Source organism: Zootoca vivipara, chromosome 2 (assembly GCF_963506605.1).
Source record: "Zootoca vivipara chromosome 2, rZooViv1.1, whole genome shotgun sequence".
Taxonomy (NCBI): Eukaryota; Metazoa; Chordata; class Lepidosauria; order Squamata; family Lacertidae; genus Zootoca; species Zootoca vivipara.
In genome coordinates, this window is record NC_083277.1 from 61,114,801 (window position 1) to 61,186,889 (window position 72,089).

Sequence of the window (72,089 nt, forward strand, 5' to 3'; positions counted from 1 at the left end):
TAAATAAATAAATAAAAATACTTAGCTAGCTGACCAATTGCGTCGCAGATAACTAGGTTCTGCTCCCCCCCCAATAAATTCTGGCTACGCCCATGACGAGGGTGTTAAAAGAACTGGCGGGGGCAAAGGTTCTGGGGAATTTGGAGGAGACAAAACTCCGAGCCCCATGGGGACCCCAGGACAGGAAGCAGCAGGTTGGGGCCGGGAAAGCAAGGAGCCCGAGGTCGGAGGCACGCTTGGAGCTGGAATCGGGAACAGGCAAACGAGACAAATCCGCCCGAAAAGTCTTAATTAAGAGCTGGTAGTTCTCCAAGAATGGCTTTATTATTGCATTAGGATTGGCTAAGTGATACAGAGAGTGGATTGGCCACATAACAGGATACTGATACAAATGTTTGCAGAACTCCTCTGAGTTTAAATAGAAGTATATAATGGGTATGTATGGGACCAGAACAAGTGTGTGGGCTTTGAGATTTTGAAGGGGATTTTTTTTAAAAATTGTTTAGCATTCTCCATGAACTGTGGACTGCAGTTAACCTGCATAATACAGCAGAGGGAGTCATCATCCCAGATATAAGGAATATAATCTAGTATTCTTATTAAACAGAAATCAGCAGGTAAGAAAAATGTGTTTTCAGCCCTATGATCTTTGTACTATGCTGTACTATGGAACTATCTTGTCGCCAATGATGTTCAACATCTGTATGAATCCACTGGGACCCGTCATTAGGGGTTTGGGTGCAAAGAGTCATTAGTACACCAATGAAAGACAGTTCTATTTATAACATCTGAGTCAGGAGAGTTTCGCATGATCTGGACCAGGCATCCCCAAACTTTGGCCCTCCAGATGCTTTGGACTACAATTCCCATCTTCCCCAACCACTGGTCTTGTTAGCTAGGGATCATGGGAGGTGTAGGCCAAAACATCTGGAGGGCCACAGTTTGGGGATGCCTGTTCAGGACCATTGTATGGGTGAGTGGTGGACTGAATGAGGGCCAAAAAACTTGAGTTTTGGCTATGGGTTGGCGGGGCGAGAAGAGTTCCACTCCCTTCCCCAACTGCTAATCTGGGTAAACCAGACATGCCAGAGGTTCTTCAGTAGCTGCCACCACTCTCCCTTAGGTTACCTCTAATCCCAGACAGGACTTTCCTGGGATCCAAGGGGGAGCAGAGATACCTTTCTCTCACCCTAGACCAAAGTAGCCAGCTTTTTTCAGTCAAACCCCATTCATACATGTACTGTAGCATGAACCAAATGTCTATGTACATGAGGGGCTGGAAACTTCATAAGGCTCCTAACATCTTGGGCCCCCGGATACTTTGATTGCAATGCATTATATCCTTGCCTGATCAATGAGGTCGAGGAGAGTTGCTGTCAGCAGACCACCATAGTTGAGATGCAGGGCTCACATCTACCAGAGCTGCACATTCAGTATTGTGGAGCCAATGCTGTGGACCCCTCTTCCTCTTGAGTTCAGACAGGCCCTCCCCTATTGAACTTGCTGAATTTGTTCTTTTTTTTGGAGTTGGAGTTTTTAAAACAAGCCTTTCTGATTTTGTGGTGAATTTAAATTTTATCCATTGTATCTCTAACTTGATTGTTTAATGTTAGACACTGGTTTTAAGCGGAATATAAGTGGACTAAAAATAATGTATTGCATTTGTTAGTTGCTAGATACAAGAGACGTCTCAAAGCAACTTAAAACACAAACAGATAAAATCAATTAAAAGCCAAATTTTAAATGACATACAACATTCGTCAAATGCTCATCCAACAAGACAAGATAAAGTCCTACCCCACTAAAAGGGGAGTACCAGAATAAAAGCTAATTTAACAATCAAAGCCTGGATAAATAAAAATGTCTCGGCCTGGAGCCTAAAAACCAACAATGATGGCACCAGACATGTTTCGCTGGGGAGAACATTCCACAGATGGGGAGCCACTATTGAAAAAGCTTGTTTTTATGTAGTCACCTTCCACACTTCCCTTGAAGAAGGTCTCAGATGGTTCATGTGGGGAGAGGCAGTTCTTACAACTCACTACACCCCAACTCTCTAAGTCTCATGTTTAAGTATAACAAATTCCAGAAAAAATACTTGATGTTTTTGAAAAAGTGATAAAAACCAAGAGGTCAATGTCTGCAGTAGTCTGGAATTTGAAGCTACTGGAGAGTGCATTTTGGAAGGCAATATGATCTCAGGACACTTTTCAATCCAGAAGATATGATTTTCTTCTCCAAGTATCCACATAAAACACTGGTTACTGCAAAACAGAACACTTCCAAAGATCTTCAGAAAAAGACACAATACAAATTTATTTTAAATATATTATAAAAGAAAGTCCATTCATCTCTTAGAAACACTATACCTTACACCCAAATGATTTCCAATTTATCAAAGATTCTAAATTAAAGTGCTAGACATCCTTTACCTTCCCCCAACACAATAGGACAGTGTCCTGAGATGCACAAAATAAATACACTGGTTTATGCTACAACATCCAATTTCAAACAATCTGTTAAGCATGCATTACAATGTTGAAACAAAGAGTCCCTGTATATAGCATTATCTCAAAACATAGTTGGCCACTTGATACTATTGTTGGAAGAGAGATGGTGTTTTCCAACATAATCCTTACAATTTCTTCTCAGAAGTAAGGCTTACTGAAGTCAATGGGCTTACTCCCAGGTAAGTGGTGTTAAGAATGCAACCTAAGCCAGTTAGCTTGATTATACAATGCAATGTCATTAACTTAGTTAATATAATTTTATTTGGGATAAAAAGCTCCTACCTATTTGCAACAATGGAGTGTGCTTGCATGGTGCTAGCCTAATCAAATTGAAACTGGAAATCTCTGGGTGACTACAGAAGCATTAGGATGGTCCTGAACAGAATGCAGGTCAAAAAGCCTTTTATTAATGGGTAATGAATTTTTATCTAAATTGTCATCTTGTTCCATATATGATTACATGTGACATCTTAGAAATCATATAGAGTTTATAACACTGAGACCCTAGAAAAATCTAAATCCAAACTACATGTGAGTATTTGCAGCTCCACTTCTCTACCTCCCATCACAAATAAAGCAATTTGTATCAGATATAATTTAAAAGGTTTATTTGGGAAGAAGTTCTAAACCCTAACCACTCACCCTGTCTTCAGAGCATCTCCTTGTGGGCTGTCCCCCTCGTGTCACTTTTTGCTCATCTAGGCTCTGATATAAGAAATGAGCCTGGCTGGGAAACAAAGAACCGGTGATGAATGGGGCACAGGAAGGTGAGTGGCAGGTGTGGGGAAGGTTCAGCGCTTTCTCGTTCTCTCTGCACACAAACTCTTTCCACAGGCTCTCACAGGTACACTTTTTGTTCTTAAGACTCCCCCATTTGTTTGCTGCCATCACATCTAATTTTGGACATGGTTACCCACAAAACAGAAGCAAATTCACAAAGTTGAGAAGACATCTCTATGCTGTTAGTATCTTCCTAACACTTTCCAATGAAATAAAATTGGTGGAAAATGCCTCAATGTTTATAGCAAGTTAAGGAACCTTCTAGAACTCTTCTTCATATTTGATAGAGCGCCCAGAAGGACTCTGCAGCAAGGCCTTTGAGCATTTCTGTACATGCTAAGCAGCAAGTCCTGTTGAAATTGGTAGGAATTCAGCTAGTTTTGATATTACAGTATATTAAGAAGCTAATCAGACTGCTTACACTAGTTTAGACTGTCTTAAACCAGGGGTGGTTATATCCATGTTAGTATTGTGAGTATTTCTATGAAACATAAAGCAAACTACTGTAAGTCTTCTGTTCTTTTCAGATATGATCTTTTTTTTTTTTACATCACAGCTTCAGAGCAAAAACCTAATCAAATAGCAGTATTGTTTTGATAATAATAGTAATAATTTATTATTTATACCCCACCCATCTGGCTGGGTTTCCCCAGCTACTCTGGGCGGCTTCCAACCGAATATCAAAAACAATATAGCATCAAACATTAAAAACTTCCCTAAACAGGGCCGCCTTCAGTTGTCTTTTAAAAGTAAAATACCGTATATTCTGGCATATAAGACGACTGGGCGTATAAGACGACCCCCAACTTTTCCAGCTAAAATATAGTGTTTTGGGATAAACTCGCCGTATAAGAAATACGACCCGGCGTATAAGACGACCCCGACTTTTGAGATTTTCCTGGGTTAAAAAGTAGTCTTATACGCAGGAATATACAGTAGTTGCTTATTGCCTTGACATCTGCTGGGAGGGCGTTCCACAGGGCAGGCACCACTACCAAGAAGGCCCTCTGCCTATTTCCCTGTAAGGGAATTGCCAGAAGGCACTCGGTGCTGGACCTCAGGGTTTGGGCTGGACGATGGGGGTGGAGACACTCCTTCAGGTATACAGGACCGAGGCTGTTTGATGGTGAAAATATGTATTTTTATATAGCCCACTAATCCTTGTAATGATAAAGCCACTTGTGTCACACCACTATGGCCTACAGGAACACTGTACTCACACATTGTCCTGATAGCTAACCTTTCAACTGCTTGGGATATGCTGTATAGAGGCTTTTGGGTCAAACGCTTTTAGGTGTTTGCTCAGTTGAGTGAAACAGATACCATTGTGAAAAAGGTATTTAAGGGTGGAAACAAGTTGCTTTACTGCTTCTCTGTTATGATACTGACTAGATCAGGCTTCCTCAACCTCGGCCCTCCAGATGTTTTTGGCCTACAACTCCCAGGATTCCTAGCTAGCAGGATCAGTGGTCAGGGATGATGGAAATTGTAGTCTCAAAACATCTGTAGGGCCGAGGTTGAGGAAGCCTGGACTAGATATTGACAAATATTTCTAATGAGTGACCCATACATTTTATGGAAGCTACCCTGTTGATTTATTTTGGTATGTGTTGCAGACTATTGGTGGAAGACACTGCATGGTGAACCTTGTATGCTTGTATGCCAACATTTGGGATCAGGAGCCACTTACGAAACTGTCAGAATTAGCCATCATGGGTATATAGGGATGCTCGTTCATGTCCTTTACACCATTTTTGTTTTGAGTAATGAAACTTAGCAACTGGTTTTCTAAACCAAGACCATAAACTTTCCATTCTACAATATGAACTTGAAATTGGATATTTAAACATAAAAATCTTCCTAAAACATCACTGATTGCACATTGTACGGTACTCTTTTACGTCCCACATCCCACTCCAGTCCAAGGCACTAGGAAATTGTTCAAGTTTAGGTACTTGCTGAACATTTGCATTTAAAAAGGCACTTCTTTATTTTAATGATGCTGTTAAATTTGATTTTGATAACATTAATAAAGACCACAAAAGGTGTATGTTTGAATGCAAGAAGTTTCTAAACCAGATGGGGTTATTTCCTGCAGCCAAGAAATTTAGATGGCTTTGAAGGATTCAGATAATATCACTGCTAGCAGCAGACACATTTCAATCCACACATTTCAACCAAACCATTGAAAACATTCAGATTTTTGAATTGAGATGCCATGCTGAAATCACTACAACCACGTAGGGAGCCACTTCACACTAACTGCTTGCTCAACCTACCCACCGTCACCCCCCCCCCACTACACTCTCATTGATCCATCCTGTGGAGGTGCTTCTCAAGCAGCAATTATGCTGAAATCAAAAGTATGAACAAAACACGGAAGGCAATGTGCATGTTAATACTGTGCACACTGCTTTCCTCTAAAAGCCTCAGTGTCCACAACTGAACTTTTTTTTTTGCTTAGCACAAGGAAGTTGAGGTCAAGTGACTGAAGTGTGACCAAGAATCTTAGCTCCACATCCTAAAATATTCAAGAGCAAAGTATTTTCAGTTTTGTTAAGATTTCATGCATTGAAATCTGACTCATGCTGTAGATATTATGAATATAAATACAGTGGAAACTCGGTTTACGAATTTTCAGTTTACGAACGCCGCGGACCCATCTGGAACGGATTAATTCACTTTCTATTGCTTTCAATGGGAAAGTTCGCTTCAGTTTATGAACGCTTCAGTTTATGAACAGACTTCCGGAACCAATTGTGTTCATAAACTGAGGTACCACTGTAAAGCAGATTAATTACAGATAAAAGTAGTAAAATGCATTTTCATTTCTCAACCAGCAGGTGGCCTGCTAACAATGCTTTCAAACCATTGCCTTGGCCTTCCAGGGTCGAATGCATTACTTATGTGCAGAGATAGCCACTCAGCCAGAGTTAAATTATATGTTTAAGATATTTTGTAACTTGACAAATATTTATATTGCTGCAGAGAGGAAGCTCTTAAGAATATTGTAACATCTGGCTTTTTGTGTTTGGTTTCAGCAGGTTAGTAACAATCACATAAATTTTCCTGGAGCAACATAGTAAAGTGTCTGAGATTGCAAGATAAAAACTCCCTAAATTAAAGTCTCACCTCAGTCATGAACTTGTTAGACAGCCTTGCACGAATACTGGTCCACTTTGCAGGACTGTTGTAAAGATTACTACTGCATGAACACTAAAACATTACACTATTTCAAACTCAACCTATGTATTGACTATTCAGCTTAATTACATTTTCACCCTGCGTAGACAATGGCCTTCACTTTTAGCCATATCTCTAGGCCAGGCATCCCCAAACTGCGGCCCTCCAGATGTTTTGGCCTACAACTCCCATGATCCCTAGCTAACAGGACCAGTGGTTGGGGAAGATGGGAATTGTAGTCCAAAACATCTGGAGGGCCAAAGTTTGGGGATGCCTGCTCTAGGCCCACTGCACTAAGCATTTCTCTGCTTATTGCAGAGAAAACAATGCAGGGAACAAAAATATCATGGGAAGTAAGTAGAAGGGTATGTGATTCTGCAGCTAAATGGGGAATATGAAATATGAATTAATGGCCTTTTAGATTTTTAAATTCCAGTTACTTTGCCATCTGGTTAGTAGCCCACTGCAAACAGCACTAGTTCTTAATTGAAGGTGTACTAGCTTGCTAAATTCTTTGACACATATTACTTTTGATGAAAAACGTAAGGATGACGAACAAAGTAGGAGCAGAAAATTCAGCTAGCATGGGATCAGAATTGAGGGAAAAGAAATTAGAGTTGGAAGAAATAAAGGAAAGAGGTCATGATCAGCAGTCTATATATGCACAAGGAAGCCTTCACACCCAGAACAGCTTTTTTCTTTCATATGGGTGTCCTTAACAGGAAATCCCTGCTTGTGGATTATTTCCCTTAACTGAACAAAATAAATAAATCTAAGTATGAATTGATCTTCTGAGTGTACCATGAGACATTGTTTTGATAACCAGTGACAGACTAGTGAGGTAGAACTGGAAGAGGCAAATTAGCACCTGCTAACACATGGGAAGGCATTAAAAGCAATCCTCCAAAAATCGCCACGGGAAAGCATCTATCACTAGTGAAATTTAAAAACAGATCTTAGCCTGAGTTGAACAAAAATGCAGGTTTAACTACGTCAAGAAAAACTAATGATATCAAAGTCTAACTGAAGCCAACAGAATTGTGCTGTAAAATATTATCCCAACACGTCTCCTGAGAAGGAAGCCCCATTGAGGTTGATTTATTCTCAAGGGGACAGAAGTCTGCAACTTTAAATACCTAAAATATGCAGGTGGAGGGGGAAAGTCATCAATGAGAAATAAGGAATTAACATCAAACTGGGAAAAAGGCAATCAGTTTGGTTTTGGCTAGTGATCCATTTGCCCAATTCACTAACCTAAAAATATTGGACAATGGGATATGCTGGGTAAAACTGCAGCTAACACAGAACTGGGGAGTTTGTAAATTCAAATTCGTGAATATGAAAAACAGTTATTTTCAATGAAGATTTTAAAGATGATCATTTAAGTCATTTGGAATGAGATACAGGGAGGCCTAAAGTGTGAAAGATGCTGCACTGTATGAATCCTTTACTTTTGTAGAGCACTGCAGTTGTCATTTTATTGTAGGATAATGTTCTGCATGCAGTCCCAGGTGTGGCTGGATGTTATAAATTGGTTTAACAGGTAGGTCACTAAGTAAGAATTTCACTGCAATCTTAAAACATACTGATTTGGAAGAAGGTCTCACCCATGTTACTGGGGAATTAAATTTCATGGAGTGATCTTAGAATTTTAGCCCTAGTTCTGTTTGTATAACTGAGTCTTTTGAGTTAAAGTCATATGTCCATGAACAAGTAAATTATCCATGACTCAGCTGATTTGCCTAACTCAGGGGTCTGGCAGAGGATCTGTCTGGTGGGTGGGATCCTGAGTTCCCCTTCCCTCCCAGGTAGACTACTTTGACTGTTGGGTCGGGCCACCTACCTGCTAATAACCTAACATTGCCAGGCTGCAAAGGAAGATGCCTAATGAAAGGGGTTTGCATTCAGCTTTTGACAGGGATTGGCTGCAATTGGAAGTTCCTTATGCAGCTAATCCCCATGGGGTTTGTAGTCCACCAACGGCAAACCTCTCTCTTGGTAGGGATCGGCTCTATTCAGGAGCTCTGGTGCAATGAACAACTTCATGCCACCAAAACTAAGGGTCAGTGTAAAAAGCCAGTGCTAATACCGCTCTTAAACCATCTAGACTGGAGATATGCATTATCATAACACTTATCCTTGGCTGCTGTATGGATCTATGGGTTTGGCTTTGAGACAATGTGGTGCAGAATTCATGACAGTTGCACATTAACCTTATGAAAAATACGCTGGCTTAGATGTGACCTTAATAGCTGAAAAACTAGAAGATTATGAAAGGATGCGGTCCTGCATTAGAGAACTAGGTTTCAATCTGTGATGTAATTATAGCAATATAGATTTCTAGATATCTTGTTAATGGGATGCAGCATCATCAAAGTAAAGACTGGCCTGATAGTCACACCCTCTCCTGAGATTTTCCCTTTTATTGTTTTAAAAAATTATTCTTTTAAAAAATTTGTCATCTCCCCTGTAAAAATTATAGCTGTAATATATACATATAGATATAGTCTTTAAAGGTCAAGATTCTTGTTAAAGTTTTCCAAGACTGTTGAATTTGTGTGTTCAAATATCCACTGCTGTGTTGGAGAGGAAGGATTGCACGTGCTCATGAAGATTTTTCGGTCACTCTCACTACAGTCCATACAGCTGCCACTTACTGGGTGGTAAAGAGTCTTGTCCTAAGGATGAAAATTAGAAATCAGTTTGCTGGACTTGAATATATGCCACAGACTTCAGAAAGTAGCTTCAAAGAAAAATATATCTGTCATTTTATTACTTATCATCTAACAGCAGCTCTTGTTTAGAAGTAGCATTTCTCCACATTTATTGTATATTGCTTAGCTAAGCAATTTCAAACAAATTAATTAAATAAATATATCTACCGTGTTTCCCCTTTTTTAATACGTAGTCAAAGTAAGCCATGGCAGGGTTTTTAATCATTTGAGAAATGTAAGACATACCCCGAAAATAAGCCATACTTCCGCGACGTGCGGAGCAAGACCACCGAGCACCCCAGCCAGCTAGCGGGACCCAGCACGCCGGCCGCAACAGGAGGAGGAAGCCTGCCGGGTTGGGTCGGTGCCCGGAAGCAGCGGCGGCTGCTGCAGCGCTGATAAAGCGTGCAGCATTGCCACACGGATCACTGAGGGCACAAGCCAGCAGGACCCAGCTCCTGCAATGCTGGCCGTGGCAGGAGGAAGCCTGCCAGGTCGGGATGGCGCTCGGAAGCGGCGGCGGCTGCAGCGCTGACAAAGCGCAAAGCAGCGCCACACTCTCTCTGTGTGTGTGTGTCTCTCTCTCTCTCCTCTCTCTCTCTCTTTCCCCGTGCGTCTTTCTTTCTCTCTCCCCCTATGTGCGCGTCTGTCTCTCTCTGTATGTTTGTGATCGTGTCTCTCTCTCTCCCCCCCCCCTCCGGACAGAGAAAAGGTGCCGCACAGGTTCCTCTTCGGCTCGTCATTCAGCCGCCCCGGCCGCCTCGCCAAGAGCTGACGTCGCTCCCCTCCCCCTCCTTCCCTTTCCCCCCTCCCTGCCTTTCCTTCCGTTGGTCCGTCAGTTGGGGTTGCGCGCGCCAGAGGCGCAGGCCCAAGCCTCGTCCCCCTTGCGCTTCCCTCATGAGTGTCTCGGAGCGGGATGGGTCCCGGCCTCCCTCCTCATTCCCTGGCTGGCGTGAGAGAGCCCCGGGAGCAGCCTCTATACCTCCTCGCGCACACACACACGGCCGCACCCTTCTCCGAAGCCATGGCCGCGAGCGCCAAGCCGAAGCAGGAGTAGAAGCACCTGAAGCTGCTGAGGGAGATGAGCAGCCTCCCACCCAACCGCAAGTAGTTCGACTGCGACCAGCGCAATCCCATCTACACCGACATGACGGTGGGCAGCTTCGTGTATACCTCCTGCTCCGGCATCCTACGAGGTTTAAATCCACCTCACAGACCCCCCCCTGTGCACGTCTGTCTCCTAGGCAGGTGGCCATCCAGCCTCTGCTTAGAAGTCTCCAAGGAAGGAGAGCCCTTGACTCAGGATGGGGAGGAGGGGAAAGGGAGAGAATAGAAGAGGCAGAAAATGTGCGCGGAAGAGAGCGCCGAGCATCCTGAGCCAGTGGGACCCAGTTGTACCGGCACTTTTTTAAAAAAAAGACACCCCCTGAAAATAAGCCACCATGTGTTTTTTTGAGGAAAAAAAGTTGTAAGACGGTGTCTTAAAAAAGGGGAAACACGGTATCTTCACAACTGAAATAAAAAACAGAGTACTGATAAACAAAACCACTCTTCCCTTATTCAAATCCAACAGGTTATCCACTAGACCTCACTTGGAATAGTGTTTCGTGCAAGCATATTGTTAACTTACTGTCCTCGTCTTCAACTCTTGCTTGTATCCAAGGGTGGCACTGAAATGTCTGGGCTACACCTCGCTGAACTTCAACACATTTTCAACAGTTGAATACCACTTCATATGGTACACTTACAACAAGCAGGTTTATTTACTATCTCTGGTACTATGCCCTATTGTTCTTTTAATAAAAAGGGGGTTCCACCCAGCTGCAATCATAGGGACAAAACATTACAATATGAATGATATTTTTCAAGATATTACAGGTAACCATAATGCAGAAGTAATGGTTTCTACATTCTGAGTAATAACACACTCACTTTCCTGTATTTCCATAGCTGGTTCCCCTTCATTCCATGACAGTCATAGAGAGTCACTGGGCTGTTGTGGGAAACAGCATCAAAACAGAATTTCTTTGTGTGCTGGGGGTCTCCTGGACGGATGTCCTCTCGCCAGCTAAATGTGAACACCTGTTAGGACAAATATCAAACCCTCAGAACAAACGATGAGGACAAAAAATCAGACTTTGTTATATGCACCCCTGCCCTTCAGAGCTACTCAGTGTGAAGAACAACTACCCTCTCCTTAGGACAGGGCAAGAAATACAGAAATAGAATGGTGGCATTGTTAAGCAACACAAGCCTCCCCTCCCCGCCCCCCTGGACCATCTAATACCAGTTGCCCTGTGGAAAAGAACATCAGTTGCTCAAATGGAGCAGATTGATTTTTGTTTGTTTTATGTAAGTGGCTCTTGAAGTATCGTGAGCCACTTTGAAGACTGTAGTTAAAAAAATAGGATATAAATCTATTAAATAAATAAAATAGATATAAGGAAAGAAAAGAAATGGAACTAATATAGGGTGCTTTTTAAATTTTATTCAGACCAAGTGAATAAAATGAACCTAACCTAATCATGCTTATTAATTTCAATGGGTCTACTCTGTAGCAAAACCTAGCTGACCATAACCAACAATCTGTTACAGTAATTTCCCTTAGATGAAACTGACTAGCACTGAAAGATTTAACAACAGGAAGAAAAACGAGAGACAACAAGATTCACTACAGTAAGAGCAGTTCTACAATGTGTGGTTTTTGGAGCTCTATAGGCTTGTATTCTTTTGGAGGACAGCAGGGATATCTCTGAAGTACGACCACACCAGTTCAGTAATGAGAAGACATGGAAGCAACTGCTTCATGCTGCTACTGTTAGTATTAATAAACAACAAAGGAAATCTCTTTATGGAAGAATTAGACCAAAAATATATTTCAGCACCCACATTAATTTTTACAACTCAACATAAATTGCATATAAAACTCATGCAGGCCTTTTGGATTTACCGTATTTTTCCGTGTATAACACGCCCCTGTGTATAACACGACTCCTATTTTTGGGGACTCCAAATAAAGAAATCCCCCATATGCACTATCCGTGTATAAGATGACGCCCCAATTTTAAACTTGAAAAATTAGGGAAAAAATATAGTCTTATACATGGAAAAATATGGTAGTTTCAAAGTCAGTTGGTTTAATTTTCCATTTCTAGGCAACTGAAACGGTAGTCAGCAACTTCTCATTTTACATACTATGTTAGAATAAAGCTGTCACTTCTTGCATCTTATACATTAAGAAATGAAAATATTCGGTGAAAATATTCCCTAACCAGTTTAATCTCTCATTAGCATCCACTGCTGGAGTGTTAATTATACCTCCTGCGACACTAAGTGATCACTGGATGTAGTAGCAGATTAATATGGTGTTTCAGAAGATACTTAGAAATGATAATGTCAGTGCATAGTACAGTTGCATGACTAGTGTCTTATTAACCTTTTCCTGTCTGCCTCCTCTCTATTCACCTCAGGATTTGGCTCCAGATAATACTGGTTTTCTGCCATAGCACTCATGCACATAATTTAAAGTACTCATCTCCTGCACCCCAGATGTGCTTACATACCAAGCCCTTCAGCTTGATAATTAGCATCTGTGTAATATCTAGACCAGGCACCACCAAACTGTGGCCCTCCAGATGTTTTGGCCTACAGCTCCCAAGATCCCTAGCTAACAGGACCAGTGGTCAGGGAAGATGGGAATTGTAGTCCAAAACACCTGCAGGGCCGAAGTTTGGGGATGCCTGATCTAGACCATCAGATTACATTCTACTTCCCTAGCAAACCCCCTCTTAGTCTTACATTAGTGAAGCTATTGTGGTATTTCAGTAATGCATACTTTGCATAAAATAGTTCTTTCTAAAACTGCCCATGGAAACACTAAGAATGAGATAATTATTTAAAAAAAGAATGCAAATACCTGCACACTGTTCCAGGCAGCTTCTCCTCTGCCTTTCACACAGGCTTCAACCCGTAGTGGGGAACCAAGGGCTCCATGTTTGGTGTCTGCACAGAGGCCAGTTCCTACATTACGGACCTGAAAGATTAAGTTGCTGATTAGCTTTGCATCTAACTTATTGACATAGTGGCAGTCAAGGAAATGGAAGTACAAATAAAAGGTAAAGGACTCCTGGACGGTTAAGTCCAGTCAAAGGCAACTATGGGATGTGGCGCTCATCTCGCTTCAGGCTGAATGAGCCGGTTTTTGTCCACAGACAGCTTTCCGCGTAATGTGGTTAGCATGACTAAACCGCTTCTGGTGCAACAGAACACCGTGATGGTAGCCAGAGAGCCTGTAAACGCCATTTACTTTCCTGCCGCAACGGTACCTATTTATCTACTTGCACTAGTGTGCTTTTGAACTGCTGGGTTGGCCCCCTGCTTACATGGGGGCTACATTCTGAGGTACCGCGCATATAATAGAAACCCACCAAAAAAGCCTGCAAACACCCCATTCTGCCCTTTTAGTCACATTTCAGTGATGTCTTTATGATGTTTCCAGGTCACTTCCAGGTTCAGTGCGATGTGCATATACACACATATTAAATGTGCGTAAACGGGGCTGAAATACAGGCAGCCGCCCATGCTATCCCATAGCAAATGCTGGCATAAATGCAAAGACACAAGATAATATGATTTCTATATATGTATGTGTGTGGATGTGACAAGAATGCTCAAGAACTGAGAAGCCAAGAAATGGGATTTGGAACAATCTGCTCTGTGCCTTAAAGGAAAAGCAGCAGCATGTTGAATACACATCTGAGCTTGAGAGCTATTTAAAAAGTGGCTTCAGTGGAGAAGTGTGAAGGCAGTGATATTAAAAAAGAAATGATCAAAGCCTTGGATTTACTAACCATTTTTAAAGGTAAAGGGACCCCTGACCATTAGGTCCAGTCGTGACCGACTCTGGAGTTGCGGCGCTCCTCTCGCGTTATTGGCCAAGGGAGCCGGCGTACAGCTTCCAGGTCATGTGGCCAGCATGACTAAGCTGCTTCTGGCGAACCAGAGCAGCACATGGAAACGCTGTTTACCTTCCCGCTGTACCGGTACCCATTTATCTACTTGCACTTTGTCGTGCTTTCGAACTGCTAGGTTGGCAGGAGCTGGGACTGAGCAACGGGAGCTCACCCGTTGCGGGGATTCGAACTGCCGACCTTCTGATCGGCAAGGTTTAAACCTGATAATGGGTTGTCAGAATAAGTAAATCTTAAGGAGCAAACATACCCCAGAAGTTAGTGTGTATTGTTTTTAATAGTGTTTTTTTTTAGTAAAGTTAGTCTTTTTGCTAATAGATTCTGAAGTGTAGCGAAAACAACTACACTTCACATACATCCACTAAATTTCTGTATGACAGGGATATGGAACCTGGTGTTGTTAGATCACACCTCCCATCATACATGATCATTGGCTCTGTTGGCTGGCACTTATGGGAGTTGGAAGTCCAGCAACTTTGGGAAGGCCTCAGGTTTCCCATCCCTTCTGTAAAGTTCTGTACCATCAAGTATCGGGTATGTACAGAAGTAAACATGCACAACAATTTCACTTAAAGCAGGACTCAGTGGGTACTGGAAATCCTGTGGTTTGATCTGCAGCCATACACCATGGCATGGCTGGGACTTCTTGATACAGTTGAATTTCCTGAATGAACCAACCTCTCCCCAGGCAGCTGCTGGAGGCTCCACTGGTGGATAGAACTTTTGCAAGTCCCAAGCAACTTCACTCATAAACCATTTGAAGCTTTTGCAGTTGAGATTACTGCGAAGTTCTTTCTGAGCAGTCACATCTCCTGCAGACAGATGCCGATATTCAGGTCTCCTCTGGTAAATGTACTCTGCATATTCATCCATCCACACCTCAGCAACACGCTTCAGGTTCTACATAGGTGACAATATATTTGAAATGAAGAATTGAAAAACGCATATCCATAAATTTGAATTATACAGGATGCACATATGAGAGATTAATTAGCTGCCTTACATGGAGGCACGCATAAAGGGCTTTATGGACTCTGAAATACTACATTAATAAGTCCAAACCCAATCAGATGGTACAGTAAGACAACTGCTCTTCCAAGGAGTCAGACAACCAGAACATTCTATAAAGGTTGAATTAAACTGGACCCTGAGCATCTATTTCATCAAAAAGAACTTTAAAAGCAATTGTGTTCTTTAGGTAGTTAATTGTGACTGAGGGAGAGAGAAGAATTTTCAGTCATGTTTTTTCTTCTTCGGGTACTGTCTTTTTCCACCAGAGGGAGTATCTACCCTTCTTTAAAATACAAATCTCTTAATACCAAATAAAAGCACTCATCTTTGCATATGAAAATTCACTAATGTGAGAGGGAAAACTTTGAATTTCTGGGTAGTAACACTGAAGATCCTCATGTGTACATATTTTGAATCATCCTGAAGAATACTGTATATTAATGTGGGTCAATCTGATTTCATATGTCTTGTCAGTTAAAGGAATCATCCTATTTTTAACATTTGCCCTTCACTGGGAGGATGATGTTTGTCATGCTAATGGGTTTTTAACACAAAGAAATATAAAGATAAAGGATGATATCAAAATGTGGCAGCCAGCTCAACCAACAGCCATTCTTATAGCCTTGTTCAGGTCTTAATATAGTGCAGCAACCTAATCCAATGAGTGTCTTACAACAGGAACAAATGAAACTACCTTATACTGAGTCAAAGTATTGATCTATCTAGCTCAGTATTGTCTACAACAGGGGTTCTCAATCTTTTTAAACAGGGGGCCAGTTCACTGTCCCTCAGACACTATTGGGGGCTGGACTATAGCTTGAAAAAATATGAACGAATTCCTATGCACACTGCACATTTTTTATTTGTAGTGCACAAAAACAACAACAGGAAAAACAATACAATACAGTGGTACCTCTGGTTAAGAACTTAATTCGTTCCGGAGGTCTGTTCTTAACTTGAAACTGTTCTTAACCTGAAGCACCACTTTAGCTAATGGGGCCTTCTGCTGCCGCCGCGCCGCCGGAGCACTATTTCTGTTTTCATCCTGCAGCAAAGCTCTTAACCCGACGTACTATTTCTGGGTTAGCGGAGTCTGTAACCTGAAGCGTTTGTAACCTGAAGCATTTGTAACCTGAGGTACCACTGTATTTAAAATGAATAATGATTTTAATCAACATAAATGTATAAGTATTTCAATGGGAAGTATGGGCCTGCTTTTGGCTAATGAGACCCCTTTGGGGGCTGAGCTTGGAAAGCGAGGTCATGGTTTTGCAAGGAAGGAAATAAATGTCCAAAAGCAGGAGGGGCGTTGGGTGGGTTGAGCCTGGGCTTCTCTGCTCCTTCACTCACTGACTCACTTGAAGGTGAAGAAGAGGCCACTGGTGACCACAATGAGGCCGAGCATGAGGAAGACATGACTGTGCCATGCCAGCATGAGGTGGCCTCCGCAGTAGAAGCGGTTGTGCCCGGGGAAGACTTCCCAGTTGCGGCGGGGCCCGTGTGCTGGGGTGGCAGTGGTGGATGCCACAAAGAGGCTGCCGGCGTTGAAGGCTCAGAGGAAGGAGGAGCGACCGGGGTGCCCGGCGGGATCTGCCGCTGCGTGTTAGCGGCTGCTCTACGAATGAAAGGCCACGTCAGAGTTTACCTGAGTGCTGCCGGGGACTGATTGGTCAGTCTCCACGCTGTGCTCAGGTAAACTCAATGCTGCTTTCATTTGTTGAGCCCCTGCGGGTCAGTGGTGGCTCAATGAATGAAAGGCCGCATTGGGAGTTTACCTCACCTTGGCACAGGGACTGACAAATTAGTCCCCGCACCGCTGAAAAGCCACGTCAGAGATGCTTGCCACCCTGCACTGTGCTGAGGTAAATAGCGGGTTTTTAAATGGCTGTTCGGGCCGGATTCGCAACCCTATTGGGCCACATCTGGCCTTCAGGCCATAGTTTGAAGACCCCTGGTCTACTGGTTACCAGGGTTTCAGACAGGGAGTTTCCCAGCTCTAGCTAGAGGTGCCAGGGACCTTCTGTATGAAAAGCAGATGCTCTACCAGTAAGCTGTGGCCCTTACCCCAGAATATATACCTATTTCTGTCTGTTTTTGAAATGGGGTCCTTCAGTGTGTTAGGCAAATGTGATAACCTCTACACTACAGGAACCACTTGTTAAAGATGTAGCACAACCCTTAGAGCAACTATTTTTATTTTTATAGTTTGTGAGTTCAGCTTGTATGTTATCATTTGCTTGCAAAACAATGTCCACTCCCAAACTTCTAGCACTAATGTTAAAAAATACATCTCGCCCACTATCTTTTTAGAAGATTGCATCTTGACTGAATACATGGAACAAAGGAAATATATCAAGATAGGCTCTTACTCTTGCCAAGCTGACTCCTGAAGGAACCTTGTAAGGAACATATTTTCTGTAGATATGACCAACACGGGAACAAGGAATATCTTCCATACGACCCCCACACATCCATACCTGTCAGATGCCAGAGAGAGTAAGCACAGATCAGAAATTTCTGAATATGATGGAAATCAAAGCTTTTTCAAAGTCATATCAAGTAGTAAGTTTGTTACCTTAGTAAACTATTTTTAAATCATAAATGCATTCAGACCTCATGTTATTCAAGCTTTTAAAGTTGCGCATTTCTGAAACTATGTCACCACTGTGACATAAAAATACCACCAGACCCAACACCTAGAAATGAACCTAGTATGAATCAAAAGGAGTATGTAGCTTAGGTAGTTCAAAGAATTCTGAATGTTAACACATGTAAACACATGACTACTAAAGTTGAATACTTTTGTAGATTCTTATGTAGTGTTATTATGAAACAATCTCAAAGAGTTATCTGGAGAAAGTTAAAGATTTTAGGTCACACATCAACACCTTACTTGCTATTTTGTAAACCTACTACAGTGCCAACATGCCCTTCCACTGCTGCTTTTGCAGAGATACATATGCTGATGTATTCCTGAAATTAGCAAAAGTGCCTATTTTTTTAAAATAGAGCATCAGTTAACTAAATGCTACTTGTAGAATTACCGGTATGACTCTATTTATGTCCAAGTAAGGTCAACAAACTTATTTTCCCTTCAAGAAGCATTGAATCTGTGCCAACATTCTCTAGGAACTTTCCTTGATACCTAGATTAAATATGGATATAAGTTTTGCCAGTCTAGGTAATTGAAACAGATGTAGTGTTGAGTGTATGCATTCCAGTAGGCTTAATGAATTTAAGTTCTTTGACCAATAATGTACATAATCTGTATTAAAGTACCATGCCCATTTATTAACAGACTGGCTCTGAAATGTCTTTAAAAGGATTGTCTGGCTAGGTTTGCTAAGGTAAACATTTTAATGATCCAACAAAGGTTTCATTAAAACATTTTCCAGATTTTATTCTGTAGAGGAAACTAAATATTAAGCAGTCTTTGACTTGCCTGTCAAATATGAATTTAAGTACGGTATTAGGATTACAGTCAACAGTGGTGAGAATGTACTGCTCACCATTCGATTTGATAAGTGACAAACCTGAATCAATTCTTGAATTCAAAAAGAGCAGTTTCCAGATAAGCAGTTTCATTAATGGATACAATGAATGGGGAAGAAATTTGTATTGTTAGCATTGTAATGTGAACCTACCTCATTCACATTCACTGAGCAAATATGCAGATTGAAATGCAGCTATCCTTTAAAATTAACAATTTTGAATTTTAGGATGCAGTTGCTAGACTTAAAGATATGTATAAAAATATGTGTATTAGGGGGAGGTGTAATGGAAATAAAGTTTAAAATGTATTATATTAGATTACTTATGTTAGACAAAATTGTATAAAAATGTTTATATTAGGAGAATGCCAGTGAAAATGCTTGCCTATTTCCATGTAGGATTTTCCAAAATGTTTACAAAATAATGTGGAAATGGGACAAAAGAAAATTTAAGATAAGATAAATGAAGAACTGAGAGGAACTGAAACTGACTGATTAGTCTATCCTTAATGGATACATTAGGTGGTAATCAATTAAATTTTACTCTGCATACTGTAAATCTACTGAAAATAATGAACATGAATAAGTTGCTCTAGTAATGTAAATTGGTCTACTCAGAGTAAAACTTAGTTGAATATAATTATTTTAATTTATTCCCACCCCCTTTCACCCTAAGGTTCCAGAGGGGATTGCAACAATTACAACAATGTTTAGGGGCATGATTTTTGGTAGCTGAAGGCAACGTGAATATACTAGCTCCACCCAGGGTAGGAGTGTGTTTAGCTATGTTAGCTGAGAACATAATCAGCCTGAGAGATTGATGCTTTTCATCTGGGCCTAAGCCTCCTTCTCGTAAGAAATGCTTGGATGGCAAGGGATCTTCAAAAGCAACTGGGGGAAAGCATTTCCTCTATGAACTTCAGTGTGGCCATAATTGTCTCACAGCTACAAGAACACTTCCATACAAAGAAATTAGACCAACAGCAGACAGGCTAAAATTAAAATACAACATGTGATATACATCTAAGTTATACTCAAGAATAGGCACACTGAAATCAATAGTAACTTTAAATGGGCCTATTCTGATCCTGACTAAAACTGGATAGCATCCAATATGTAAAAGCCCAAAACATCTAAGAAGATGGAACCAGTGTTGTCTGACTTACATAGCATTTCAGAAAACTATCTTCATTATGGATTAACACATTCCATTAATATAAAAAATTACAACTTCTGATTACACAATCTACTTGACCACTGGCTTATGAACAAACTAAGTCATCTGTGAGTTCCTGTCAATGTGCTGCAGATATCCTTCCCTCACACTTACCCAGCTCAACTGCTCTTAAAAACTCTCATGTTTTCAACTGATAATGTGCTACTTGAATACAAATTTAATTTCAAAAGCAGACATCCTATTCATTTTCATTGCTGCTTTGATTCCTTTTATTAGCAATCCCTTTGTGTGATGACAGAATTCATTACAACCTGCAACTATCATTCTCATCTGTAAAAAGAGATTGGTAGAAAGAGAGAGCCTTATAACACTAGAAGGAAAAAGAAGGTAGGAATTAAAAAGGTAGCACTGAAATAAAAAATAGCAAGTGTCTATCAAGCAGCTGCTCTTGGCAGAAAACAGCAGCTACTAGCAGACAGATAAGATACTCCTGATTTTATGTATGTTAGGCAGCACACAGATCATTGTTGCCTCTTAAACAATGCCAATATTTGTCCATCTGCATTGCACTGTTTATGCCTTGCCATATCACCCTGTCGCTTGTCTTATTTTACAAGAAAGGAGATCAGACTGGCCATACCAAGACTACCTGCTATTATGAGGAAAGCCAATGTTGTGTAGTGGTTAGGGTGTAATAAAAATTATAAACCAAAGCATATATATTATTGTGCCATAGATTACATACTTCTTAAACTTCCAGCCTCCCAAACTAGTTTAAAGCTACCTAAATTCCTATCTGTGTAGCTACTGATCCCAAGCAGAGGCCTATATAAACAAAATCTATTCAACACTGTTCATATTACAAAGCACAAAAAGCTAGCTTTATATAAAAATCACAAGGAACAGCTCTGACAGGGGAGAAATAAAATATCCTGAGAAGTAATAACTAGCATTAATCAGTGATATACAATAACTCTGTAGAAAACGCAGCACTAAAAAAATGTAATCCAGTGAAAACATATTATAAGCAGCAAGAGAGAAATCTGAAAAGCAAGGCTCTTCTGTTTCTACGTCTTCTGTTTCTAAGTCTTCCAGAGAACTTCTGTTTCTTCTGTTTCTAAGTCTTCCAGAGAACAGAAACTCTGTTTCTAAGTCTTCCAGAGAGCATAAACATGTAAATAAGTTACATGTATACATGCATTTTAATCAACATCATCATAATTTTATTTGTATTCTTCCTTTCCATAGTTTAAAACCATGTCATGTCTAGTTTGAAGACAGTGAATAGCTAAGAAGGAAGCAGGACTGCTGTAGAGTCCCCTAAGACTTCACATCCAAAGCCAAAATAGGGAAATCATCAGAGAAGTTGGATAGAAATTCCATGTCAGTATGTTACAATCAGCAATCTGATCAAGAATAAGCAGAGAATCAGAGATACTGTATCAAATCTCAAAATATAGCTGCTGTCATTTCAAGCTTGATGGGTATCCTCAACTATGAGTCTGTCTATACTTAAATGCCTATTTTATTCAATGTAAACATTTGCTCTAGAGGACAGGCTATATTTACACTACCTACTAGTTCTTAAAAATAATCTCACAAAGAGAAATTTCTTTTGGGTGAAAATTAAACACTTGGAAACATTTTTATAGTAATTCAACTAATTCACTTCCCATGAATAGCAATACAAATTGTACATTTCTAAAATCTACCTGAAGAAAACTGGCCTCACTTGCAACCAGCACAAGGTAAAAGCTCCTTAACCGCTGACTGCATAGGACTACTTCATCCTCATCCAGAGCAGGCTATCAAAAAACTTTCAAGATACAGGAATCTTTTTGGAGAAGCACGTCCTTCCTATAAGCTACATAAGACAAGAGACAATTAGGTTCCCTAATGTCATGCAAACATGCTCCAATGATTATATAAAGGAATTTCCCTACATTAAAAGAAATGAAATGATAAGCGCAGTAATTAACACTACCCTTTGTTCTCTCCTAGAATTGCTGGGAACTGATGATTTCCCTTTTTCTTACACAATTCCCCAAGTAATAATTCCCTAGCAATAATTTGGAATAGATTAATGAAGTGAGGGGGAAAAGTTGGTTAAAAATGGGTTGAAAGTTTGGTCTTTGAAACAATAAAATGTTCCATTTATTTTACTTGGAAGAAGTCCTAGGTGGATTCTTTGTGCTCCTTCAGAGGCAGGATCTCAGCATCTTCTTATGTTTAAACAGATGCAGTTTTGAAATGGAATATGAGGTTTCATAGCTGTCAAGTCTCAAAAACTCTGTTCTTGTTGCTATGAACAAATCTTTTATTCTTATTATTTTATCAGAATTTCTATCAGCCACAGATGAATGCATCAATCTATCATAACTCCTGAAAACACACCGTTTTAGTGAAACATCTTTTTCTGTCGAACAATACAAAGAAAGGAGGACTTCTGCTGGGATTTAATTAGAGTGAATTTAACCCACCATAAATTATCATCCTTGGCCTGAAAGAAACCTCTGCAATACAGTGTGCAAGTAGGCAGATGAATGAAGTATTCTTATTTCCTGCAGATCAAATAGTGTCTGCTCTAGCATTTCAAAGACAAAAAGCTTGCAGAGTCACTGTCATCACTCTTGGAAACTACTGTTTTTGAAAAGGTCCGAATTGGAAAAGATGAATGCTGCTTTTACCATCTCCTGCAGAGAGAATTACATTATTACACGATTTCTTTACACACACTAGTAAAAGGGATAAATGGAACCAACTGTAAAGAAATCTCACAGAGGAAATAAGAAACCTTCAATATGTCTTTATCACTTAGCTTTTTGTAGTTACACAATGAGATGAAAATGTTGTTTGCTGCATGTTAATTGTCAAATTAATGTAGTTTGATCGCTTTTTGCATCAAAGTTCAGATTTGAAAAACTACTTGGGGTGAGCAGAAAAAAGAAATAATTATAATAATCAGGGAAGGGCTGTTGGCAAGGCAAAATTACCGCCTGTGATCTTTGCAAGTTGGTTGGATTAATGTTGAGGCAGTGGGGCTTATTTACTTGGATGCAGCCTACTAGAATGGCTATGTATTAAAAAAATTCCAGAAATAATTGCAAACACAAGGCAAAACTAAAGCTATCACAAAAGCACTGGAGAATAAAGACATTAAAAATATTTGCTAACTAGAGTAACCAAGTTGTATATTAATCTAATGCTTGCATTTTAACCTCTAGAAGTACTGCTGAAGACCTCAGTTGTATTTATTCTACTTAACAAATTCTAGGAACTAAACTCATAGCTCTGACAGGTCAATGCAGTTCAATGAACAAGCTGAGTAGCTACGTAGCTTCTTAATTTTGAGATGAGGTGCCCACATGAATTTATTCATTTGTTCCACTTATGACAATAGAGTGTTCTTTGTACAGAAGACTATAGTAGCAAGCCATTTTTTTCATGACATTTACAAAAATAATATTCCATTCATTCATTATCCTCCTGCTTCCTAGGCTTACTATTGGCTACGTAACCAACTTAGCAGAAACCACAGAGCCTAGGGCTTGCCAATCAGAAGGTCGGCGGTTCGAATCCCCACAATGTGGTGAGCTCCCGTTGCTTGGTCCCAGCTCCTGCCAACCTAGCAGTTTGAAAGCACATCAAAGTGCAAGTGCTGTAGATAAATAGGGACCGCTACAGCGGGAAGGTAAACAGTGTTTCCGTGTGCTGCTCTGGTTCGCCAAAAGCAGCTTTGTCATGCTGGCCACGTGACCTGGAAGCTGTACGCTGGCTCCCTTGGCCAATAACGCGAGATGAGCGCCGCAACCCCAGAGTCGGTCACAATTGGACCTAATGGTCAGGGGTCCCTTTACTTTTTTAACATCATTTAGCAGTTAGCATGTAGCCTGACAGAGGCTTTCGATTCTTAGCCATATTTTTGGTTTATTACAGTAAAATGTTCTTTTCAAGCAATGTTGCAGAAATCCTTTCAACAGTTTTATTTTATAAACGCACAGAAAAACAAAGACTGCAAACTGGTGCTTCATGTTTATAAACTACTTCATTATTCAGCATTATTTCAAATAAAGTTTTTCAGGGAACATAGCTCACCTTAAATGATATTTCATACTGTTCTCCACCCCATATTTCCAGGCCTGCATCATATCCTCCCAGCTCCCAGAACCACTTTCTATCGACTGCAAACAGTCCTCCAGCCATTACGGGAGACCTTAAGAGGGGGAAAACCCTTCACATTACAAAACCTATCATTATAGTTATGCCACCATTACAACCATATACTGTATCAATAAATTACATTCCTGAAATCACATTTCATACTTAAATATTTTTTCTACTGCTCCGCCTTTATACTAATTTTAATCTATGTGATGTTGTTGAACAGTATATCTTTAAACTATGAACCCAGGAGAACTTGGCAGTTTCCTTCAGAATGAATTAACGAGACCTCCAATAGTGGAAGTTGTCAATTTGTGTGGGAATACAGCCCACATTATCTAACAAAGGCCCAATGTTGTACCTTTTAACATTCTTCCTCTCCTTAATTGGTCTATGCGGCAAAATACTCTGAATCAAATCTTCAATTTAACAATGCTGCATTTTCACATAGCAACAAAGGTTAAGATAACATAAAGTGCGTGGAGGTTACCAAAGCATGGACCAACCTGGTCAGGCTATCCTACCACTATATTAACATGAATTCATAATTATTAAGAAAATAAAGTTTACGTTCTGATTTAATTTGCACCAGCATGCGATATGTTCTATTAAATATCCACCATTCTGACTTATTTCAATTATGCAATTGAAATTATTTTTATACATTTGAAATGGATATTATCTCTTTTCAAAAAGTTGTAGTAGACAGAGATAACATAAAAGAACTATATCTTTTGAAATGAAACATTACTTGTGATGGCCAAGGATAGTTTCTATCTGTTTGAAAGCACCAGTGTCAAGAGCCTAGCTTGTTAAACACCTATTCACACTTTGCGTCATGAACTTACTCAAAAGGGTCACTCGGGTCAGGTTTCTGTAATTCAGGAGGAATGGGTATCCGCTTGTAATACATCTCCCAGTCAAATGCACCTCGCATTGCATCTCCAGCTTGTGTTTCATAGCCAAAGTGGTCATGGTCAATTACATCAATCATTGGACAAACAATAGTTTTGCGATTTCGAGCAATGCGGTCTGGGGTATGGATAGAAACATGTTACATTATTTTGCTACAGATGAAAGGAGTAGCAAACACAATTGTATCTACAATACTCCATAAAGAATATATTCAGAAGTACAGTTACACGACTTTTTGATTTTTCTCCTCTTTCCACGAAACACACATGGGTAATGTAATTCAAATGTGAACTATCTACCAATCAGGAAAAAATTTTTATAGAGCTGTCTTGCCTAATACAGGAGTTTCACATTCATTGGTGATTTTTCATGCTCTCCCAAAGACTAGATAAAATAATAATGCTGGAAAAGTAACATTTGGGAGCACATATAAGCTTGGAGTTGAATTTAGTCTATGCTTGTGAAGTTGAAGTCTCCAATACCAAAATAAAAAAATTCCTTCAGTAGCACCTTAAAGACCAACTAAGTTTTTATTTTGGTATGAGCTTTCGTGTGCATGCACACTTCGTCAGATACACTGAAACAGAAGCAGCCAGACCCTTATGTATATTCAGAGGGTGGGGGTGATGGGAATGGGTGATGGGCCGATAGGAGTGGTAAACCTGTTGATGACTGTTAATGACTGCAATTGATCTTGCGGGGGGGGGGAGCAAGGGCTGAGGTGCTAAGGAAAGCTTGATCATGTATAATGAGATAAGAATCCTGTCTTTGTTCATTCCAGGTGGCTCCATGGTTTTAAGCTTGCTAATGAGTTGCAATTCAGCAACTTCTCTTTCCAGTCTGTTTCTGAAAATTTTCTGTAATAAAACAGCTGCTTTGAGATCTTCTATAGAATGTCCTGGGAGATTGAAGTGTTCTCCTGCTGGTTTCTCTGTCTTGTGGTTCCTGATGTCAGATTTATGTCCATTTATCCTTTGGCATAGGGTTTGGCCTGTTTGTCCAATATAGAGAGCTGAAGGGCACTGTTGGCATTTGATGGCATACACAATGTTAGAAGATGAGCAATTAAATAGTCCTGAGATGGTATGTTGGATGTTGTTGGGGCCAGTAATGGTGTTGTCTGAGTGTATGTGGCAGCAAAGTTGGCATCTGGGTTTATTGCAGGCTCTGGTACCAGTGTCCATGTTAAGTCTGGTGGTTGTATTATTGTGGGTGAGGAGTTGTTTAAGATTGGGTGGCTGTCTGTAGGCAATGAAAGGTCTTCCTCCCAGAGCTTGAGAAAGAGAGCTGTCATTGTCCAGGAGAGGTTGTAGACAGTCGTTAACAGTCATCAACAGGTTTACCACTCCTATCAGCCCATCACCCATTCCCATCACCCCCACCCCCCACCCTCTGAATATACTTAAGGGTCTGGCTGCTTCTGTTTCAGTGTATCTGACAAAGTGTGCATGCACACGAAAGCTCATACCCCCCAAAAAAACTTAGTTGGTCTTTAAGGTGCTACTGAAGGAATTTTTAAATTTTGTTTCGACTCAGACCAACATGGCTACTCTCCAATACCAGTTGGCAGAACTGGTGATGTTCACTGAGCACTGCAACTGCTTGAGGATCAGAGCTCTCAATGTCTGTGAGATCACCTGCCAAGAGGGAAGTCCATCAGTTTGGCACTATCCAGGTCTTAAAGACAGCAGTAGCTGTGTGGGACAGGCAGACTGCTGGGAAGAGGTGCCATGAAACCAGGAAACTGTGGTGCAGAAGCAAGGTGACTGAAGGATAGGAACTGAGAGACAGACAAAGGACAGTGAACAGAGGCAATGGAGTAATCAAAAGAGGAGTCTCCGAAGAAATTTCAGCGCTAAGGTTATGAAACACTATGGGTGAATGAAGAAAGTACAACAGAAGCTTAGTAAAATGGGACAATGAGGGAAGTTGTCTAAAAATTGGGGAGCTGTGGAGACACTGAGAAAAGAAGGGAAAAAGAAGTTTAGAGCAAAACCTCATGCAGTCCTGGGGGTAGCATTGGCTGCACTTTATTAGCATAAGGGAAGTAACCACCAGGGAAGGCCCCAAAACTCTGTGAGATAGAAAGCACAGGGTTCTTAAAAATCTGGGTAACTGTATTTTAACAGCTATATAGATAGGGAATACACTTACTAGGGCTGCAGCACCGTGACTTTGTAGCCTTAAGAGGACAATTAGGGCCAAGCAGCAAGAGAAGGCCATTTTTCACATATTATATGTGAACTAAACTGGCCAGATGCAGGCGTCTAATGTTGAATGTCTATACACACAAATCTGAAAAGCCTGTTTACCTTGGTATTAGACAAAAATTAACAGATATTCAAATGCCTCACTATTTTGTCATACAAAAGTTATATTCTCTTCTGTTTATCTGTCAACCAAAACAAAACAAAGCAAAAATAGTACAGTGGTACCTCTACTTACGAATTTAAAGTGTTCCAAACACACATTTGTAAGTCGAAAAAATTTGTAAGTCGAATCCCATAGGAATGCATTGGGAGAAAAAATTCGTAAGTCGAAGCAACCCTATCTAAAAATTTGTAAGTAGAAAAAATCCTATCTAAACCGCATCCAAGATGGCGGACGGAGCTCCATTTGTAAGTAGAAAAATTCGTAAATAGACTTATTTGTAAGCAGAGGTACCACTGTAATTCAAAATGAGAGACTACTCTGTGTGGAGCAAGCAAACAATTACCAGCCAAACCTTGTTTTAAACAATGGTCTGTTAATAACCTATTTTTTTTTACAAGTTCAGAACTATTTCAACAAACCAATATGCCAGTCAGCCCTAATGTGTTTAAGTTCTGTGTTAGATTCAGGCAGGAAATAATTCAGGCAAAACATCTTCACAAAACAAATAAAACTACTTTCTAACTTGAATTTACCAACACAGCTGGATTATATATTTCACTGGGCTTCAGCGCTTGCAGTGTGATCCATGGTGAGTCACAACAGGAGTACTACCATCATCCAAGTATATGGTAAAATGCATGTTTTATAGATCTTTATGTCTAGACCAGGCATCCCCAAACTTTGGCCCTCCAGATGTTTTGGACTACAATTCCCATGTTCCCCGACCACTGGTCCTGTTAGCTAGGGATCATGGGAGTTGTAGGCCAAAACATCTGGAGGGCCGCAGTTTGGGGATGCCTGGTCTAGACTATTAGACATGAAACATAGCTAAATCTGAACCAACTGCAGCTAAAAAACTGAAATCAGAAAAACGTCTGAAATTAGAAACACTTTTTAAAGATCACTTTGCAGGCGTTGAAAAGAAGGCGTGATCAAGCAACACAGCCAGAGCCATTAAAAAGACAATCCTATTTTGAACCTTCATTTTATCCAAGTACCTTCTCACCCTTTCACAAAGAGAATCACACTGAGGCATTATCTAAGTAACTGATGTCAGCAGTCTTTATATAAGCCAGATACTGACTTTTTGTAGAAAAAAAAGTTCTGGAAAGTCCCAGAACAATAAAATTAAATTATGGATGAAATTTTAGTTTTAAGTCAGATTGTAAGCCTCTGTTTCTGAAAACATAGCTAGAAAGTATAGCTAGAAATGCCGTACCAGGACATGTGATTATCAGACTGAAATACATGTTGATACTGGGAATTTATTATGAAATTGTAGTGTTACTTGTAATGCCTTGGCTTGAGTGATGTCCATGCATTAGAAAGGTGGGATAAAAATCATATAAATCAATAATCTGCTTACCTAAAAGGGGTGGCAACCAGTTCACATTGGCCTCACAGTGAGAGTCCAAAAAAGTAATAACATCTCCTATAGCAACAGAAGCTCCCAGCATACGAGTTCTTATCAACCCTTCTCTCTTCTTAGTTCGCAGAATCCTCACTTTGGGAAACTGGGCCATATAGTCCTCCAAACGCTTTTTTAAGTGTTCTGCATGGAAAATTAAATGATTTCTCATCCAGTCTTTTACTCTTTATTTCTCCCCAACTTTAAAACCCAGTTTCCAGAATCTGGAACATCTTTAAGATTTAATAGTTTTGTTTTTTTATAATTTTGCTATTTTATCATTTTTATATATCTTATATCTAGACTATTAGATATGAAACATATCTAAATGTGAAACAACTGTAAATGAAGCAGCTAGAAAGCTGAAATCAGAAAAACATCAGAAATTAGAAAAAAACTTTTTAAAAAAATCACTTTGCAAGCTTTGAAAGGAAGACCATTAAAAATACAATCCCATTTTAGACCTTTCATGTTGATCAGGTTAGATACCTCGAGAAAAGTAAAGTTTCATAACAGATCATTGCCATTGCTTTATTCTAGCTACAAACTTTAAGATAATAAAGTATTGGTAGTTGCACAGAACCTTCACTAGGCAATTAAAGTATTACATATAATTCAATAACATACGACAGGCAAGCAGTTAATCCATAAGCATACTATAATAATACAAACAATTTTCTAAACCACTAATTAAATAATTTGCTTGACACTAATGTATATTACCAACATGGGGAGATCTAAATTTCAAGTATGGTATATCATGTGAAGGGGTTGGGTTTTGTGTTTGTTTGTTTGTTTACATTGCTAACTACAGTGTGGCTTAAGTCTACAGTTGTAGGAGCCCATACCACTTTGCCAAATCCAGATACAAATGGGAATAGAAGCTCTCTCTCTTTCAAAATAAAAACTCTTTTAAAAACTGCAATATGTGTGAGCTATATGATGTGAGAATATATTTGCAAACTACTTCAAAACTGAATAAATGCTCATTTAACTGTCACATAGCTCTTTTTTTAACTGGAGAAAATAGCTATCAGTAGTAATGAACCACTGTGGGACAGCTTTGCATAATTTCACATTCTTAGAAATGCATTATATTAGCCAAAAGCCAAGAATAGGACCTAAAAACTCACTCACTATTCAAAGTAATATAAAACTCACTCTCTATTAAATATTTCTAAAAATCTAATGATAATACAAACACATGTTCTCCATTTCAACAACTATAAATGACTGCCATGCTTGATAAAGCGTTAGCTATTTGAGCCACTCTGAACACAAGAATATAATTAGCATTCTGAAAGTCAGTATATGAAATAATTTAATTTAAATAAGATAAAGGAATAGTGGTTGAAATTAAAACACAAATCCATAAATCCACAAAAAGCTCCTATGACTTAACATAAGAGATTCTGGAGTCAGTTTGCAAATAGAGGAATTTTGATTGCAGTTCCTGTTCTGACAACCTTTGTGTATGTTTTAGTTAGCTATGGATATTTCCAGAATGGCAGTTCCTAGTGTACCCAAACATTGCTTATCCACCGTAAGCTTAATACAGAATTGTAAACAATCTTCCACACCTTGGAGAGGAGCGTTTTGTGTATGAATATATCCCATTATATGCAACAACATTTGGAAAACTGGGTAGGATTCACCTAATGAATCACTGCACACGTAATCTGCTATATACCTTTTTTTGTTCAGTCATATATCTGCATAAATAAATAAATATTATAATGAAAGTACCTCTGTCACTGAAATCATCCACCAGTACAATTTCAGCTATGAGTTCAGGAGGAGAGCGATTGAGAACACTGTGCACTGTTCTGAGAAGTGATGACCACCCTTCGTTATGGAATGGGATTATTACACTGGTATTGGGGAGGTTTTCCAGGTACAGCTTGCTATTGCAGCTACAAGACAGATGAACACAGTAACTAGCTTGACCAGCATACAAAGAATGGTTACTAGGTACTATTATATGACTTTTTTTTGCTTAGCTAAATATTAAATATACAGTTGAATAATAGCATGTACTGTATTAGGACAGATTCAGGAGGAATAAGATTCTAACTGGGTCCATAGGCCAGAGGTTCCCCATTGTTGCTATATAAGATCCAAGTCTTGAAACAATGATACCTCTCAGTGGGATGGAGGAGATATTTTAAAAACTTTTTGGGTGGAATGTCAGAGAGATGAGAGATCATATCAAACACCAAAAGAAGGATGACTGTCAGGCAGCACTTTCTGAATGTAATTTGTTTACAAAATATGTATCATACAAGCTGTGAGTGATTGCTGAAGAGAATTTTAAGGGCATTTCATAGCCCTGGGTACATCCAAATCTCAAAGTGAGGATACAACCAAAGTAAACAGATGTTCCGTGACCCACAAGGTTCTTTTCTATTCCTCATTTATTCAGATAGTTTCAGTGTTTTAATTGTGTGTTTATATGGTGTAACCTGCCATGGGATCTTCTGGTGAAGGATGGGCAAGAAAATAACAACAGCAACAACACTGACAATAAAACATATCCACTCTATAGCAAACATATTAAAATAAATCACCAATAAAATAAAATACAGAGGAGTGTTTATTTGCAATTGTTGGAATCTCTGTACATAAATATCTATCCTTTATTTCTTGGCTCTTATGACAGAGTTAAGAGTTGCTGAACTATCAGGTTTCTTGTTTAATACAGTACATTAGATAATTCAACTTATCAAGATAGTGCAGACATATGTAACAATCAAGGGCAATACAAATTGCAATGACACTCAAGTTAGGATACAGAAAAGACAATTTTAGAAATAGAAACCTTCATACTTTCAGTAACAAGAAAAGTTTGTACTTACTTTGGGTGTCGTATATCTGGTAGGGATCGATTGAGAGAAACTTTGTCGCTCACAAAAATATTAAAGCCATTTTCTCTGTATGCCTGGTCCACTTGCTCAGTATCTGTCATAGGATATGGTTTTCCCTGTTCTCCATTTCCTACAGCAAAAGAAGTGGAGCCATTAATACTTATAAAATTCCAGTGGCTGAAAGCTCACACACATTCTGTCAATCTGGTCCCTCCAGATGTTATGGACTACAACTCCCACTAGTCTCAGGCTGCACAGCAGGCTAGGCAATACTTGTTATGCCACATTCTATCAAGGACACCGTATGATGTCCAAACACCACACTCTCCATCTGTTAAAACTATCAAGCAGTTGAGAAGCGGATGATAAAATTGTAAGAACTATAGGAACACTTAATGGTGTTTATAACAGATACCTTGTTAACTGTCATTTTGAAAAAAGGTCAGATTTAGGACTAATTAGATTTATCTCAATTTATAGAATGCAAAATATGCACAACCTAGGTAGGCCAATCAGTTTCCTGCCCTTGTTCTCTGTTGGACCCTCTATTTGGATTTGGAGGACACAAACCATGTCTGGCAAATACTCAATTTCTATCTAGATCAATCTGATTAACTCTTATTACTCCCTCCTATTGCATAAAGTCTAGCAGGATGCTGCTGTCAGCACAACCTTCCCTCTCTCCACCAACTGGTACTACTGTACCACACAGAAGGCTGCCAAAATCAGGGATGAAAGCCCAAACAACCCCCAACTTCGTTCTAGGACTGGTATGACAAAACTTCACCAGTTTCAGGCTTACATTTTTTGCCACTTCAACTGGAAAAGGGAGATTTTGCAGGGCCTCCACACTCACATACCAATTTACATCATTCTGCTTCAAAACAGCAAGTTACGGCAGTCTCTGGTTTGCTTAACATCAGTCACCATTTTTATCCCTTCCATTTATGTCCCACTGATGCTTTTAAGGCCTTTGCAATGGAAACCTGGGCATTTAAGACTTCCAGTGAATATTTAAATGGGTTGGTATGCCGCATGCAGTTCTTCCTTCTTTCCTTGCCCTTTGTGATACATCAAATTGCACTCTCAAGTGGCTAGCTTAAAAGTCCTTGAAAGACCTTGAAAAACATCATGCTTGTAGAATGGTTGGGAGCAAGCAGCATACAAACATAGCTGCCTAGGTAACCACCCAATGCTGTTCCTTTCTAGTTTGAAGTATGAGGTCCTGTTGCATTTTTCAGTTCCTTCTCTTGGAACAAACGAACACCCATATGACAATATAGCAAATTATCAGAACTGAAAAGAAAACCAGAAGTAGTAGACTTCTTTGCTCAACCACTGCCCAAAGCACCTTCCAAACACTTGTTAGCAAAGGCCTGCTGACTTTCTTGTAAACTCTGCCAACAGTAATCGATACTGAGTTACATAAAGTATACCCTCCCCCAGTACTTTGTGCTCAGTTCCATTTTACTTACAGGTTACTGAATATGTAATTCAATATTACATTCCTTAAGGCTAAATGATACACACCTGTACGTTGCAAGTCTTTCTTTATAGCATCTCTGTCATGCCAGTCCTTTTTCCTTTGTCTGTTTTCAAGATAAGCTTCTTTCTTCTGTCTTGTATGGAAACCCTTTTAAATAAACATTATCTATAAGTTTGGGAAAGCATTCAAGGCCAAACTGAATTACTCATAAGCCACATTTTCAAAACATAGACTCATAGAACTGTAGAGTTGGAAGGGACCCCAACGGTCATCTATCCAACCCCCTTCAATGCACGGCTCTCAACTAGATCATGCATGACAGGTGGCCATCCAACCTCTGCTTAAAAACCTTCAAGGAAGGAGAGTCTATCAGAATGGTGAATGCTGACCCACAGGATGACCCTGCCCTGATCAGCCATCAAAGAACATTTCAAAAGCTGTGGGGTTTAACTTATATGGCATTTTAAGAAAGGTCAGAGGAGTATTGCATCAATACCTTTGACAGTGATATTTGGTCTGTCATGTTCTTAATCTAATTTTGGATTTGCTTTCTGCTTAACAATCCATTGCATAGGGCTTTACTTAGCTGTTTCCTGTACCAAGTCAATGCATCTGAGTGAGGTACGTTTCCCTCTAAAATGAAGGATTACAGACTTGAAGCTAATCTTTCCCTCATTGTTTTCATCCCTTGCTTTAATGAAAGTGAGGTCAGAGTAGAAAGAAATATTAAACAATACTCTTGGATTTAGACTAATACCGTACGGTAGTTGTAAACAGCCCTTTATGTGGCCTACCAAGCTTAAAAATCTCCAAAGAAATCTAGTAACATTCAATAGCTAAACATACACAAAAATGTAATTTTCATCGTTTGTTTAGTTGCTATTTGGTGTACCTGGTTCCATCTATGAATGGTTATTTAAGCCATGTAAATGCTATGTAAAAATATAATAAAATCACCAATTAAGTGGCAGCATTATATAATGTTAGATAGAAATAGTAAAAAGCACTATTTTATTTCTAGTCAGATCAAATAACAAAATGGTTTTTTATAATATATAAAGTGGTGAAAAAACCAACAGATTCAGGTTTACATCTTTCGTTAAAAAAATTCTCATTAGTTAAAAGAAATCCAACTCACCCTTATAATTACAGTATTTTAAGCTTTTTGCAAAGTGCACCAATGTGATGAACAAATGACATACATAAAAATACAGAAATATAATAAAACATTAAAATAAAAAATATATAGGATGATGCTTAGCATATTTTGTTATACAGTATATTTTGTGGCATATCTCATATAATTGGATTGCCAGAATTATGCCCAATACAAGATGAAATGCCTTTGTGTCAAGGTATTGTTTGATTGATACTTTGGGTGGGGGCGGGTAGTAATCTGGAACTTCTCAAGATTACAACTTTATTGCACAAAAATCAAAGATCATAAACTTAAACAGAGCCTAGCATGCAGCCTTAAGAAAAATCATTGTTTAAGATGGGCCTGCATTTGTCAGTACAGTTCCTCCTGCGTCAAAGATTGCACAAAATTTGCAATAAACATGGTGCTCTTGTGATATGTAATAGGAGGATGTTCCAAAGGCTTGTGCTGCAACACTAAATGCCCAATGGTAATACAGTACTTCCAGGAACAGAGGCAGTATGCCTCTGAATACAAGTTGATAGGGAACCAAAGTAGGAGAAGGATGTTGCCATTGTGTCTTGCTTTGGTTGCGATGGTGGGAAACACAATACTGGGCTAGATAGATCACTGATCTGATCCAACAGGACTCTCACATTTTTATGGAGCAATATACTTCAACTATTGCAACAACAGACCATTTTTTGTGTTCTTTTGGAGCAATATATGTTCATCATGGTCATACAGGCATCATTACCTTAAAGTAGGTGTCAATCTCCTTTTGACAATTAAAACACACACACACACACACACACAATTTCTTTTTTTAAAAAAATACAAAACACCACACAGACGCCCTTCAAAATCCATATCCTTTGGCTAGACTGACATTTGCAAGGGGCTCCAAGCATTAATCCAAAATCTGATCCATCATGGGTATGGAATGGAAACTCATTTTCCTTTTAAGAACAAACATTTGTCTGTGGCAAGACCATCCTGAGAGATTGCTCCATTCTATTTCCTATTGGTAAAATTATTTGCTCTGGTGCTATTTCCTCATTGGAATACTGTTGTATTCTGAATTAGAAATTATGCATTAAAAACAGCATAATACAAATGCACAGAATAGAGGTATGCAGCAGCCAGAAGGTAAATTAGCAACCCAAATGTTAAGACTGAAGAGCATGCATGTATTTGTGGGAGAGCACCAGTTATGGTACCAAGCTCTTTTTTAGACAAAACAGTAGTTTGCTTCTAACTGCCATAACAAGAACAAAAAAGCAAAGCTATGGCTGCTGGTACTGTTTTTTACTCTCATGTGCGTAACCTTTCTTTTAAGTCTAACACAACCCCCCTTTTTCAAATGGAGAAAGAGGAATTCAGAAGGCTGATTATTAGTAAGATTATTATTATTAATCCATCAGCACACTGAACTAGTGTAGCACAGTGGATAAGTTGTGAACCTAGAAATTTCTACTTCAAAGCTCACTACAGCTATTAACTTGTTAGACGGCTTTAGGCAAACTCTATCAGTCTCAGTAGCCTCATCGGCAATAAAGGGAAAAGCAATGCTGACCTACTTTAATGGGTGGTTGTGGCAACTGCAATAAAATCATATATGTGAAGTTCTTAGAATATTCTAAGTGTGCTATATAAATTCCAAATATTTTTACTTCAAGGAAAAACGCAGTCCTTTTTGGAGATATTGTTTGAAACAGCCATCTTTAATGAAGTAAAAATATCATGATATAAAGCTCCTATAGATCAACATTTTGGAGATAATGATTACCAATAAACATATTGGTGATAGATCATAACAAAGCACTCTTTGGTACATCATGTGTCTCAGTGCTGTTGACTCTGATCCAGAGGGACAAACATGTCCCTTCAAAGTGCTCTGCAAGCTCCAAATTTACAAAGAGAGCACAATTTGGCAGGGAGAATTTTTAATGGGAAAAAATGAGGAAAGGTGTCTGTGCATGCACAGTATAATTTCCTCTTTTAAATCACTCTTGTGCCATATTTGCCCAACCCTCTTTTTTAACTCAAAGGTTTAAAGGTCTGGGAATTCTGTGTGGGGATAGCTTTTGAGGGCTCAAAATATGAATACACATGGATAGAACTTTTTTGACTCATGAAAACGGAACTCTCTCACTTCACTGAATAAATTAGTGCAGAACTATTTTGAATAAGTAATCTGTATGCAAACAGTGATTACTGTTTGTTTGCATCTTGTACTGTTTGTTTACATCTTGTTTTTGTTGCAGTTTTAGCATTTTGATAAACATTGAACATTCACCAACAGTGATAGCAGTTGACTGAATGCAGGAGAAGGCCTGGAAATGATCCTGTTAACCTCCACAAGAGCCAAAAACAACACCTTTAGATAATATGTTTTTCTTCAAACAGCAAATAATGGAATGAAACAAAAAATGTCTGATCATGTGGTAGTGATGCAACAATTGGACTTCCTTTCATGTAAGGCAGGTGTACCGTATTTACGGATGAGTACAACATTGCCTGAGAAGCAAAGACTTAAGAATCTCTATCCTTTTAGATAGCTATAAGTAACTTCTATATAGTATAACTTAGGCTGTGAAATATCAGGGACTCAACACATCTTTAAACTGTATAAGGAAGTGCAGCAGATTCTTTTCCCTGTCAAAAAACTAGGACAGCATCAAGTCCTAAATAATTAATATGGCTTTTCTGGATAATATATAAATATTTTCCATCACCTATTTTACGAGAAAAGAGAGTATTGAATGCTTAACTCTCAATCATGTGTTTTGATCTGGGCTTATTCTGAAATTATCCATATTTTATGTACGTCAATACAAAAATGTGGATTTAATTAATTGCATCTCAGACTTTTTCTAGGATGAGCTAAAGGATCCCACATCAACCATATATTGCTACTTCACAAGAGCAGAAGGGAAATACAGCACTCCTACTTTTATGACTAGAGGCAGAAGTTTAGAAAGGTTACTTTGAAAAATGAATATACACATAGTTGTAACAGAAATAAATCAGGATTTTCTATGGGATAGGAACTGCTGATTGCAAAATGATGAATGTAAATTCAGTGGGAAGTGTGCTGCGTGGAAGAGACAGATAGATTATATGGTTATAGTCACCCTAGCTCAGTGATGGCGAACCTGTGACACGCGTGTCAGATGTGACACGCAGAGCCCTCACTGCTGGCACGCGCCCCATCGGCCCATTCGCGCTGTTCTTGTTTCCCCCCCAATTTTACCCCCACTCCTCCTACAGCTTGCCTCCGCTAGAGCTTGTCTCTGCTGTTAAAACCCGGATCCTTTTTTTTGTTGTTGTTGCTGGTAGCCAGAGATTGGTTTTTAAACCCTTTCTGTGCTGGGTTTTTTGGCGCTTTGGTAGGCTATGTCGGTGCTGCGTGTTAGTTCCAGCAAAGGTATTATTCATCATTTATTTCTGTTCTCTTCCCCCCCAAAAAAGTGCAGCAGCTTTGGGGGATCCCCCCAAAAAAGCAAAGCAACTTTTGCACCTCCCAAAAAAACCTCCAAAACTTTGGTCAGCAGCTCCCCCCAAAAAGCTCAACAACTCTGGGCACTTTGTGATAAATAAGGGGTTTTTGGTTTGGTTTGGTTAAATAATTAGTTTTTGGTTTATTAAATACAGTTATATATTACAATTATACATTTTTATTATTTAAACTATAAATATCACAAAATTATATTTTTTTCTCGAAGTGACACACCACCCGAGTTATGCTCGGTTTTTTGACGAATTTTGACACACCAAGCTCAAAAGGTTGCCCATCACTGCCCTAGCTGGTAGTTCATATAGACAGATAGATATGAATAATGTAGCAAAAGGTGAATAAAACTTTTTAATCCCTCTAGTAAGGATTGACCACTTAAGTTTATGTGCTTGTTCGAAACAGCGAAAATAAAGTATTGCTAACAACAATTAATCATTAACTTATGAAATTCACTACTGCAAGATGTTGAGAAGATGCTAAAGGGCTATTACTCACTGAGCATCCATATACAAAAGAACTGCATTTCTGAATTTCGGATGTTAACATAACCTTATGCCTTGTTTCTCATATTCTAGAAGCATCTTGTTGTCTACTGTATGAAATGCAATGCTTCTTAATTCTTATTTTGTCTTTGTGTTCAATCTCTTTTTGGCTTTGTAGCAACATGTGTAATATACTATGATCAATTGTTCCCTGCAGATATATTGATTGAAATGTAGTGTCTTTTACACTGTAGACCAAAATTTGTTTTAAAGACATGATAAACATTAATCTTATCCAGGACAGTAAAACAGCTATAACTAAAATACACTCCCTACAAAGTAAAACCAAGCTGTGGTTGAAAGCAAAGCTAAAACCGCAATTAGCAGCAATAAAAAGACTAAACATATAAAGAAGTCTTTCATCTGGTACACAAAACTCACCAGGATGTGTGCCAGGTGAAAAGCCCTAAGAAAAGCATTCCACATAAAATGCCATTTCCTGCTTGTTGTGTTATGGCACAACACAGAGAAAAGGGCATCCTTTGACCTTAAATGGTAGCCAAGTTCATGTGGGAACCAAAACAGAAAACTAAAAAATAAATAAAAAATTGTTCAGTAGCACGCACACAAAAGCTTACACCAGAACAAACTTAGCTGGTCTATAAGCTGCTACTGGACAATAATTATTGTTGTTGTTGGTTGTTGTTGTTGTTACACCCTTCCTATAAGGCTCAACACTCCTACAACTGATTTCCCCCTCTGACATAGCCACATGCCACTCAACAGGTTTTGCAGAATATGTACGTTAAATTGTCTGAGCAGCAAGATGGATGGAAATATGTGAACCTTCCAGAAATGTAGATCAGCTATAGAAAAATCTTGCTTATGGTAGCCGTAAACAGAGGTCAGTTTGGCATATAGAAATGGCCCCACAGCTATTGCACTCTCCTGGGATATATGTTTAAATTGTTTTAAATGATATAAGCTGTCATGGGTAAAATAATGTATTTTGAATGGCAACTAACAAATTACTTTAAATAAATAACTGTGGAACGGATTCCCCTTCCTTGCACTGCCCTGTTGTTCTGTCTTTGCGTATGTTGAGGGAACCAGGGGATACAGAATTCTGTTAAACCTTGTGAGGAATGGGCCATACTTTGATGTGGTGCTGACATTGGGAATGATCATATCATCAGTTTAAAATGATTCCTTTCAGTAAGCCTTTGCATCATGAATCCTGTTCTGTTTTATTCTCTGATGATTTAATTCATGTTTTAAATTTTGTATTTTGTATGCTTTTACTTTTTGAAAGATGCTTTGAGACTCGGATGTTGTGAAAAGGCAGTTTTTTAAAAAAAAGATAAAAATATACTTTCCACCTTACAAAAAACACAGATTACAAAAAACAAAAAAACTCTGGACTTTGGAAAGTTCTGTCACTTAAATCTGACTAGGAGATCTTGGTTGTTGTTTAGTCGTTTAGTTGTGTCTGACTCTTCGTGACCCCATGGACCAGAGCACGCCAGGCACTCCTGTCTTCCACTGCCTCCCGCAGTTTGGTCAAACTCATGTTCGTAGCTTCGAGAACACTGTCCAACCATCTCGTCCTCTGTCGTCCCCTCCTCCTTGTGCCCTCAATCTTTCCCAACATCAGGGTCTTTTCCAGGGAGTCTTCTCTTCTCATGAGGTGGCCAAAGTATTGGAGCCTCAGCTTCATGATCTGTCCTTCCAGTGAGCACTCAGGGCTGATTTCAGTATATCATTCAAGATGCAAACATAGCCAGCACATGACACACTGGTTGGTACTGCTCACAATACTTGAATAATTTGCCTTCCGTGCCCACAGTACTATCTTAAGACTGAGGATAAGATGACTGTATGGCAGATGACTTCTTTTGCATGCTTGCCAAATATACAAACAAGAGGATACTGCTTGACTTTACAACAGACAGCCCTTTGAGAGGTGTTAACACATCCAGAAAACTAAAATGCAAAAACTAGCTTGTGGATGTTACTGAGAATGCAGTTTTCATCCTCCATCACCAGGTGTTATGAAAATGACAACGGTACTAATATTCCCATGCACTGTGCAGTTCATAGAGTCTTGTATTACAGTGAACTGCAAATCTATATTTTTTGTAATTGTAGAGCTAGATTTTTTAAAATGACATGCTAACTAACAGACCAAGAAAAGGCTTAGAAAATTAATCACAGCTTTACAGGAGTAATCTAACAAATGTTTTCCTAATGAGGAAAAAGATGAAAATACATTATTAATTATATGCTTTATGATCCAACTGCACTCAGCTTTGTGAGATCATTTTGTAATAAACTAATGCTGCAACAGAGAGCCACTAAATGATGTAGTCTTTTTGGTAAACTAATACCTGCAGTTCTACCATTATTGGTTTCCATTCCACTGCTGAGTGAAAGAGCTATGATAGGTACATTAAAATTGGCACGACTTATAAGGACCAGAAACCAATATTAATTATTTTAAAAGTTTCACAGGTAGTTATGAACCATGTTAAATGGCATCTGCAAAGCCACTGATTTCTCACAGCACTAATCTCCCTACAATTTAAATTAAACCAATACATTGAAGGCACTCATTCATTCATTACACGGACAAGCTGTAGCAACCCCCTGACTCACATACTGACTCCAGCACAGTTGCAAGGACAATATCTGGCATGTCTCTTTCCATTTTAGATCAATCACAATTTAGTGTTACATCCCAGCACTAAACGGTGGTTAATCTTTACTATGGTAAGTAAAAAGCCAGCTTCATAAACCATTGCTGGAAGCTGGTTTCCTCTCCCCACCCTCACTGATGATAGTTAAGAATACTGCATTTTGTCTAGGTTCAGATGTTATGGAATGTTATAATCTAACATAGAAGCAAAAGCTAATGAATTCCTCCTCATAGTCTCAACAGAGGAGGTAGTCACTGTTCCCAACTGCAAGCACAGCAGAAGGCTACACTTCATCAAAGCACACACCTCTTCCCCCAATCCCAGTCTATGGTATAACAGCCAAGAGATTTGAAATGAGGCTCAACATAACTGAGAGGAAGATAACTTCCCACTTCTCTGCCTGCATCTCTGGTACATTTCGCTTTTCCCATAAACCCAATAATATATCCTGAATGCACCCAGCCCATGACTCTTCTCTCCAAGGCCTACCTGGTTCTTCTCACAACTGTGTTTAAACACTTGTTAAAGATTGGTCTGTTCCCTCTGTCAAACATAAACATAACAAATTTCTCTGATAATATTTTCCACCTCAGACACTCTCCCCTTTCCTAGTGTGTGCCAAAAAAGGTTTTTAGGGCTGTGAATTAGGTCTGTGCACATAATTTATACATACCTAATTAGACACCCCTCAGAATATTATTTTTTCTTGAAATCTGAAGAGCGGTGAGGGCAATAAAGTGTGAAAATAGAAGAACAAACAAAAGTCCATGAAATGGCAACAGAAGGGATTTATGTTTAGGGCATTCAAGTGAAGACAGAACAAGTTTATAAGTGACATACCAGCAGGAACTTTCAAAACTCATTGTACACATTGCTAAGAATCTATGTTCATTATTTTGGGAGACACTGCACATTTGTGTGTCACAGCATTTTGTCTTGAATGAAGCCTTTTTCATTAACGTTAAGTAATAAAGTTACCATAGCTGTACAATACAGAACTAAATGTATATATATTTAGATAAATGAAAAGAACATTACCTTAAGTAGTTGATTGAGGCCCTTTCTCTAAGACTCACAGATAAAATATAAAACTGACCACCTCAATGACTCGTGTGTGCTTACTCAAAACGAAAACACATAAACATCAATGAATTCCCAAGTTAAAACAACAAGTAGTCTTGCAGCAGTAACAGATTTATTCTGCCATAAGAGTCCACTTCTACCAGCATGACGGAAATTGCTGTTCCCATTAGATATGCACAGGATTGCAACCTTACACCCTTAACTCTGAGGTGACCTAAACAATGAGAGCCTTATAACAAAGAAGATTAGTTTACCAGTGACAGCTCATGCTCTTCACCTTATTTTGCTCCTTAATGAGAGGGTGCCAAAACAAGAATAATGCCAGAACGTTAATTTAAAAGGGAAACCCAGAAACTCCTAATACAAAAGATGCCCAATCAGGTTTGTTTGTTTGTTTTTTTTTAAAAAAAGAACAACAACCTGGTAGTCTAGAGCTCTTCTGCGTGAGCACTTACAAAATAACCTATGATTCAGTCTGGTTCCAAACGGGAACTGCCTATTCCCCTCCAAAAAGAAAGAAGAAAACTCTGCCTTACTTTCTCCACCTCCACCTCACTTATTAGTAGAACACGCAAGATCAGGTAAGCCAACTATGACTTACAAGTCTTGCAAAGCCCAGGAGAGGATAATGGCAGAGGAGCAGAGCCTGCTGGAAAGCCACAGAACATGGATGGGGTGGGATTGCAAAGCCCCCTGCCACCCCACCCCAGACAGTTGCCTTATCCTCAGCAGCCTCTTAGCCTGAAAGGTAGTGTGGCTTCCTTCCTCTGCCCCCCTGTCATCCCCTCATACTAAAGGGTTCAGCTTTGACAGCCCTGGATGTGTGTGTGTCTGAGTGAGTGAGTGTGTAAGAGAAACCTCTGTATACCCCCGCCATCCTTTCCTTCCCTCTCTCACTCTCTCTGTACACACATATACACGTTGGACGTGTGTGTGTCTGTGTGAGAGTGTGTGTGAGATAGAGAAACCTCTATGCAGCCCAGCTATCCTTTCTCTCCGTGTGTGTACACACATACATGTGTACAGACATATACACACACACATGTAATGTATACGTATAGGCAATGCAGAGGCCCTTCACCCCATAGAGAGCGGCCGCTTCCTCTTCCCTCACCACTGACTATAGAAATGAGAATGAAAGGCAGATTTTTTTAAAACAACAACAATAATAACCACCGAGGGCGAAGGATGAAGGGAAGTCCGAGTCTTCCCCTCGTCTCCCGGCTACATCCGAAGTGGCAACCGCTCTTCCCCACAAGACCCCACACGTGAGGCGAAGAGACAGAGGGAGGAGAAAAATATGCGGCTCCCTCCACTTCTCACCTGCGCTTCTCCTCGGGCTGCTGCCGCCGCTGCCGCCGGTACCGCCCCAGCTGCCGCTCCTGCCGCCGCCCCGCGGGCTCCCCCCGCGCCTCCGCCGCCTGCCGCTTCTCTGCCATCTCCGCCGCTGCCGCCATCCAGCTGCCGCTCCCGGTAAAGCGACCAGAGCCCCACGTTGGGAAGGAAGACGAGGGCGGCCAGCGCCAGCCCCACCGCCTGAAGCAGCCGCTTCTGCTTCCGCCGCATCCGAGAAGCCGCCAGGAAGCCCCCCACCCCCACCCCAACTTTCCCCTCACACAAGGGGCTGAGGCGGCGGTTACCGCGGCGGCGGCAGCAGCACTCGAGCAGCGCGCGAGGCGAAGCGGACCCGCCAACTCCGCTCCGCCAGGCACTTCCGCTCCGGAGGGGTGGGCACTACCACTCCCACCGCGAGCGAGTGGGTGGGGGTGAAGCTCGGCGTTGGAGAGCCGCCCAGAAACCTCGAGGCAGGCCACGCCCACCGATAGTGCCCGGCACCGAGCAGGGAGAGAGAGAGTGGGAAAACAGAAGCGTGGCAGCTCCGGCTCCTCTGGGCGCCAACCGCCCCCCCTCAAATATTTTGTAAATGGTACTGGCCGTAGTCTTCCCCTGTGGGCTGGTGGTGGAGCTGACAGGGCCAGAAGCTTAAATAGGAGTGAGTGCGGGGAAGAGGGTAGACCGGGCGGAACCTGCCTGCCAGCAAGGCTGCCTTTCCTGCGCTGTGCCACAGGGTTGTAATTAGGCGCTGCTTACGTTACTGAATGTGAAGGGAAGAAGTTTGCAGCGAAGGAGCGCTTATGCTGGGGGTCGCGTGCGTGTGCACGGGCAGATTAGAAGGCGGGGAATGATAGCGCTAGCAGAGATCAAGCGGGACGGAACAGCCCAAGTGTTGTTAAAAGAGGGCAGTACCACGGATGAGGAAATTGAAAGGGCTCAAAGCATTTAATTCCTTTACCGTCTTGAGCAATATGTTGGAGGAGGAAACTTGTAGGGTTTGTTTGTTTTTTAATTAATGACTGAAGTAAAGCCTTCTAGGGGCGCCAGGGAAGTGATGGAGCAATGTGGAGGGACTTCCAATGCTCTTAAAATAATGCGATTCGCTTTTATTAGGCTTTCCAAACGTCAGAGCCCTACTGTGAATTGGATCATAGGTAAACAAAAGAAGCCAGCCCAGAATAAATAGAGAAGTTCAAAAATTCTCCCAAGATGCTGCTGTACAATATCCTCTAACCACCTTTAGCACCTTGTTAAATTGTACATTTAACTATATTCTAATCTTGTAAATACCGCCTTTTGTTTGCCAACTGCAGCGGGTTTTTGTTCTTTTCAAACTCATTGCACGCTTGCTAGAATTCAATAGCTGAAGGTTTTATTTTGACTTTATATAATTGTCAGTAATTATAGTCATAACGGGGAATTAAAAAGGCTTCTTTTCACCGCCACTGCTAGGAGGTGTAAATAACTTTGAATATCATAAAATGGTGATGCAAAATAAGCTAGTGTCTTTGAATTTAACTTTAATTTCACTTCCAAACCAGAGACAAAATAGCTTCATAGTACAGACAGCATATTGGTTAGGATCCCCAAAGCTAAAAAAAAATGTTCATTTTAAGTGTGCATGTGCTTGCTTGTAAATCAGAATACTGTATTCAATACACATTGTAAAAGTTGACACTTCAGCCCTTTATACTTCCAGTTTATGGCTGGTATCTGCTTTGAATCTTACATTGAACTGAGATACACCATCTGCAACTACTTGTTGGTTTGTGAACGTGTGTAGCTTCAAATTATGCAGAAGAATCAGGCCTTTGCAGCAATAAATCTTAAAATTGTTCTACAAAAGATAACAGGACCTTAGCATGCCTTTTCTTCCAGACTCAGGGAGATCTGTGTTCGTTCTTCTCACTTTTGGATCTTGAATGGGTGAGGCATGTACCTACATAGCGAAATATACTGGGCGAGATCCAATTAAATCATACTGTTGATTTAGATCTGTGGGAATGAATGGACTTGTCCATTGATTTCAATGGTTCTTCCCTGAATATGACTAACATTGGATATTGTCCACCATTCTCCAAAGATTTAATGTTTGCAGGAATATTAATACACAGCACTAGAGATGAATCCACTTCAATGTTTCAGATTTCTGCTCTGAAATGTCATTGAAACAAACCTCATATTGCAAGCGAAACCATTGCTTCCAAAGTTTCAAAGCTATTGTTTCACTTACAACATGTGATAAATTGAAGCAGCTGTAACCTAGCAGTTTGAAAGTAAAAACAATTTCCCCATAGGATTGGAAGGATGCAGAGAGCATTTCTGAAGTCTCTGGTTTTGCTAATATTGCTAGATATACTTAGTGTCAATTTTTGGCACAGTAAATATTATTCCATGACATGATCAAAATGAGTAAATGTGTGTCTTGTAAAGGGAAAGACAAATTTTTCAAACTGGGCATACAGGAAATATCACACCACACTGTTAGTCTTTCAGGTACCAAGAGGGAACGTTGTTTAGACTTCCCATGGTTACTTGAGCCATTAATTCTTTGTTTGGCATCTGCAGCCACAGCAGCTGGTATGGCTGACACTGGCAATTGTTCATCAGCCTACTGCTTGAGTGTGTTCCACCATATCATAAACAAATCAAGCCTTGGCCATGACACAGCATTTCAAATAACTGTTCTCTCTCCCCCTAACAATTTCTTAATTTCTTAACACTGCAATCCAGTGCATGTTGACTCAGAGGTAACGGCCACTGTGTTCAACGGGGCTTACTCACTAGTGTTTAGAATTGTAGCCTAAGTTAAGAACAAACAACCTGTATAATTAGGAAGAGGAATGCTGAGCAAGAGCATGTTAAGTTAAATAGCTGAACTGTGGCAAAAGCACATCCTGCTGGGTTTACATCCTAAATAAATTAGTGTCTTGCAAGTTTACATTTACATTTTAATTTTTATTGCATTAAAATGTTCTATTTTTAAATTAAAAGTTGCATTTTTCCTTGCCTCCACATATCTTTTCTCTCCCCCCTCCGCCACCTAGCCCTCCCGTGAAGAAATATAAATTTAAACTCAGCACATAATCCACTAGGTGGCAATCTTCCAGCTAATTCTGAATTCATCAAATCCCAGGCAAATTATCCAACAATTCATTTTAAGTACAAGTTACAGCCCCTACGTTTGTATAACCTGTAAGGCTTTGGAGTTGCTCACTGTTTTCTTTAAGACACACTGCTCCATGGCATATTAATGGCAGAGATCCCCACAGATTCAATTTTTCATCTCAACTGTGTTCCTCTTTGTCATCACTGTATTATCATCAGTGGTGCAGTGAATAATACTCTGCCCGTTGGTGAATAATGCATAACCACTTAAATTGTAAACCAGTAAAGAAAGATGTATAATACAAGAAGCTTTCTTTAGAGGTTTATACCTTAAATTGCCATGAGGGCAATTGTTATATTTACTATTTTATATTTACCAACCGGTGGTGGCTGCACCAGCATATTAGCCACAGAAAAGTCTCTTTTGTTGCCATTTTAATTCCATATTTTCTTTGTAATCCGTTTTGGTAACTCCTTTAATCTCTGTGCCCAATAATGGGCATTTTTCTCTTATCCTCTATTAAACCTTCTCCTTTTTTCCTTTCTGCTCCAAAACTGCTTTTTCCCTTCTCTTTCTGTATCCCTTCTCTTTCTCTTTTCTTTGGCCTACCCTCCCATTTTTCCGTTTCCTAGTTTTCAGGCCTCTTTTACATAGCACCATTTCAACCTGTGCTTTTTTGTGGCTATTCACTTGTATGGAGTACAGTCACTTCTTTTTTCTTTCTTTCCTTTTTTGCTGCCTGTTGCAGCCATTTTGTGCTGGCACCCATGGCACTTTGATCAATATATGAGTACTTTTCAATATCTTTTGACTCTAAAGCTCTCTCGTGAATTTTAAAATTTTCCACTGATGTTGTAAGCAGCCCATTGTTTACTGTAAGGAAGTTTCTGATGAGGGTTAATTCAGAGCAAACCATATGAAGCTGATCCTGGAGTTGAGTGTCTCTCTCCTATTTGTGTGCATTTAGAAATGGCTTGTTGTCTGGGTGGGCTTTTATTGAGGTCAAAAGACTGCCTCTGTATAAGCTCGCCGGCTTGCCCCAATTTATTTCTCAAATTAGCCTTGTTTATGTCCTCTGCCAAGGCCAATTCTAGGGCCAAATTTATTGAAGGACTTGTATTCCTAGATTCTTGCATGTCCCCTTTAAGATTTATTGACCAGTCCAAAGCAGGAAATATAGGGGATACTTCATCTTGTATCAGCTTGCTCAACTCTTTTTTTACTCTCCTGAAGGAAAAACTGTGATTTTATTTTGTCTTTTCTGAGGTTCAGGAGAGCTACTTGTAAAGTTTGGCATAATTCCCAGGGCTTTACATGCCTTCCTTGTGTACACCATATTGGTCAACCACTCGGGGAGCCTTAAGCTTGTGCAGAGTCCCACAAAGAGTTAGATCCAATGAAGGTTCTAGAAGGACCTAGGTTATAAATTTGCCATGGCAAAATAATTCCTTATTTAAGAATCTGTGCTTTGGTTTATACACTCTTATTATAACATACATGCCTTGGATTTGGAACACATTTCAGTAAAAAGGCTGATGCCTAATGCCTTCATTAGACACTTTTAGGCGGCAGGTGAAAGCATTCCTTTTCAACCAGGCTTTTGGCTTATACCCTTTTTCAATGGGTTTGTTAGAAGGGGTGGGTTGGGGGGGGTTATTGGCTTGTACACGGGTTTTTTGTTCTTTTTTATTATGTATTTATATTTTTATATTGTATTTTTAGGTTTGTGAACCTCCCTGAGATCTATGGATGATGGATGGTATACAAATTTAACAAATAATACAACAGCCATGGTATGCAGAACAGAGTTCATCCCTTGTGATTCACATATGATGCTTTCTTATGCGTGAGAGACAAAGAAATGGCAGAATAATAATAATAATAATATTTTTTTATTTGTACCCCGCCCATCTGGCTGAGTCTCCCCAGCCACTCTGGGCGGCTTCCAGTCGAATATCACAACAATACAGCAATAGCACAATTACAAAAGTCACAAACAATACATAAACCACATCAAAAAATACACAACCGAATAGAAAACAATTTCGGGTTTTGAGAGTAGTAAATCAAGATTCCAAACTGATATAATTGAAGGAAATAGCAAACTGTTTTCAAAAATGTACGACTACATACTAGAATGGAACACCAAGGATGAAGAGACAAAAGATGTAATGATTAAGTGGGCCAGGGACTTTGGTTATAATATTGATATTGATTTATGGCTGAAGCTATGGAACCAAGGTTTAAAATTTACAGCGTGCACGGTACTCAAAGAAAATCTTATGAAAATGATGTACCGCTGGTACCTGACCCCAGTAAAATTGGCTAGGATTTGTAAGAATAGAGAAAAGAAATGTTGGAAATGCAATTTGGAAGTTGGGGATATGTACCACATGTGGTGGCTGTGTAAAGAGGTGAAACCTTTTTGGGAACTAATATATAATGAATTAAAAAAGATCTTAAAATATACGTTTCCCAAGAAACCGGAAATGTTTCTGTTGGGATTGTTAGGAAGAGAAATCAAGAAAGAAGACCAGAAAATATTTATGTATGCCACCACTGCGGCCAGAATGGTCTTGGCGCAAAAATGGAAAACCGCGGATATCCCCACAATAGAGGATTGGAGGGTAAAATTGGTTGAATACATAGAGCTGGCCAAACTTACTGGGAAGTTAAGGGAACAGAGAGACCATAAAGTACAAACAGAGTGGAGTAAATTTGTGGAATATCTGGAAATGTATTGTAAGACTTTAAAGACACTGACAGGTCTGAAGTAATACCTACAACAGGAAATAGAGTGTTAAGTATAAAAAATGGACAAAGAAGGTGACTGTTGAAAATAAGGTAAAAGAAAAGCGCAAAATGTAAGAGATAAACTGTAAAACCAAATACGAAGTGAAAGGGAAGTTGGGTTCGGCAGAACCAAAATTGGGTATTCAGGTAAGGGGAATGGGAGTATGAAAACATTTGTTTAGTAATGGTTTATGTATGTTATTTGGATTAATTTGCTTTTTATAAATGTATGGTTATGTGTATACTAGTAAAACAATAAAAATCATATTAAAAAAAGAAAAGAAAACAATTTCGACATAAATCAATATCTAAAACTAAGAATACATCCTTAATACAGTTTAAATAACATAGGTAAAAAATAACAGGAATCAGCCATATGCTTCCTTGAATAGAAATTCTGTTAGCATTAAAACCAACAGTGTACATAAATTGTTCTTGCGTATATAGTTTTATCAGAAATCCTGGTCGTCCCCCCCAATAGTTATCTGCTTTCTAGATCAAGTAGCTATGAATGAGTTTGGCTTGTTAGTGCTTAAGGAAATTGCATATTCATAGGAACATTGCTGAATACCCCAGAGTATAAGAAACATTAAATTAAATTAAGGATGCAACCTATCCAATCAATTTCCCACTGACAAGGTATGCTCTATATACTAAATGAATTAGTAAATGGGAGAGCAAACCCAATTAGATTTGAGCATAATTTTTGAATCTGTTGACTGAGTCCCAAGATTCATTACACTTAGTTTAAAAAATGCACCAAGTACACAGATAGCTCTCTCAACATAGTCACTTCCCAGAAATGTTAAAATATATTCTAGATAAGATCTACAGATCTAAGGCATGCTGTGGACTGTGGCTTCTCCTGCAAAAGAAATTGTGAACAGGTTGTGTTATAGTTGGAACAATTTTATTCCACATTTACAAGCCTTTCATGTTTCAGAAACAGGAACTCTAATTCCTGTACTTAATTTTTCAACAATGTTAGCTCTACTCCTGATTTGATGTAAGTTTCACTGTGGTATCCAGTGATATGTAAACTGGAATAGTTTGCCTTCAGCCTAGTTCAGCACTGCAGACAGCTCCTCGGTGACAATGTGTATGGCACACATACATTTTTGGGATTGCAATAAATCTTGCAAGACTGTGTCACTCTTCTATTCTGTATTAGGATTTCTGATAACAAAGTTGCTCTGAATGAAACCAAAAGCTGAGCTTTTCCTATCCAAAACCGAGTTCTATTATGGATCAGTCACTGAAGACTTGCCACCCTAAAATCAGTACCAGAACTTAGAGGTGTCATTACAGGTGTTCTCTTCAAGCACCAGGATTGTGTCCATTGTTTGTTGTTGTTAATTCATGTTGCCTTCAAGCTTTGAATATTGTTTTATGACCTGTATTACATATTGTTTTATTTCTGTACACCACTGGAGTATTCTTGAATGTAGAACACACTATACATTCTGAAATAAATAAAATGTCCATGATTAGAGTAGTAGCTTCTTAAAGCCGCTAATATTATTCTACGCTAAAAAACAGAGCTTGTTTTTCCCACATCACATTCCATGATTAATTTTACGACTCTATTTTAAAAAAGAACAGTGTCAAATACTTTGCTACAGTAACATGAGGGTTACATCACAGTGAAATTAATGTTTTTCATTCCAGCTTTGCTTGTAATTTGTTTTCCATATACTGATTTACTTTTGCAATTGTTTCAACCTTCCCCTTCAAAGGGCTTGAATTTTTATGCACCAAACCACTGAACACCATCTTTCTTTAGAATCAATAAATGAGTCAGTCTGTAAATATTGGGTGAAAACATTCTGCTATTTCTATAGAACATTCAACAACACCCCCCTTGCCTTCCAAGTCTATTTCAATTCAAATGATTCTGTAATATGAAGGGAATTTAATTATAAATATTATTCTATAGAAGAACACTTGGAGTACAGAACACCCTTCTCATTTAATACCCATTGTCCTGAACCTCCAGCCTACCTAACGGCAAGTCCCATACAGTATGTCGAGTGCAAAGTTCAACAAACAGGAAACACAGTGTGGGGTCAATCCATGTAAGCCAAGTTCAAAGTCCACCAGCCAGGAAACACAGTTGTTATGTACTAAGCTTGGATCCTAGAACAATAGGCAAGTAGGATCCTAGAATGCAACAACTGGTTGGTTTGCAGGAGAAGACCAATCAGGCTCCAGGAGGGAAGCAGAATCAGCCAATCAGACGGGACTCATTGTGTAAATAGTGTATATAAAAGCCTGAGATTTGGGGGGCATTTCATTCACTGTTTTACAAGCTGCAATGAAGCGCATGAAGTCACTACAGGACTCCGAGTATATTTCAACAGTCCAGAGGTGAACCCAAAGCGCAGTCCTGTAAAGCAGTGGTCCTCAACCTTGGGCCTCCAGATGTTTTGAGACTACAGTTCCCATCATCCCTGACCACTGGTCCTGCTAGCTAGGGATCATGGGAGTTGTAGGCCAAAAACATCTGGAGGCCCAAGGTTGAGGACCACTGCTGTAAAGGTCCTGGAAAGTCCAAGCCAAGGTCCATTAACATGAGCGGTTGAGCAGACAGCCCCATGGTTCTCCCCTTTTCTCTCTTGATTGTAGTATATGGGCTTGGTGAGGCACATGACCTTTCCTGAGCAAAATCCAGCTGAAGAATCACACACCTCTTCCCAGAGCCAAGAGCCCCACCTGGCCAGCTAGTGAGCTGGGCTGTGTGTCCTGGCCTGCCTCAGCCTCCCAGAGTGTATCTCTCACTGCTCCCTATGCCTGAGAACCTGCCTTGTTCAGGGAGACAGGTGCCCCTCTGGCTCTGATGATGCTGGCTCTGATGATGCTCTTCTGGTCCTTGCACACTGACCCTCATCCTCTCGCCATCCTCTGTCATCCTGTGTGTACTTTCCGCAACCCCAACATCTCCTTGCCCCGGTAGGTTCCAGTCGTGGCTACATCCCTCACCGGGATCCTCTTCCTCCTCCCCATTCATGACACACACACATATATATTACACTGGGTCTACATGTCAGGCTTGGGTCTACATAAGTCAGGCTTAACCTTGTGCCTGGGTCTACATAAGTCAGGCTTAACCCTTCATCAACAGATGGAGGTCAAATTCACCCTGACAACACCGGGGAAAACAACAACAACTTCATGTTCCAGGTAGCCCCTAACCATGATGAAGTATGAATTCCCATGTGACATTTCAGGGAATCTGCCCCTTAATTTTGTAAATGACTGATGCATTTACTCCTACAGCTTTCCAATTCTACACCTATTGGAATGAATGAGAAAATTAAAAAATTATACAAGTAAGATAAAATGCTGTTCATTATCCATGGCCAATAATGGCCCTTGACAACCCCTTTGCAAACTGCAATTTATTAATCTTACTGTTATGTACTGAGCTGAATCCTAGAACAATAGGATTCAGAATCAGCGGGAGCTACCCAATCCAACTCCAGGTGGAAGTGAATCCGCAACCTGATTGGCCTGCTGGAGCAGCCAATCAGGCGGCTGGCAGAAGTGAATCTGCTACCTGATTGGCCTGTAGGAGCAGCCAATCAGGCTGCAGGCAGAAGTCAATCCACAATATAATTGGCCCACAGGTGTAGCCCTGAAGTAGCCAATCACGCAAGGCCCATTGTGTAAATAATGTATATAAGCAGATGGTTTTGGGAAAAGAGCCATTCGTCTTCTCTTCTTCTCCTTGATGAATATGAGCTGAATAAAGAGCATGAAATTCACTCTCGACTCCGAGTATATTTCACTGGCGACGAAGGTGGGATCCTGATGAGCTGACCGCCACCACGCACTGCACCGCAGCACCGCCACCTGCTGCACCGCTGCATCGCACCGTGCATCCAGGCTTCAGCTCCAGGACCCAAGGAACCCAGAATGGCAACCGACAGCAGCTTCTTGCCATTCAAACCAGCATCAGGAGACTGGGAAGGGTACGCCGCCCGTTTCAACTTCCTCCTGCAAGCGAAAGAAGTCACCAACGATGCCATGAAGAGGGCGACATTCTTCAGCGTCTGTGGAGAGGAGACGTTTGAAATCGCCCGGGCTCTCCTTGCACCTAGAGATGTCGCTACCGTCTCTTACAAAACAATAATGGAACGGCTGAAGGAGCACTTTTCACCACAGCCCTCGGTGGTAGCTTGCCGAAATGCCTTCTACGCAAAGCAGCAAGCCCCGGGGGAAACCATAACTGGGTTTGTGACCTCCCTCCGCCAAGCCGCCCGGTTATGCAACTTCTCAGAGTTGGAGAACATGCTTCGTGACCGCCTCGTCGGTGGCCTGAGGGACGAGATGTTGCAACGACGCCTCTACGCCAAAAAAGACCTCACGTTCCAGATTGCTCTGGAGGAAGCCCTGGCAACCGAAGCCGCCGAGAGGTCAACGCAAGAGGCACGACCGGCCCCGCCATCCCAACCGAGGGTCTACCACGAAGACCTCACCAACGAATCCGAATCTGACAGGGAGGAAGTACACCGAGTACAGCGGCGCACTCAAGCAGCACACACACCACAGCAGCCTCGACGAGAAGGAGGGAACTGTGCAAGCTGCGGGGAGAACCACGAGAGGAGGACCTGTCGTTTCCGCAACGCAGAGTGCAGGCAGTGCAGAAAATTGGGACACATCGCCCGGGTGTGTCGGGCTCGACTCACCCGTCGACAAGCATCAGATGACCGACCCAGGAGCCCCAGGTCACACGGCACCATGCACCAAGGCAACTCGACGGAGATCACGGACTACCAGGTATTCCAGTTGCCCCATCCCAGCACAGAGAAAATTTATATAGAGGTACAGATAGAGGGAGCCCCATGCCGCATGGAGCTGGACACGGGTTCAACTCTATCCATAATCTCGGCCCGAACATTAAGGGAACTGTGCCCTAATGGGGGTCCCAAACTAAGGCCGGCCCCATTCACCCTCCGGGACTTCCAGAAACGTAAGGTCCCTACAATGGGGGTGGGGACCTTCAGGGTGCAATATCGAGGGCGAAAGCAACAATTGGACTTGCTGGTAGTTAAGGGCCCCTACGTTAGCTTACTGGGACTGGCATGGTTTGGACCTCTGGGGCTAGCCGTTACCGGGGTGAACCGCACTAGCTTACAAGTGGACGTGGACGCCATATGCAAAGAGTTTCCAGGGGTTTTCGATGGGGCATTGGGACGATATACAGGACCCCCCATTGCCCTACAGCTAGACCCCGCTGTACGACCCATCAGGCACAAGGCCCGCCGGGTCCCGTTCGCCCTGAAACCCCGCATAGACGAGGAATTGGACCGGCTCGTGGAGCAAGGAGTGCTGGAGCCGGTGCCCAACGCCCCCTGGGAAACTCCAATTGTCACACCCGTCAAGCCTAACGGTTCGGTCCGCATCTGTGCAGACTACAAATGCACCATAAACAAGGCTCTCACGGCCCATGCATACCCAGTGCCAGTGGTCAGCCATGTCCTCGCCACCCTGGCTGGGTCAAAAATCTTTGGCAAACTGGACTTGGCCCAAGCATATCAACAGTTGCCTGTGGACGAAGCCACAGCAGAGGCTCAGACGATTGTGACGCACAGAGGGGCATTCAGAGTTAAGCGGCTGCAATTTGGCGTTAGCGTGGCACCAGGCATATTCCAGAATCTAATGGACTCTCTCCTTAAAGGGATTCCTGGCGTCACCCCCTTCTTCGATGATGTACTGATCGCCGGGCCCACACCAGAGGAATTTGAGGACCGCCTCCGCTCCGTCCTGCACCGTTTCCAGTCGGCGGGCCTCAAGGTGAAGCGGGAAAAGTGTTTACTGGGAGTGCCGCAGGTGGACTTTCTGGGATTTAAGGTGGAAGAATTTTGGGGCAGGCCCAGCATGGGTACCCGCCACAGTCACCAAGGTGACCGGTCCCGTGTCGTACGAGGTACTAACGGAAGGGGGGCAATGTTGGCGCCGCCACTGCGACCAGCTACGGCGACGATTCCCAGGAGGAACCCGGGAGGAGAGCGGGACAGAGGGGTCCCAAGGGGACAGCAGGGCAGTGAGGCCTGTAGAGCGAGAGGGGTGGGCAGGGGAAGCAGAAGCAGTAGGCACAGAGGGGCGCCCCGAGGCTGGAAGGACACCGGAACCAGAGTCACAACCTAGTGGTTCAGTGGCGCCAGACCAGACAGCCCCGGCACAGCCAGCAGCCTCGGAACACGAGCCAGAACCAGAACCCCTGACCAAGGAACACCCCAGGCCACAACGCACACGGAGGCGGCCAGCAGACCTTGGGGACTACGAATGCAACTTCCCGGGCAGGACTGGAACTTAGAGGGGAGGGGTGTTATGTACTGAGCTGAATCCTAGAACAATAGGATTCAGAATCAGCGGGAGCTACCCAATCCAACTCCAGGTGGAAGTGAATCCGCAACCTGATTGGCCTGCTGGAGCAGCCAATCAGGCGGCTGGCAGAAGTGAATCTGCTACCTGATTGGCCTGTAGGAGCAGCCAATCAGGCTGCAGGCAGAAGTCAATCCACAATATAATTGGCCCACAGGTGTAGCCCTGAAGTAGCCAATCACGCAAGGCCCATTGTGTAAATAATGTATATAAGCAGATGGTTTTGGGAAAAGAGCCATTCGTCTTCTCTTCTTCTCCTTGATGAATATGAGCTGAATAAAGAGCATGAAATTCACTCTCGACTCCGAGTATATTTCACTTACTCTGAAGTAAGATGCACTCTCATGGTGTCCAAGGGATGGGAGCATGACAGGTGGGTGAAGTCCCATTGCACAAGTGAATGCCTGCTCATGTTCAATTGGATCTTGCTTTATGCCTTGAAAATTCAGGAGGGGATAGAACTTCACAGTGATGGGCAATGGGATCTCATCTCCCTCCTCAGTCACATGCTCAAATCCTAGGACCTTGGATGCCACATATAATGAAATTGCTTCTGAGAACTTTTAACGGAACTGAAATTGACGAGGCCTATATTGATGTTTTGATATGACTTTCTAAAAATAGAGCATGACAAAACTAGCCCTGACACAGGATGCATATTATTGAAGGATTTTCTTTCTGATCCTACTGGATTAAGATTGTTTACAGTCATAAAACACATCCCAAAAGTCAATGTTAGCAGCTGCCTTAGTTTACTTTTAACAAGCCCAGGCTTAGCTGGGCAAGAATGAATGCCCTGGTTGCTAAAGCCTCCTTTCCTTTTGTGAAACTGCACCCCTAAAGCTATTCAGCAGTATGTTTAAGGGGAGCAAGGAATATCTCTTGGTAGAGACTTGTGCTGTTATAATTTCCATGGTCCATAGTGGGAAGGCAGAAGAAAGTGAAAAATAGTTCTATAGGCATGCCAGGTTTATCTGTGTTATCAAGGATCCTTTGGAAGAGCTTCCTGCTGTGTAGCTCTTTAACCCAGTTCTGCCCATTATATTAGCCATATGTTTTTTATTATCTTTCATAGCAGGAAGAGATTGCAGCTACTGGTATGTAGGCTTCAAAACAGCTGTTGAAGAGAGCAGTGATGGTGACTCACTGGGAGGTTAAACAAGGAAAGGTGATTCATTCCACCATGGGCTAGCTCAGACATCCCCAAACCTGGCCCTCCAGATGTTTTGGGACTACAATTCCCATCATCCCTGACCACTGGTCCTGTTAGCTAGGTGGGAGTTAGATGATAATAATAATAATAATAATAATTTATTATTTATACCCCGCCCATCTGGCCGGGTTCCCCCAGCCACTCTGGGCGGCTTCCAAAAAAAACAGAAATTCTAAAATACAGAAATCCATCAAACATTAAAAGCTTCCCTAAACAGGGCTGCCTTGAGATGCCTTCTAAAGGTCTGGTAATTGTTCTCTTTGACCTCTAGTGGGAGGGCATTCCACAGGGTGGGTGCCACTACCGAGAAGGCCCTCTGCCTGGTTCCCTGTAACTTGGCTTCTCGTAATGAGGGAACCGCCAGAAGGCCCTCGGAGCTGGACCTCAGTGTCCGGGCAGAACGATGGGGGTGGAGACGCTCCTTCAGGTATACCGGACCGAGGCCGTTTAGGGCTTTAAAGGTCAACACCAACACTTTGAATTGTGCTCGGAAACGTACTGGGAGCCAATGTAGGTCTTTTAGGACCGGTGTTATGTGATCTCGGCGGCCGCTCCCAGTCACCAGTCTAGCTGCCGCATTCTGGATTAGTTGTAGTTTCCGGGTCACCTTCAAAGGTAGCCCCACGTAGAGCGCATTGCAGTAGTCCAAGCGAGAGATAACTAGAGCATGCACCACTCTGGAGAGACAGTCAGTGGGCAGGTAGGGACTCAGCCTGCGTACCAGATGGAGCTGATAAACAGCTGCCCTGGACACGGAGTTGACCTGTGCCTCCATGGACAGCTGTGAGTCTAAAATGACTCCCAGGCTGCGCACCTGGTCTTTCAGGGGCACAGTTACCCCATTCAGGACCAGGGAGTCCTCCACACCCGCCCGCCTCCTGTCCCCCACAAACAGTACTTCTGTCTTGTCAGGATTCAATCTCAATCTGTTAGCCGCCATCCATCCTCCAACCGCCTCCAAGCACTCACACAGGACCTTCACCGCCTTCACTGGTTCTGATTTAAAAGAGAGGTAGAGCTGGGTATCATCAGCATACTGATGGACACCCAGCCCAAACCCCCTGATGATCTCTCCCAGCGGCTGCATATAGATGTTAAAAAGCATGGGGGAGAGGACAGAACCCTGAGGCACCCCACAAGTGAGCGCCCAGGGGTCTGAACACTCATCCCCCACCACCACTTTCTGAACACGGCCCAGGAGGAAGGAGCGGAACCACTGCATGACAGTGCCCCCAGCTCCCAAGCCCTCTAGACGGTCCAGAAGGATGTTATGGTCGATGGTGTCAAAAGCCGCTGAGAGATCCAGCAGAACAAGGAAACAGCTCTTACCTTTGTCCCTAGCCCGCCGGAGATCATCGACCAGTGCGACCAAGGCAGTTTCAGTCCCATGATGAGGCCTGAATCCTGACTGGAAGGGATCCAAATGGTCCGCTTCTTCCAGGCGTGCCTGGAGTTGTTCCGCAACCACTCGCTCAATCACCTTGCCCAAGAATGGAAGATTTGAGACTGGGCGATAGTTGGCCGTATTGGCCGGATCTAAAGATGGTTTTTTAAGAAGCGGTTTAATAACCGCCTCTTTCAGCGGGTCTGGGAAGGCTCCCTCATGGAGAGAAGCATTTACCAACCCGCGAAGCCCATCGCCCAGCCCTTCCTGGCTAGCTTTTATAAGCCAGGATGGGCAAGGATCAAGGAGACAGGTGGTTGGTTTCATTCGTCTAAGCAGCCTGTCCACATCCTCGGAGGTAACAGATTGAAATTGATCCCACAAAACTTGACTAGACAGACAAAACTTGGGAGTTGTAGTCCCAAAACATCTGGAGGGCCGAGTTTGGGGATGCCTGGGCTAGCGCATTGTGCTCACTTGGATGGCTTTAAAAGGGGGATGAAACAAATTCATGGATGAGAAGGCTATCAGTGGCAAGTAGTTTCTTTCACTCTAGGATCAGAGGCAGGACCAGAAGAATACCTATTGCTAAAATCCCAAGTGGCAAGAGTACAGTTGACTACTGGGAGAACAGGATGAAGGACTCGATGGGCCATTTTTTCTGATCTGGGTTCTTCTGATGTAAGAAGTAACACAAAGAAGCAATCTGGTCTTCTTCACAAACACGTTTCTCTATTTTCTTTTCCATTGCGGGTTCTTGAATAATAAAATTTTTATGGCTTATATTACAACCCTGTACCCACTTTCCTGGGAGTAAGCCCCATTCAACTCAATGTGGTTTTTACTTCTGAACAGAAATAATAATAATAATAATAATAATAATAATAATAATAATAATAATAATAATGGATGTGAGGGGGAAAGAGTACAGAGAGCCCCCACCCATCTTGAGGAGCAGCTCTTTCTCCAGCAGTAGCGTCAGCGGGGAGGGGGAAGAGTCCAGTGAGGAAGGAGGAAGAAGGGGACAGGGCTCTGGCAGCATAGGAGAGCCCCTGCTGCACGTGGGACAGGAAGAGAGAGAGGGGGAGAAGGAAAACACGGAAAGAAGACCCTTTTCCCCTCCGGTTCCGGAATTACGCAGGAGGAAACGCGGGAGGAGATTTGGGGTGCCCTGACTCTTATATTGGAAGAAAACGCGGGAAGCGCCATTCCAGGGTTCTGGGTCAGACTAAGAGGATGTATCCTGTATAACTCTAGCACTGTAAATAGCCTGCACTCAATAAAAGCATGAAAAGTCAAAGGTCTGGAGAGTCGTTACTCTAGAGTAGTCGCAACGCATCCTCTGTGACAATAATAATAATAATAATTTTATTATTTATACCCCGCCCATCTGGCTGGGTTTCCCCAGCCACTCTGGGTGGCTCCCAACAGAACACTAAAAACAGAATAAAACTTCAAACATTAAAAACTACCCTAAACACGTGTAAGATTGCCCTTTCGGACTTGTACCATCACCATTGCCTGCTCTATGAAACAGGAAAAAGAAAATGTTTTTCATAATGCAGAATGTGCCTTTAAAAAAAGCATGAAAGTGAGGCACATTTGAAAATATTAATGCTGGGGTCCTAAAGAATAAAATGTATAACCAAGTCCCATGGGTTATATCTCCAAATAAAAGTGCTTAGGATTCATCCCATTGCATAAACACTGCAAATGTAAGCATGTAGTTTTGAGAACTGTTCCCATTGGGAGAGGCACAGAAGACCAGTAAAAGAAAGCTGGGGACAGAATCCATGATGCCTAACTGTGAGGAATGTGTTTTATTGGCCATTATGAAGATCAGGAATGACACTATAATTTTTAAGAGGGTACATAAGCTCTTGCCATACCCTTCAGCCTAAGCTGCATTGGTTTATGTTAGGATAAAGAGTCTTTGTTAGGGGTAGCTGGGACATTCACAATGGTGGCGGGAAGGAAAAGGTTAAAATCTCCAGATTGAATGTTGGCCTTCAGCTATTACTGCTGCACCCTTCTGATCTCCTCCAATTGCTATTTTTTTCTATACATATTTGGGTTCTTTGGTGGTCCAAAAGGTGGAGTACATATATATATATATATATTGGAGACCAGCTTCCTTATATAACTTCATAATGTTCCAAATGATACTAATGTTCTAAAGCAGATCCGATACAAGAGGTGCTTGAAACTCTGTGCAGTTTGGATTCCCCCCCCCCCATAGAGGAACCATTCCAACTTTCCCTTTTTATCTCGGACCTCTGCTTTGGAAGCCAATAACAATTGTTCAAACATTCCCATTGGATTCCATCTCTGTTCACTGTTGGCTAATGTAGCTTTTTAATAGAATATGCCAAAAGAAACTGGATGTGTCAATAGCACCATTCTCTTGATGATGTGTAATAAGGGGAAGAAGAATCAGAAGCTGCACTGCTAGAGACACTTGTGTGCATAATAAAATCTGTCACAATGAGACCTTTGTCTGTTAAACGAGCACAGACACAGATTTTCTTCCTCATGCACACCACTACTGCAGGAAACCAGTAGGGCATCATTAATGTCCTTTGAACATCATTTCTAAACTGGGCAAGAGCAATAGACATCTCCTTTCACATTCCTTTTGAGTTATTTTTTGCATGCGCCTGTGAACTCCATGGGCCCCATTAAAATACATAGAATTCTAGAAAAAGGAATGAGATGGAGACAAAACAATTTCTTGACTCAGCACAAAAACACTTAAATATGAAAGCAATGAAGTGGGGGAGGGAAATAGGCTGTGACAAAACTTTTAGATGCATAAAAGCTCAGATTTTTGTGTGTGGGCATATATTATTGTAGAAGCAATAATATTTATGATGTGATGTTTATTTATTTATAATTCAGTTATTTAAAATATATTGAGTGATATCTAGTTGCAACAGCCCACTTGCACAATTGCCATTCCAATAGTGTCAGAATAGTGTCATTCTTCTTGTTGTTGTTTAGTTGTTTAGTCGTGTCTGACTCTTTGTGACCCCATGGACCAGAGCACGCCAGGCACTCCTGTCTTCCACTCCCTCCCACAGCTTGGTCAAACTCATGTTTGTAGCTTCAAGAACACTGTCCAACCATCTCGTCCTCTGTCGTCCTCTTCTCCTTGTGCCCTCAATCTTTCCCAACATCAGGGTCTTTTCCAGGGAGTCTTCTCTTCTCATGAGTGTCATTCTTAGTGTGGAGCAACAGCCAAACCCAGGGGGTTCCTTCTGCTTACAAATCTATTGTGAAACTCCTAGCACACTGCTATAATTATACTCGGTTAACAGTTAATCTTGTGTGCTACTGATTGTGGAACAACAGCACCTCTCAGACTTCTTGTGTCAACACCATGTGTGAATCTCATTCTATTATAAGTAAAAAGTAAAACAACTAATGGTCAAGTTACCTATTACATTCAGTACACTCAGAGAAGAGAACAAGGAAAAAATATACAGAGGTTTGTAGGAAATTTTGTGCTGTTTTTACTACCTGCATTTCAACAGATTCATTTTTATGTCTTAAATCCATTATAGTTTAATTACTTTTTAACCATAATCTTTTATATGCTTTCAGCTATCTGTATTTTATCCATGCTGTTTTAATTTTCTGAGCCCCAGTCCTGGGAGCATGGTGGGATATCAGTCAATAAATACCGGTAATAGTATCACAGCAACTCTCATTCAGTTTATTCATTTATTCTGGAGCCGACTGCTGCTTCCCAGGTAAGAATCACATTCTTTGTGTGTGCTGGATAATCCCTCCCCTTACCTGGCCAATCCCCTGGCAACATCTCCTCTGGCAAGATTGGCCGATTGGCTGAGGTAGGTGGAGACCCCAGGTATCCAGGCAGTTCGAACTACCAAGGGCTGCTCTGGGATCTAGGGGGCTGTGCGCGACTGCGCAAAAGTCGCCCCCATTTGATGTGGGGAGTGGTCATTGTATTACATAGGGTTATAGTTCAGACGCCTGATATTTGAAGGCCCCAGTGGCTTGCCTAATAATTTTATTTGCATCTTTCCTTCTTCAGTTTGTTCTATAGTTCCCTCAGCTATTCCTCCTCAAGCACACTTCATGTCCATAAAGAAGCCTGCTACATGCTTGCAAAGCTCTGGGCCAAAGTGTGATTCTTAGTGTAACACGATTCCATGGCAATCACCTTCAGTTCCTTTCCCATGTACCTGCCTGCGTTCTTCACTTTGGACAATTGTTTTTTCATCTTAACTGTATTCTTCAGAGTGAAGTTGCTGCTCTGCTAGTGCAAGCATTCTGTTTGGGCAAAGGAAGTTTCATCTTCCCACTCTGGCCCTCTTGTTGTGGCTCTCATTGGATTAAAGACTCTGACTTGGATCATTCATATATGTTCTTTGCTCCTCAGAGTGCTACAAAGTTATAAAGCAGGCAAGAGTGGCAATCAGGGCTGTAGCTAGGGGGTGGTGAGGATGGCCCCCGCCAGGGACGCAAGCAATGTGGTGCAAAATCGGCTAAAAATATGTCCATAAATATGTCTATAAATTAGAGCTAATTTGTCCTTGGCTTGGGGGCACAATCTGGACGGTTCTGCCAGGGGCGCAAGATCACCTAGCTATGGCTCTGGTGGCAATGCACAGCATGTCTAAGTAGGCCAAGTTGTTGATCCAACAAACAACAGGCCCCCCCCAGCAATCCCATTATAAGGGGCTGGGGCAAGCACAACTTCGGACTGTTTGCTGAACTGGGTAAGTAAATGGGCACTCCTTTGGGAATGCTGAACTTGACCTGTCTGTTTGCACCTGCGCTGGCATCTCTGTGACCTGGGCGATGGTGGAGGAGGCATTAGGAATACCTCTGGAGCAGACTGAGTGGCAGCCTCCTCTTTGGAGGCTGAGCTGGGGATGAGTTCTGCTGGCTCTGGAGGGAGATCCAATTCAAGAGGTGAATTTGGCCCAGAAGTTGGAGTGAAGCAGATACTGTACACTAGGGTGGCTGAGGAGGAAGTGGAATGGTGTAAAGGGAGGAGAAGATCCTCCTGCCAGGGTGACTCCTCGGGATCCCAGGACCTGATGTGTCCAGTCCCAGCTTGCTGGGCTCTTCCCTAAGATCATCCATGTGCAAATGCTCCCACCCCTTGTCCTGGTCTGGCCAGCCCCTCCATGACGTCTCCTTAGGACCCATGGCATAGCTGCACATAGTCAATCAATCTGCTCCACAGCACTGATAAACACTCTGGATTTTTAGGCTTTATGGGGAGCGGAGAGGAAGGGGAAGTTCTGCTGTGCAAGCAGAACCTCAGAACTAATCGATAACAAGGTAAAAGACTTATAGGGAGCCTTGTTTAGACACACATTTAAGTTTCCCCCCCTTTCAAGCATGGTTTGTTTGCATCGTTCGGTCAAGGGAAATTTCCATCTGTGCTGTGGCAGTGCTATTTATTTTATTCAGTTAAGAGAATTAATCAGTTACAAGCAATTAATCAGAAGTTAATGGACTAAAAAAAACCCTTTAATTGAACAAGCTTGGCTGTTTTATTTACCTCTACAGGACTTTCAGTTGCATTTTTTTCAACCAGCATTTACGTGTCCTATCGTATTGCATGCAGCTTCAGCCATAAATAAAAGAAATAGAAACTGAAAGCAGAAAAAAGGTGCTTGCACTTTCTGGCTTGTGAAGGATAAGTAAAGGAAATGAATGCATTCATCAAGAGAGAAAAGGCAGGGGGGAGGGAACATGCACAAATCCTTGCTTCGTCTCAGCAGCCACCAGCTGCGCCAATTCTGCTTAGGATAATTCTGAAGCAAACTGTACAGGTTGCTTGGTGAGCTTGTTTGCATGTAAATGCCTGGAAACATTTTCCTACTCTTGGTTATTTCCTAACAGAACTAGATCTGAGCTCTGAGCACAAACCAAAAAGGTTGGACATACAAGATGAAGATGAAGCAGAAGATGAAGCAGCCACACAATACCATGTAAGTTATTGCAGTAAATAAAAACCAACCTTTCCCATCCAGGTGATGAGTTTGCTCTCTTTACAGCCAGCTTTGTTGCTTACACATACACTTTGTTGCTTTCTTCTCCAACTGAGGCTTGGTTTATGTGCCTTTCTCATTTTATGACTCCCCAAGCAAGATTATAAGTAAAGGTTTCAGGAAATGCAGATGGTGGCTGAAAGTGATTAAAAACTAAATGAAATGAAATAAAATCCCTACTGTAGTTTTTCTCCTTTCGGGGCACTTCCAGAGCGTTGTCATATTTGGGCGATATTCGATCACATCCTGGCAAACTCAGTTGATTTGGAGGTCTTTCACAACAAACCTAGTCCCCAAAACGACTGAACTTTTTCACAGTAAGGAAAGATGGGGAAATGAACTGGAAAGTATGGGTGGGGTAGCTCTTGCTTTGATGCAACATCAGGTAACCTCCCCACCAACAAATCACAAATGGGAGGCTCTGAGAATGGGTACCATTCTAGCAATTACCCTTCTCAGGGGTTGCTGGGGGCAGCCCTCCACCCCCACCCCATCAAAGGAATGATAGGAAAACAATAGTGATGCAAAGGGTGGGGGTGGAAATCTATTTTTGGACTTGATTCCAAATATTCTGGAATCAAAGGCTCCCCGAAGGCTGCTTAAATTGGTGAGGCTTTACAGTACAGTATTTCTTAAAACTAATTAAAAAATTAAAAAATTGTCCAGTAGCACCTTCGAGACCAACTAAGTTTGTTCTGGGTATAAGCTTTTATTTCGACTGCGTCAGACCAACACGGCTACCTACCTGAATCTTAAAACTAAGGAAGCTTAGGCAAAAGCAGATTTCACATATTCAGCTCGATATGTCCTAACATAGCCACTCTTGCAGAGATGACTGAGCAGGGCCTCCTCTGAAGGGGCCTTTGCCAGCTTTCCTGCCCCCTTCAGGCATGTCCAAAGTCTGTCTTGGGGGCCTAATCTGACCTGCCGGTCGGTTTAATTAAGTCCTTGTGGCAGTTTATTTCCTGGGGTAAAATCCTAAAGAAAACCTCAACAACTTCAATCCTAAAACAAGCTCAACAACAACTTTGACGTAAAATAAAAATAAAAGCTCAACAACTTCAAACTTCAATCCTAAAAAAAGGTCAACAACTTGGGTTGGCCCTTTGGTCGGCCCCCACGGCCCTTCACTTCATCAAATCTGGCCCTCTTTGAAAAAAGTTTGGACACAAATGATGCCTTTGAGAACATATCTGAGACATGTTAGGATAAGCAGCAGCAGTACTGTATTGCATAGCTCTGCTCCAGCTGTGGCATCACAGTGACTCTTACGGTGTAATGCTGGCAAGGAAAAAAACCACACAGGTGCTTAAGCCCCATCCTGCCTGTGTGCTCTGGAAATGGAGAGCTGGACAAAAGGATCAGGCCATTAATCCGATTTTAATAAATCAGGTCAGTTTAATCAAACCAACGGCCTTGCACTAGGTAAACTGCAAATGCTTCAATTTCAGCGGCTTGGGAGCAGCAGCCACAGTTGGCCATTGTGTAGCTTTAGTCACTCTTAAATTTGCTTCAGGTGTTTGGAAGCCCCAAATAAAAGTGCATTGCACAGGCTGCTTGCACTTGTGAATGAGAGAGAGGGAGAGGGAGAGACGACAAGCAGTTGTGGTTAAGCCCAGCCATCCCTGCATATATAGCTTGTTTCTTTAACGTGCCATGTCTTGACCTTCCCTGAGAATTTCAGCGGTGAGGCTGGACTGCAGAATCTCTGTAGCTGGCACAGCATACAAGCCAATGCAGCTGCAGGAAGAGAGGTTCCCTGGGCACTTCTGTTCCTTTGCCAGTGATTCATTTCTGGCAAACACTGATGCAGAGCATATGCAGTGAGAGAAAGGGGGAGGGGAAGAGCTGAGCGGAGAAACAGCATTTCCAAAGCTGTTGTGAAATTTCCATGCATTTGGAAGTTGACCAAAGAGAGGACAAATCCAGGCAGACAAACTCTGCCTTGTAGGGCATGAAGGGAACTTGAACTATTCAGCAAACTGTATTAAAAACAACCAAATCTAGATCAATTGATGTTCAGATAAGTGTGACACCCACCCACCCTCCCGTTTTTAAACCTATTGATTAACAAACCCATCCTCTTGAGGGACTCTCAGGCCTGATTCACGCAGGCCACATTCACACCATACAATTAAGGACTACAATATCACTTTAGACACTCAGGGATTCCCCCAAAGCATTCTGGGAGCACCTCGTGCATTGGGCTGCAGGTAGTTCAAAGCCCAAAATATAGAGGAGCTTTTTTTTAACCATGTAGTTTAAAAGAATTTATACAGAGTATAGGAGAAATACAATAACCTGCTTGAAAGGAAAACACCTTTTTATGGCTCTCACCCACAGAAGCAATTTCTTTGAAAAGATTGACTATGGACCGACGTTGGGCAACATACAGAGACTTTTTGGACTCTTCAGAGCAAGAGGTAAAATGGAAGAAATTAGAAGATGTTAGCAATACAGTAGCAGATTGCTACGGCAATTCTCTGTTCTACGGAGATTGTTCTCTGATTGTCAGAGATTGGTCTCTGTAGAGCAGAAGCAGCAATTTCCCTCCCATCACAGAGCTGGGGTGGCCAGAGGATATGTCTGTTTGTGTACAATTGCACATGTCTGCCCATGTGTGTGTATGTGAAAATGAGAAAGGTGGGTGTGGGGTGACCATGCCAAGTTTGATGATGCCCGTTTTAACTTTGGGCATGCCATCTGCTAGCATATGGCCTTGGAAGGTTGGTGAGCAATGAACACAGACTGTGGGCCAAAAGAAGATACCCACCCCTGCCTGCGATAAACTCCTACTGGAATTTAATGAGCTGAATGGCAAAACAAACTGGATGAAGGGATTAAATAAAAATATAGAGATGATTCCAAGGCAATATTTTATCACCAGTTGCTATCTACACAAGATGCTATGTGTCACAGTTTGCTGGAGGCAAGTGAGACAAAGTGAATCAGGATGATGATGCCTAATAAGAAACCCAACACGTGCCAGAGAGTTCAAATTGTGAACAGTCATTTGCAATCTTAAAAAGGCTTTATTTGCTCCACTTTCGAGTGCCTCTCTGCTTTTCAGCTGAAAATCTCACCGCTCCCTCTGCATAGCTCAATGGAAATAAGGAAAGCATATAAATATGAATGGGACCAAGTCTTTCAATAAACTTGTTTTTCAGTGGTGTGGTTGAAAGGATGAAGGAGAGAGGTATGCTCATAAATCAAGTAACACGAATAGGTTTTTCTATGCTGCTCTTGATCTGTCAAAAAGTGGAAAGCTGGCAACAATTCATCAAATTCTTTCCTTTGGTATTGACCTTTGGCCAATACTCTCCAGGGGCTCAACAATTCATGTTTCAATCCAGGGCCACACAGCCGGAGAGTCGATTTCCTATCTTTCCCTCCACCACACAAATCTAGTATTCATGAGCCGGAAGGCAGTTTCCCCTCTAGCTGGTGAAAGAAGGTCTGAAGCTAATAACCTTTTCCTTTCCCAGTTTCCTTTTGGGGAACAGGACTCAGTTGTCACATTGCGTTATCATGGTCTCAGTCCAGTTAACAGAGATTAATGCAAAGTGTGCTCCTCACTACTCTGCTTCCGTAACGGAGAGGAAAAGGCGAAATAATGAATGGACAAATGAACACGGCAATGTCATCCATCTGAAATATTGTGAGGGAGCTGACTCAAACCAACCTGGTATGATAACTCAGTCTAATGGTGTACGTAGTAAGAATAATGAATTGCTGTCATAAGCGTATGCAAGCAGCCAAACTGCCTCTGAATGTATCACTCCTCGATACCTTGAAGACAGAAAACAAATAATCTAACCAGGATGGCAGTAAATCATTTCATAGTCCCGCCCTGCCAAATATGGGAATTAAGGCTGCGTGTTAATGGCAAGGTTTGCATGCCCCAGATGCAGCCTGCAAAAACTCCCCCTGGAACCTTAAAAAAAGGTGGTGCAAGTATGGAAAGAAGCAATGTCCCCGCAGGCACATCATTTGCGCATCCCAAATTTGGCTTCCTTACAGCGCTGAGCTTGCCCTTGGTTGGAAATGCCAGCTTTCTGAGCAAATAAAAGCCAGAGCATCGCTCATTAACAGCAACCTGCAAAAATGCTGGAGCAGAGAAAGGAAGATGAACCGGGGAGGGGGAGAGAGGGAAATGGGTGAGTTTGTATTCTGCATAGCTGCCAAGTTATCCCTTTTTTACAGGGATTTTCCCTTATGCTGAATAGGCTTCCTCGCGAGAAAAGGGAAAACTTGGCAGCTATGATTCTGTCTCAGAGGCAAAATATGGTAGCTGTATGTAGTAGTAAATATCAATGGTTCTCCCTGGGGATTCCTCAAGGATTTTAGTTGGCTGCTTTCCTCATCACTTTAAACCTCAGTTTTTGCAATGAGGGCATTCCCATCCCTATGCATAACTGAAGGAACTGTACATACTGAGATCTCCTCTATTGCAATGAATGCAGAAGCTCATATATGCAAGATCTCTGTGCATTTGGGGGCAATTACAACTACAGTGGTGCCTTGCTTAACAAACGCCCCGTAAGACAAAATTTTCGCTTAAAGAAAGGATTTTTCTAGCGGAGGTTGCCTCGCTAGACAAATTCGTTTTACGAAAAATTCGTCTAGCGAATCACGGTTTCCCATAGGAATGCATTGAAATTCAATTAATGCGTTCCTATGGGCAATTTTTTTTAATTCCTATGGGATTCGCTAGACAAATTTTTTGTTATAAGAATAGACCCGTGGAACGAATTAAATTCGTCTAGTGAGGCACCACTGTACAGGCATCCGATGCAGCTAGAGGCAGATGCAGAGGCCATGCGATGAATTTGTGCTGGATGCTCTCAAGTACTAATTTCAGATCCTGTGCCTGTGCTTGCAGACCCAAGCGTTAGGACAGCACCAGTGGTTTTGCTGGTCTACCACGTGGTTTCTCTCTCCAATTCTGCTTGGTTGTGAACTGATACATACCTGATGCACAGCTCCACACAGCAAACACAACTGTGGGGAGATAACAAGGATCACTTGCACTCTTGGCAAGGAGCTGTATTGGCGCCCCCCCCTCCCCCCGAGGAAAAAAATACACTTTACTGCAATAGTTACATTAGAAATTGGGACATTTTATACGACCCAAGTACTTGAAGTATAATGGAATTTCTGTTTGTGGCCTTAGATCAGGCATAGGCAAACCCGGCCCTCCAGATGTTTTGGGAATGTAACTCCCATCATCCCTAGCTAACAGGACCAGTGGTCAGGGATGATGGGAGTTGTAGTCCCAAAACATCTGGAGTTTGCCTATGCCTGTACTAAACCATGGTGATCTCTGTGGGAATGTGCTGTAGGAATGCACCCAATCTTCTAAATAAGCAACATGCAGATGTGCCCTAAGAGAGGACTGTGACTCAAAAGTGCTTCAGAAACAGCAATGAACACGGCCCAAGCAAGCAAATACAGGACTGTGTGACTGTTTTGGTTTGAGGCGGCAGTAGCAGCCACATATTGAAAGTAATTATTTCATTCTTCTTGGATCAGGTGAAGCCTCAGCGGGAACGCAGAGTCCAATTTTAAACTCCCTTCATTTTAAAGAACAAAGCTGAATGGCTGGAAAGTCTCCAGAGGGACGGAAACATATTAAGAAGGAAGGAACTGTAAAGGAACTTTGAAGGAACAAGGTATCATTCACCAAGATGGCAGTGGAACATTTTTTCAGCACCTGAATAATTTAGGTTGTGGCAGAAATATGAGAGGTGAAAACAATGTGTATAGTCCAGCAAACAATTAAGCACCAACGCCTCCAGAAATCCACAGTGAGTCTTGGCCTGATTTCACACGCGATGGATATTGCTTTATTCTACAACCCAGCTGCGAACATCCAATGGAGGGCAAGGCCTTCCAGTAACAACCAGGAGCACAGCTATCCCACTTTCAGCAGGAGGGCTGGCAAATGACTTATGGGAGAGAAATGCAATTTACCTGTCTGCACATTAAATAGTTGCGCCAGGGGTAAAACTGGCTCTCCTTTTTTATATTGCAGAAACTCTGGGTGATGTTCGGCAGTCAAAGCCAGCAAAACCCATGTCATCAAAGGGATGTGAGCATTAACCCCTCAGGAAAGGGGAGCAATATCGGGCATGGAAATGAAAAGCGGTTTTTATATTTTGATTGGACACTGGGTTTTCTGAATCCATTTTTTTTCTTCCCAGGGATGCTCATAAACGTGCAATTTTGGCTGCTTCCATAAGCCCACAGGGCTCTGCAAAATGAAACTCACTCCAAAATATAATAGATCAGCCAGTTGGAAGATGCTGCAGTTAGTCTTGGTTGGAAGCAGTCTGTGCATTGAATCTTTGTATTTACTGCTGGGAATGCAAAATAAAATGAGAGGGACAAGTCATAAGATTTTCAACTGAACCCGAGTTAAAATAAAGCACCAATGAGTTTAGTTTCAAGCACAGTCACCTCTAGAGGTACGTAGCTATATATCTACATATACCATGCAACCTCCCAAAAGTTGTCAAAGTGCATACAAAAATTGATCAACATTTAAGGCTGCAATCCCACATACATGGGGATGGGAATATGTGATAGCCATTGGACATACTTCTGATAGGACTGAGATGGCCTGTAAACCCTCCAGGTGTTGTTGGGTTACAGTTTCCATCATCACCGGCCATTGGACCCTCATACTTATGAGACCGCCTCTCCTGGTGTGTCCCGCAGAGGGCCCTAAGGTCCGCAAATAATAACAGCCCAAGGGTCCCGGGCCCTAAAGAAGCCAGATTATCCTCCACCAGGGGCAGGGCCTTTTCAGTTATGGCACCGACCTGGTGGAATGCTCTGTCCCATGAGACTAGGGCTCTGCAGGATCTCCTTCCACAGGGCCTGTAAGACAGAGTTATTTCTCCTGGCCTTCAATTTAGCCTGACCCTCCATTCCTTTTTCCCTTCCCTTTTTCTATGAAGAAGCCTTTCTGGGTCCCCACATTCTAAATATTTCCCTGGTCTCCTTGCTGGCCATAGCAGGACTAACTTGGTCAGTTAGTCCTGGCGATGCTACATTTATGTTGTACTTTATGTTGTTTTTAAGTCGTTTTTAATCAATGTTTTATATTTTTTGTTAGCCGCCCTGGCTGAGACTGATGGAAGTTGGAAGGCCACAGGTTTCCTACCCCTTCTGTAAAACATATCAATTAAAGATTTCACCCTTTCAGCAGGATGTTTTCTTTCTGCTTTTATAAAATTCATGTAAAGGGCATCATTCTTATTTTTGGCTTTCCACAGTTTCTGATAACTCAAAAGTTAACAAAGTTCATATTAACAGAGCTGCAATCCAAGTGGGAATTGGGTGCTGTGGGTTGTATGAATGGAGTTCCACTTACACAACTGGACTTTCCCTTCCTCTCCTCTCCTTGCACAACCCCAGTACCTGTTTTGGAGGAATCACCAACCATCTGGAGCAGATTTTGTGGTTGCACAGGTTTTTTTTTTAGGGTAGAGCAGCGGGTGGCTGCTTTGCACAAGTGGAAGTCTGTTGCATGGTTGGAACAGCAGTATTGGATGCAATGGTGCTTCATCCCGTTTCCTTACCTTCAGTGGTCTAGTGTACTCCATGAGTACAGCTACCTGGTTCTCCTATCTGACATTTTCTCAAGGCATGGAGGTCAGGGAAATGGAATTAAAAGGATGGATGCAAAGCTGAGAGCAGGTTCAGTAGTGTAGCCTAAGGCTGGTCCTTCCATGAAGTAGAGTGAAATACCCACCTTGGGTGGCAAATTCTGAGGGACTTTGTTCCATCACCAATGCTTAAGTAAGAGTCAACTATCAGTCTAGTCAGATTCTGTGTACATATTTTCCTTTGCCTCAGGCAGCAAAATG

General features: G+C 41.6%; 1 protein-coding gene across 1 annotated transcript; it reads right to left on the reverse strand.

The window, feature by feature from the left end:
• Nucleotides 1-2,289: 2,289 nt before the first annotated feature.
• GALNT10 (polypeptide N-acetylgalactosaminyltransferase 10) lies at nt 2,290-43,556 on the reverse strand. The gene is made up of 12 exons (XM_035105724.2): nt 43,286-43,556; nt 33,088-33,190; nt 31,549-31,687; nt 30,440-30,606; nt 28,652-28,837; nt 24,846-25,029; nt 23,932-24,049; nt 17,538-17,645; nt 14,836-15,057; nt 13,104-13,220; nt 11,120-11,269; nt 2,290-9,151 (listed from the first exon to the last, which is right to left on the reverse strand). Exons 1-12 carry the CDS (start codon nt 43,526-43,528, stop codon nt 8,984-8,986), a joined length of 1,905 nt encoding a protein of 634 aa, XP_034961615.2. The 5' UTR covers nt 43,529-43,556; the 3' UTR covers nt 2,290-8,983.
• Between the last annotated feature and the right edge of the window lie 28,533 nt (nt 43,557-72,089).

What these genes read in the sequence shown, in the direction of transcription:
- GALNT10 (XM_035105724.2), bottom strand. Translation starts at nt 43,528, where the DNA reads ATGCGGCGGAAGCAGAAGCGGCTGCTTCAGGCGGTGGGGCTGGCGCTG. An exon ending in CTGGTTGCCACCCCTTTTAG is followed by an intron (nt 25,030 to 28,651) that starts GTAAGCAGATTA and finishes TCCATACCCCAG; the next exon opens with ACCGCATTGCTCGAAATCGC. An exon ending in AGCTATGGAAATACAGGAAA is followed by an intron (nt 9,152 to 11,119) that starts GTGAGTGTGTTA and finishes TTTCATCCTTAG; the next exon opens with GACAAGACTCTTTACCACCC.